The 72089-nt window shown below is 43.3% G+C and overlaps 1 protein-coding gene across 3 annotated transcripts; it reads right to left on the reverse strand.

Annotated features, from left to right (window-relative positions):
- Window positions 1-2808: 2808 nt before the first annotated feature.
- On the reverse strand, window positions 2809-25375 carry PSAP (prosaposin). 3 transcript variants are annotated; one of them, XM_088475331.1, is made up of 14 exons: window positions 25269-25375; window positions 21212-21345; window positions 20358-20432; window positions 18530-18655; window positions 18106-18300; window positions 16391-16531; window positions 15109-15165; window positions 11882-12016; window positions 11100-11195; window positions 9305-9485; window positions 6986-7149; window positions 6602-6682; window positions 4559-4663; window positions 2809-3347 (listed from the first exon to the last, which is right to left on the reverse strand). In XM_088475331.1, the coding sequence occupies exons 1-14, from the start codon at window positions 25306-25308 to the stop codon at window positions 3312-3314; spliced, it is 1566 nt and encodes a 521-aa protein (XP_088331457.1). In that variant the 5' UTR covers window positions 25309-25375; the 3' UTR covers window positions 2809-3311. The 3 variants fall into 3 exon arrangements, with proteins under 3 accessions (XP_088331457.1, XP_088331450.1, XP_088331460.1); XM_088475324.1 differs by having other exon boundaries at window positions 16391-16534; XM_088475334.1 differs by lacking the exon at window positions 15109-15165 and having other exon boundaries at window positions 16391-16534.
- Window positions 25376-72089: the final 46714 nt, after the last annotated feature.

Here is a 72089-nt window from a genome sequence, read left to right on the forward strand (position 1 = left end):
TGTCCTGTGGCCATTCTGGTTACTGTGATCCCCAACGACCACCAATCCACAGCTTTCCCATACGGCTTATCTAGGAGAACCTGATAGAATTATGTATATTATGATCCATCACTACTTTTTCTGTAATTACATCTTCTGTGTGTTACATAGAGGTTCTATGGATCTCTGACGACTGTTATCCTTTAATTTTGCTCTTCTACGCTGGCTTACACCCCTTTCTTATGAACCATGTTCAGCAGAGAAAGGAATTTTCTCCCTTTAATAAAGACACCAGTATCTATGTAACTTTGATTTTTAGCCATAAGTGTTTAATTAAATTCTGTTTTTCATTTCAACTAGACCAATAAATACAAATCAGAGCCCTTAGAACATCAGCTAATAGGGAACTACTTTTCACAGCTGTTATATCTTTATTATGTATTACCAGTTATTTATATAGCGCACACACATGCTATGCATCCGGGACACCCTCCCACTGCGGCTCTGGAACACTAGTGAACACTGCTGTGTAGAAGCAGCAGCTGCCGCTATGTATCCGGGGCACCCTCCCACTGCGGCTCTGGAGAAACTTAGAACAGAAGCAGCGGCGGCTGATAGCCACGACCGCTGTTATGTACACTACCCGGGCAGCCCAGCAGCGCCCCCATCCACCCCTTCTTCTGGCCTCAGCTCCGCCTCCCCATGTGCCCCGATCAGTGATCGGACAATATGTAAATTATAATAAGCCATATACGCATATGTATACACAAAGCTGTCAAAGCAAAAGGGGGCTACATGGAGGAATCTAAAACCTTGATTTGTTTAACACTTGTTTGAAAACACATATGGAATTAGGTTTTAAAGTTGATGTCTTCAGTATTAATCTGCCATGTTGAAAATTTAAATAAACATTGAATGAGAAAGTGCCCAAACTTTTGACTGTGTGTGTGTGTGTGTGTATATATATATATATATATATATATATACACACACACACACACATATATATATACATATATATATATACACATATATATATATACATATACACACATATATATATATATATATATATATATGCATGCATATATCACATATGCTTGGGACCAGGAGCATTTCAGATATGGGATTTTTTTATACATGGGATCTGGCTTGTGTTGCAGGGGATCAGCATCCATGGTAGGGTGCGGGGGTCCAGCGGCATCCGTGGCGTGGTGCAGAGGTGTGGGACAATCAATGTTTTGATAACAAATGTTAAGGAAACATCGGTGGCTGTGGTCTCGATGGTTTCACCTATCAGCCAACGATGGCACAGCTGTCAATGGCCATCATTACAGTATACCATAAGAATTGTTATTTTATGGTAAAAAAAAAAAATTAAAAATAGTGTTGGATAAGCTTTAAAAGGATGTTGACCTAATAGTCTAAATATACCCGACAATTTGAGTGGTTTTTGGAAAAAATACAAGTCAGTTAAGTGGTTAAATTGACCCAATTTCAGGACTAACTGTTTATACATTTTCTCTATTAATACTCACTTGTGATATGGGTATTCTAAGCGCTGCGTTATATACCTTTAGTATTTTCATTCCTTGAGAATTATAGGTTTGACACCCCTCCTCACAGCTGCTATCAATTTGTTGCAATTTAAAGCACCTTTGAGGGTTTGTTTTTATCCTGGTCCTCCACAATACTTGGAATGTGTTCGGATTTGACAAATCCTGCATTACAAATAGCACATATATAACAGTATAAAGAGTTTATCAGAAACACTGATCTCAGCAGATCGTGTGGTTAGAGGGAATATGCCAATGAAGATCCAGTTTCTAGCAATAACTTTTAGGTAGTACAATTCTGCAATTTAAGGTTGTGTAACCTTAACAAATGTAGCTGGAAAGCAGTTCGGTAATGGAGCAAGCAGCATGTCCTGACATGGATCATCTCCTATAAAACTACTGAAGACTTAAGTGTGGAGAAGCAGAATGCGATTTACATACATTTGAGTGTATTTGTTACCTCAGCAAGAGTGGAAATTGATGTAAAATTATGTAAGCTCAGAGAGCCATTACTTCTTATAAGGTGATACAGGATGTTCTAATGCTCCCAAAACTGTCCTCAATACACCAACAGTGCAGGTTTTAGAGATGTCCATGGCTGATCACAGGTTGTTAAATCAAATTGACTAAGGTACTAATTAAGTCACCTGTGGTCATGCATTGATCTCCATAAAACCTTGACCGTTATGCCGCCTTGAGGACAGTTTGGGAACATCTGCTTTACACGATGTTCCCAAATCTTCTGAATGTGTTGTAGGTGCAGCCAAGCTCCTGTCCACACACAGGACTCTGCTAAAATGAAATAAGTTGGAGGGGAGGAAACCAGTTTTGGCTTTCCATAGACATGGCTAATTTGAGGTGTTTAATCTGTGATAAGGTGCATACACTATTTTTTGAACGATTATTGATATCGTTTGTTGTTCAGTCAAAAAAAAAATTGTTCACTTTGACTAAACTACGAATGCACATGAACAATAATTATTCATTTTAACTCAGACTGACCAACTCAATTATTTTCATTAAGGGAATATGCAAAAACAGTTTGTAGTTTACTAAAATCGTTCAATTACTAAATGTAATGAGCAATTTTTTTGAATGATTTTGTTCATTTTTCCCTTGAAAAAAAAAAAACAACTAACGAATAGTTTAAAATCGTTCATTTACTATATAGTTGTGTGTATGCACCTTAAGTCTCCTTATTCAATGCACTTTGTTCTAAAGCAAACAAATTTCCATGAATTACAAATTTCCCTATTAAACAAAAACACAATAGTAATTTGGATAGGATTTTATTGTAATTTACAGTAGAATTAGTGCAAAAAACAAAACTCCGCAATACAAAGGCAAAAACCACTCAGTTATTTTATGCTGACAAAAAAAAAAAAAAAAGATCCAGAAAAGATGCTCTGGGAAAGTAATTATTCACAAGTACTCTAAATAGTGTCTAGGCATTTCTTAAAATTCAGATCTAGACAATTAGGGGGGGGGGGGATATGCATTTAGTTGAAGTTCAATGTTAGAGCGAGACATTTACAAATTAGTCCTAAAATAAGATTTGACATGACACAACCTTACCATTTTGAACATTAAGTCAATTATACTGCAATCAAGCTTGAAAATCTGTTTAAACATTTAAAAATTTCCCACAAGTGTTTCTCTACAGAACAAATATATACAGCAAGTCTCATTACATAAACTGTCTCCTAGTAAGTTAGTGGAAGATGAGGCTTAAAAGGGATTATTCTATCCAGTTTCTCTTCATATGAGCAGGCACCTCTAGTTCCAGACATGACGCTTGCAGTGTTCAATAGCCTGTTAAAGAAAGGGAGAGTTAGTCCTTCATGTGTGCTCAAATTGGTTATGAAACTCAAAGTGGAGCATAGTGATTGGTGAATCACCTGATTTTTACATTGACAAATGCCATCCTGCAGTCTTTATGCAATACATTCATCTAACAGTCTTAGGGGGTCAATTCAATTAGCTGCGAAGGATGAGTTATCATGGCATTAAAATGCTGGCAACTACATCATCTCAAGCACCAGCTCTGAGCTCGAATATGGCACAATAGGGCTGCAAGCACTTGTGAGTTCGGGCTGCCATAAAGTGCCGTTGTTGCTGAAATGACTTGCATCTGAAAGTTCATCCCGGCTAATATCTATTGACCCCTTTTAGTCCTGTTTAAATGTATGGCTGTTTAGCTGCAGTCTGCTTTGGTATGATTTTATAGTCTTACAAGTGACTACACAATACAGATGTGGACAATGTTAGTACCTTTACAGTTAATTTAAAAAAAAACAAAACAAAAAAAAAAACTTTACAATATCTATTGGTGTGTGTAAGAAAATCAAGTGACCTGGACAGATTTGTGGGTACCCCTTAGAAAAGATAATTTGATTAGTGATTTCAGACAGATTGCTTTCTTGCCATGTTCAGACCAAAAAAAAAAGCTTGCTAAGAAAAACACCACACCCTCTATGAAACATTGAGGTAGCTCAGTTGTGTTATGGGGCTACTTTGCTGCACCTGGCACAGGGTGACTTGGATCTGTACAGGGCACAATGAAATCTCAACATCTAGGGGCCTTCTAGGAGTCCTGATCTGTAGCCTATGAAACTGGAACAGTTTGCTCCTGTACCCGACTACAACAGGTAGTTTCTCACTGTTCATAAGTCTCATCTAAAGCTACAGAAATTGCTTTACTGCCTCTAAAGGTTATGTAACAATATTAGCTTAATGGCCCCATCATTTTTATCCATGCTATTTTGTTTTATTTAAAATATTCTTTTGAATCAAAAATCAAATGCAACGTCTGATTTCTATTAAATGTGAAACTATGCTGGATGCCAATTAACTTAAGTATTTGAGAAAAAGGCTATTTTCTTAACGGAAGGGTAACATTTGTCCACATCTGTGCAACGACTCCCCATATGCAACTCCACACACTGTCAGACTCCCATAATCTACAACACTTGATGTTCTGCATAGGAATTCCACCTTCGCTGGCTTAGTTGTTGTGAACTTACATTACAATTTGCAGCAGTCTCCAAATCTTTGCACCAGTAGCTTGGACCCCACATGCATTTTTCAGTTCCCAGAAGCGGTTTCTTATTAGAACAAAGGTTCATTTTCTGTTTTAGAATGTAGAAAACACTAGTTTAATAGTTATGAAGTCTACAGATAATATAAAAATCTAAATTGCAAAGTGCTGCAGATCCATGCACTATAGAAATAACTGGTAATATACACCAGTCACCATAACATTTAAACAAATATATCATTTATGGGGGAGTGAGCGCGATAGCCAAAATGCAGCAATAAAGAGAACAGACGAAGCCCCTGTAGGAGGAATCTTACAGACTCTGGATGCCGGGAACAGCTGCACAAGTTGTGATAAGTCTCTGGACTTCTCACAACCACCTGCTATCCAGTGTAACGCCAGAATTACCTTGTGCCTCACAGGCAGTCAGCAATAACTTCTTCACCCTGATGCAATACTGCAACTATCTGAATTGATCCATGTATACCTAGCATTGTATAGCCGGGTAGGCAAAGCAATTTATAGGATATACAGGTATTTTACCACAACCAAGGCCAGTCAGGCTCATTAGCACCTGGCTTTCTATTACAGATGATATACAATGCCAGTTTTATGCAAGTTTTTACCAAGTATATCAATTTAAAATTTATTGTATGACACCTGCCCTTCATGTAATTACAATGGGATACTGTCAGTATCCTGGCGGCCGCGATGCTGGCATCCTGTCTGCTGGGATGTCGAAAATAAGTAGCAGGGGGTGGGTGGTTAGAATTAGGTACCAAACTGGGAAGGTTAGGGTAGGGAGAGGGGGAGGATTAGCATACTGAACAAGTGTCAGAATCCTGACAGGGCTAGCATACCGACAGCCAGGTTCCCAACTGCTGGCATCCCATACCCAACCCGATTACAATTGGTGTTTATGCATATTGTTTGACACCAGTAAATCTAGCTATTCACTCAGCACTAGTATTGCAGTTTTAATTTTGGAATAAATCTTGTGCCCATATTACAGCTGTATTTTGGTTCTATCCCACAACCGCATCCCTCTGGATAGGCAAGCACCGAGAGCATCCTCTAACTAGGTAAAGAACCTAGTTGCTTCGGGCCATCAAACCCCCATTGACTTTGGGCAGATAGTTTCAACTATTCCACAACATTAAAACCACCTGCCGAATATGAAATAGTCTCTCCCCCCCCCCCTCATTGTGCCGCCTAAACAGCTCTGACTAGTCAAGGCACAGACTCCACAAGACCTCTGAAGGTGTCCTTTGGTTTCTGTAACCTGCAAGGTGGATTCTCCATGGCTCGGACTGGTTTATCCGGCACATCCCACAGATGCTTGATCAGACTGAGGAATTGAGGCCAAGCCAACAACGAACTTATGTTCCCCAAGCATCCCTGAACAATTTTTGCATTGTAGCAGAGCACATTACCCTGCTGAAAGGCCACTGCCATCAGGATCAGGGAATATAGTTGCCATGAAGGGGTGTACTTTGTCTGCAACAATGTATAAGTAGATGGTACGTGTCAAAGTAACATCCACATGAATGCCAGGACCCAAGGATTCCCAACACTGGCCAAAGCACCACACTGCCATTTGCCTTCTTCCCATTATGCATCCAGGTGTTAGTCGCTCCCCCCTCCCTCCCCCGGTGAGTGACGCACATGTCCATCCGCATATTGTAAAAGAAAAGTGATTCAGACTAGACATTCCATTGCTCTATGGTCCAGTTCTGAAGTTCACATGCCCATAGTAGGCACCTTTGGTGGACAGGAATCAACATGGGCACTCTGATGTGCAGCAAGCTGCAATGCAAAGAGCTCCACAATTTGGCCCTTTGTCAAAGTCGCTTGCCCATTATTCTTGCTTCTTACACATCAGCTTCAAGCACAGAGCATTCACTTGGTTGCCAATATATCCCAGTCCTTGACAGGTGCCAATGTAATGATATAAGAGTTATTCACTTCCTGTCAGTTGTTTTAGTGTTATAGACTACATACACATCTATTCATCGATCTACACACTTACCATGCAAACAAAGTCTGGGTCCAATGCTTCCAGAATAAGTTGGATAAACAGAGGTTCATATGTGGAAACCAGTGCGTTACACTAGAGATACAAGAAGATGTTTAATTCAGATACATGCTGTACAGTTGACAAATTCACATTCATAAAATGAATGGCAAGTTTAGAAATTTATAAAGTGGTTGATTAACCCTCAATTGCTAAAGATTCAACTACACATATACAGTTAATCTGATGTTTGCTCTTCAGATAAAGAGAAAATATTTTGCTTAATATTTCTGCCTCATGACAATAAAGTTAGTCAGACAACATGAGTTACAGTAAAATGCAAGGACTGAAAGGGGAAGACCACATTATATTAAGGGCAGACATGGAATCAATGCATACCTCTTCTACCTCAGATTCCGGCAAGAAGTTGCACACCATTTGTAAGGCATTCTTAATCTTTATTTGAGTAGCATTTTTCTGCAAAATCTTTTCCAGATAGATCACAATAGTCTTGCAGAGTGTACAGTAGTGACCAGACTGCACATGCACGGGGCTGAGGGCCACTGTCAAAAGTAAAACACAAGACATTTAGTTATGCTGAATTGAACTGTACTACATTTTGTGAAAATCCAAAACATTAATATACATTACCTACAATTGGTACCTAGTAAAGAATCAGATTGGTGTTAAGCTTCCCCAGCACTGGTTAATAAGGCTGCTCTCCCTGACTAGTCAGATTTGGCCATTGGCCACACATCTGGAAGACCTGGCTGTTCTGCTGGAGCGCAAGACCGCCAGTTCCGATTGAGCCATCTTTAAATGTGGAAGGACAGTAGCCACATACATTGTTAGATGTAGCAATAGTCAGCATATAGAACCTAGATGTTGGTAGAAGAGCAATTTTGGGCCTGTGTACAGTTATTTGTGGCCACTCAAATTAGGTTTTGCATGAGCATGTTAGGAGCAGTAAGCTCTTGCTACAATAGTGTTCTGCCCAGTTTTGGATGTCAACCAGAGTCAGATCCCACCCTGTAATTTTCCCTTTCTATATGAACTTCCTGTACATGAGCATTCTCACTGGTTGATAATCCTATGATGATTCCCACCTATGGAATAAACCACCTTCCCCTCTCTCACCCACCACCCCCCCCCCCCACCCCCATTGAAATCACATTTCTGCCAAGTAGCACCACTGGCCTGATTTCAGAGTCCAAGCTTCCTCGCTATAGCCTTTTACCAGTAGGCATACTTATAGGTATGTCACTTGTTAAACGCTGAGGCTAAACCTTGTAGTCTGCTCCATGCCTCTACTTTAGCTCTATGCTTAAGCACAAACTCTTCTGGGTGTTTAATTTCTACACTGTGCTAGCTATTGTTTAAGACATGTATAACTGGACAGAAAGCATAATTGTCAGTGGGAAGAGGCCATAGGGGAAATACTTGAACCAGAAGTCTGATCACAATCAGAAGAGAGGTAAGCTAGGAGTTCAATATGCACTTGCATTCAAGTTAACATTTATGCTGATTCTGGTGGCATCTGTTCCTGCATTGGCACCATGCCATTTACCCATCTTCAGACCTTTGTGGAGGTACACCTTGACCAAAGTCTGTATAAAAGTAAGGTGTTTTGGCTGAAACTTCACAAATAATCTTTGCTGTAACGCAAGTTTTCCTTTCTATCAACCTTTCATGTGTTCTTATAGGCCTAATATTTGTGCCCAAATATACCCAGAAGCTCAATCATATTCTAGATGCCCGATAGCCCTTAGCTGGAAGCCAGCAGATCCAGCCTAGATCCATGCCTTAAATTAAAGTCTGGCAGATCTATAATTTTTAACACATCACTAGAGTGCTTCATGACCACCCCAACCAGTTTGCTTGTACCTGGAAAGCTTGGTTAGTCCAAACTACCATCCAGCAAAAACACACAATTGAGGGGAGCAAGTAGGGTGGCTTAAGAGCCAATATAACTTTTTAGCCCTTTTCCTCCTCCATCCTGTAGTAACATACCCATGTTCCCATTCCTGTCCTTTAAGGCCCTATACTTAATTAACTTTAGTCCTTAAAGTCTAAAGGCTTTTATTCTTAAAAAGCTTCTATGCAGCACATTACTACATTGTAGTTATTGATAGGATTTCTATACAACTCCCTTCCCTGTACCCTCACCCAAGTTCTTTTGTTTCTCCATAAAGTCTTTAGACTTCTCTATAAAGTAACCATGCAGTCTAATGACCATGTTATTTTACAGTAAAAAAAAAAAAAGTTGAGCCTTAGACCTTTTACAATTATGCCAGTTCTAGCAGCATGCAAACAAAATAGATGTCCCCAAACAAAAAGTTCCTGGAAATTAACATGTGAAGCTGGTACCACATTGCCCTGCAGCAGCAAGTTTACACTATACCGCCTAGAAAGCTCAAATTGGTGTCAATTCTTCAAGTTGATAGTCAGTACTTCTGTATATAAAGTTCTAGATAAGCCAGCATCGATTACAGAGTTCAGCAGCAGATGCAAGGCCAGAGGTACAATACAGAAGCCTCTGCTATTGCAGCTTGTATGCAAAGTTATCACGGTATGTGCAACAATGACTAACAGCCACCTCACATCAACAATGAGCAGAGGCTTTAATGCTGTAATCACTGCAGCTCTGAAGCATTTGCCAGCTACTAGTACTGCATGCTTTGTAATGCTAAAGTTTGCAAATAGAAATAGACTTCTCACCAACACGATATTGTCTAGCACTGCAACATCCAATAGCCAAGCAGATATCTTCGGGACTGACTGCCTGTTCCATCAATGCAATTATGGCATCACAATAAGTGTCTATTAAGTCATCGCACTGCTGCCGATATTTGGAAGGGATGATGTAGCAGACCTTTTTAAGTGCTTCTTTGATGTTTTCCTGTAACAGGGAACAATTCGAACATTTTTGTAGATCCTGAACAAAAAACCCCTCCACATACGAATGCATCAAGCCATTCTACTTATCTAGAAGTGTTCTAAAATAATTCAAGAGCATGGTGAGTAGATGGAGGGATAAGCTTACACACTAGACCTAATGGCATTCAAAATTCTAAACAGCATGACCAACTCCAACTTAAATTCTAATAGACAAGGGGGATATGTATCAACCATGGAGTGTGATAAAGTACCAATCAGCTTCGAACCAATTTTTTTTTTTTTTTTTTTTTTTAAACAGCTTGTAAAAAAAGTTAGAAGCAGATTGGTTGGTACCTCTTTCCACTTTCACACCCCAGAAAACATCCAGAGCCTGTTGAGCGTGTTTTCGTGTGTGATAAATTACCAATTATAAAAAAAAAAAAAAAAACCCCCCCACTTCCCTTCAAGTTGCTTCCATGGTGAGGTGATTTAATACACAGCATATATTTGTTAGTTACAGTACATGCCTGCCATGGTGGGGGTTAAGTAGAGTACACACTGGAGCGTTGTCGGGCCAATTTGCAGTTTCGGAAGGACTATTAGCCTACATCGCTCTGGGGATATCAGATACGTGCACTCACATGTAACTTAGTCAGGTTTGATGTGCTGCACATCAAACCCAACATCGCTAGCAAAATGGGCACATCACCTAGTGTGTACAGCCATACGTTAGGTCATTCCTATTTGGCCTCTGCCACTCACAGCCAGTGATCTTAAAGATGGTTCTAGTGTGTACAGGCGCAGCAATCATATACGACCTATCGTTCAATTGTTTGCAAGACTGCAGTGGGTGTACGCTCAATTTAGCTAGTTCTGGGCTCAAGGGAAATAAAGACTACCAGCAATCTTTCCGACTCTCCAGACTGTACCCGGCATTACAGGAGGTCTACTTATTTTTTCTGCCCCATTGGGGAGGCAGCACACAAGAGTCACCTTTAATGAAAAGGAACCAGTCAACAATTCTACTGTTGGAAGAGTATTGGCTTTAGAATTACTGCACAACTGCTAATTAAGGTCATTTTAAGAGACTATTAAGGGAAAGTTTTATCATGACGGTAGTTTTGCCTACTTCAAATGCCATCCATAAACAATGGCCCTGCATCTAGTGGGCAAGCCTTTGCATATCTGATATTGACAAGCAAATCAAAAAACTGCCTCTGTAAAAGACATTGCTTGGTTTTTGGACTATTGTTAAAGGGATTGTGCAAACATTTTATACTCCATATTCTGAATGGATAAAAAAAATGCAAGTGAGGAATAGTATTACTTACAGGATGTTAATTTGTTGCATTTAAGTCAACATCACTATATTTAGTGAAGAAATGACCCTACTCCACTAACTCTTGCATTGACTAAAAGCAAAAATATAGGGGTTGCATTTGTGCCAATGTTTAATTGTTCTAGTAACCCATTTCACCATCATGGGCTACATGGTATATGGTAGGCAAGACAAGCCATTGTCTGCCCAGAAAGCCAAAGTCCCATTCTACCCCCCACCCCCCAAAAAAAACAAACCTGCACACAGATTACTCTGTAGATCAAGTGCATTAAGGACTCCTAGAAACATTACACATACCCGTGTCCGGTTATTATCCAAGAGGGATTCAAGCTCCTCCATTGCCAGCTGACAAACTTCACAGACAGGGTTAACAGCTGCAGGATTTTCAGGGATCTTTATATAAAAAAAAAAAAAAAAAAAAGTCCATTTATAATAAGATGAGGCAGGTGGCTGCTAGAAGTCTTCTATTAGCAGTAGTGAGGCCTCAATCCCACACCCCCATACTTACTGTTCTTACTAGAAATGCAATATAAAGCTCACTCCGCCATATACTCACGTTTATACTAGCAGTGCCAGTCGGGTAACAGCAAGGGAAGGAAGACATCCAAAGAGCAATTTTAACCATACCCATAACAAGTAAGCTGCATACACACGATTTTGTAAATGAACAATTTTAGTAAACGATTTTTGTTAATTTTAAGGGGAAAAAAAAAAAAAAGTGAATAGTTTACTAAAATAGTTCATTAACTAAATGTAATGAAATTTTTTTTTAACTAAACGATTTTTGCATATTCCCTTAATGAAAGTTGTCGAGTTGGTCAGTCTGACAACTACAAACTAGAAGTATGCACACTTGAACGATAATAGTTCGTTTTAACTTAGAAAGTGAACGATTAACAAAATCGTTAATTGTTCAAAAAAATCGTTGTATGTGTATGCACCTTTACACTAGTCCCACTTTTAAAACAATTCTCTGATACAAACCATTTCCATCAACAAAGTCTAGATGAAGCGGTATTAAATCACTGAACAGTTCAGCAAAAGCCTCTTCATGGCAAGTGTGTGGGGAGATCACTTACTCTGACAGCTGGCTGTAGCTTCATTGCTGGCTGTAGCTTTGTGGCTGGGACAAGAGCCTTAGCTGGGGTGATCTCCATGAGAGGGGTACTCTTCTGTGTGCACAGACCTGCCCCACAACATATCTGCTGTGATGGCTGGGCAAGGAAGATAAAGTGTATGAACATATTACATGGGTGCCATCATGAAACATTACAGCAAGTAATATTAAAGTGACGCAATTACATACTAATGAGGGAAGGGGTATAGGAAAAAGATTATGCTTTAAAGATTCCTGGTTAGCCATAGGAGAGTGACCAATAAGAGGCATCAGACTTATATCTGTGCGGCCAGACACTGCTCATTAGCATCACACAAGATAGTTATTGACTATGTTCAAAACCCCCTCCCATCTCATTTATATCCAGTCACAGCAAAATTATATTATATGGATAACAGCATATCTAAAGTATTCAGTCATCTTTGATAGTTATACAAGACAAAAGCAGGGTTAGTACAACATTGTAGTGGAATTATCTTTAAACTGTTTGACATGACGGCCATAACTGTGGAGTTTGTATATTCTCCCTGTGCTTGTGGGGGGTTTCCCCCCAATGCTGTTTTTTTTTCTCCCATACTCCAAATATATACTGGTAGGTTAATTAGCTCCCAACAAAATTATCCCTAGTGCAGAGGTTTCCAAACACGGTCCTCAAGGCTCCAACAGTTCTGGTTTTAGAGAGATCCATGGTTAAGCACAGGTGACTTAATTAGTACTTTAGCCAATTTGATTTAACCACCTGTGCTCAACCATGGATCTCTAGAACATGAACTGTTGGGGAGCCTTGAGGACCACATTTGGTAGCCTCTGCCCTACTGTGTGCGTGCATGCAATAGGGAATAGAGATTGTAAGCTCCACTGGGGCAGGGACTGATGTGAATGGCCTGCGGAGTAGGTGCACGCTATAATAAATACTTGCTGTTACTATGAACGTTGCACTTCTATTAGCAGTTTTATTTTGATGGCATTACAAAGTTTTCTATGTGTATCGAGTACATAGGTCAGGCCCATGAAATATGGTCTGCTGAATAGCTGAAGCCATTTTGTTTCTAGTGTCATCTGCTATGAGAGATGCAGTCAAGATCCCAACCACAGGGTTTCCAGTGCTCCAAAGATATAGATGCCAGAATCCCGGTGCCGGCATCCCAAAAGTAGCAGGCTTGAGGGGAGGGTGGGTTCAGGGAGGGAGAATTAGAATACTGACAAGTGCCGGTGTTCTAACACTGTCCGTACCCATCCCCTGCTATGCAGTCTTTAGATAAACCAATCTTAACCGGCCTGAAATACAGCATAAATGGGGGTGGTATTAAACACGGACATGATACCATTCTGCATCTGTCAGCATTGCAAGTCTTCCCTTGTACCCCATATACTAAGTGTGGGCAATTAGCAGCCCCCCAGCTGTTTTAAAACTACATATCCCAGCATGCTCTGCCAGTCGTCATTTGGCCATGCTAAAACTGTTGTAAGGCTATGTCGACTTGTATCGCAAAAACAGGAGGGCAGCTTTTTGCCCACCCTTGCCATAGAGGGAGAGAACACATGTGGTGTTGGCACTGCTGAAATTGCCTATACAGTACATGCAGCAGTGCATAATAGCACGTTGTGAGAAATGTAATTCCCCTTGGAAACTAGCCAATGATTGACAGTTCCTTAATAAGGAGAGGCCCATCTCCTAAGATGGGTTATTGGTCTGTTCATGTTAAACCAACATTTTCCAAATACATTTGCCTGCTGTGGCTTTCAGCCATGTCTGTATATGACCTGCTACAGTATTTGTTGCCCAGGGTCACATAACTGAGGTGTTCTGTTCATTGAACCAAATCATTCTAGAGACCAGCTAGGTGCATAGCCACAAGGCAACAGGCCAACCCAGACCAGTACATACAGAAACATAAGTGCTATAGGAATGGTAAAGCAATGTCCCAGGAGGACATGCAAAGTTATACATTAAAATGGGACCGTAAGATAAGTTAAAGCATTTTTTTTTCTTCAACATATTACGGACAAAAAATAAAAAATTACAAAGCAGAAATGAAGAAATTGTGCATCAAATATGCTCCCGTTAATAGTTTAAGACTTGTTAATGTTATCTTTACATATCAGGACACTACCAAGCATTGAACATACCTTATCCTGATCAGTTACAGAAACAAAGGAACAGAGAAAGGAGAAGTCAGACACAAATTTTAATCCATTACAAAATTCCATTTCAAAAACATCAAGTTGAAGAACTAAGTAGCAAAGCATGCAAACAGATATGCCATAAATCCAGGAGCTAGCAAGTTAGAAGTATTGAAATGAATATAAATGACCTTGTTAGATAGGGAATGTAGTCGGGAAGCTGACGGACGTAATCCAGACAGTCGGCTTCCCGACTGTCTATCCTGGCAAGGGGTTAAATGACAGGCACTGAAATCCTGACACCTGTCACTTTTACCTACGCTGGGAGCCCGACACCCGGCTTACCGATCGAAGGTAAGCCAGGGAGCGTTAGGCACCCCCAAGGGAGCGTTAGGCACCCCCAAGGGAGCGTTAGGCACCCCCAAGGGAGCGTTAGGCACCCCCAAGGGAGCGTTAGGCACCCCCAAGGGAGCGTTAGGCACCCCCAAGGGAGCGTTAGGCACCCCCAAGGGAGCGTTAGGCACCCCCAAGGGAGCGTTAGGCACCCCCAAGGGAGCGTTAGGCACCCCCAAGGGAGCGTTAGGCACCCCCAAGGGAGCGTTAGGCACCCCCAAGGGAGCGTTAGGCACCCCCAAGGGAGCGTTAGGCTAGAATAGGGTAGGAAATACTTAACTTGGGAAGATCAGGATTTTCACTGCTGCCGGGATGCCGCTGTCGGGATTTGAACCGCCGGCCAATGTGGCAGTAGGTAAATCATACTTAATCTGTTAGATAGCGTGACTACCTGGCTCTTGGAGATTCGTCCAACCCCAATTTAATGGGACTTTGAGCACTACATATTAAAGTAACTGAATTTGCAGCAATAACATTGCTCCTCTGTAACAGGTTTGTCTGCTAGCAGCAATACTCTGCACAGGGTTCTGTTACAGACAAAAGTAGCCAGCTTATGGTGTGCCTACAATTCCCAATAAATGTAATCTCAGATTTCCCAGTAGAATCTAGAGGAAAGTTCAAGGTTGTGCATCTGGTTAAAGGACTATTCATTCAAAGTGCTTGCCATCTTACCATCTGTATCACCATCTGGATCACCAACTCAGCATACTGATTAATATATTCCTTACACTATAAAATAAAATTTAGTAGTTTTAATGTATTAAGCTTGCAAATACAGAACATACAGCCTGAAGCCCACAATACAGTCCTGGATAAAATCTACATCATACAGGATGCCTGTCTCTTACTGGCCGATTGCAGAGTGCTGAGAGAATTGTCTGGTCTAGATTAACCCTTCCCTTACATGCACCTGTAACACGCCACTAAATTTATTATGAGCAACTAGCATTTCATGTATAATAACCCTGGATAATATATATTAAGCCTGAATTTAACCTTTTAGAATAAGGTGGCCGTTTATTGCCCATGCCAGCATGCCCTGTTAAAGTTTTGCAATTTGACAATGCTAAAAAACTGTTGCAAGGCATGCTGGGATGTTCAACAGCTTGGCGGCCACCCCTGTTTTATAAGGTATTTCTAACAGATCTAGAACTGGAGCTAGGCAGGAAGCTCATCTACAGCAAGTTCCATTTACAGGAGACAAACTTTGCATCTAAAGCTACAATGACATATTGCCAATTCAATTACTTAAAGTTACCTGCCTCTATCAAATCAACTTCATTAAACAATGTAATGGAGGTTCCCAGTACCACAGTAAATAGGTCTAGGTTATGGGTACTTTTTATATCCCTTCCCTCATCTATTCGTCTTACAGTTTCATTCTGTGACATTTCTATAGAGAAAAGTATGTGCCCTACATATAAGGACCATAAGTATAGTGCAAATGTGTGCACACCCATATGTTGGTCATCCTCCATTTGTTTATTTTTAATTTGACCTGGTGATATTAGTGATGACCTTGCTATACTTCACATTAAGTATAAACAAATAGGTGCACCAAGGAAGTGTAACACCCCCCCCCCCCAGACACTGAACCTCTATAGAAACACCTGACTGACATCATCCACACAACTACCTACTCCCAGTGGGTAATTTATAAAAACAATGATTTGTACAATACTGCTGTGTACAGCTGGTCACTATGCTTACAATACTAGCATGCAGCTGGTCACTATGCCCAATATAACTCAACACCTCTGCCCTCTACACAAAGAAAACAACCTGCACCCACCAGGTGGTGTACACAGGTCACTGCATATCCAACAAACTTTTAGAGGAAAAAAAAAAAACTGCAAGATTTTATTTTTAGTACAGACTCCGTTACCTTGTGCCAGAGTCAGTAATTATGGAACAAAGTAACTTCTATCAGCACCACACTGCAGCATATACATACCTGTTCAGATAAGCCCCCACCAAGCTGATCACATTGCTTCAGAGCATTATTGATCAACATCTTGCAGAAAGAGGAGTTGCCTTTGAGAGATTCTTGTACATCTGTTACGAGTTGAAGACAGTCTTTACAGACATCAGCATTCTGCTATTAAAACAAAGACAACTATATCAGATGTCAGCTATTTGAGGTTTAATGAGTGCTAACCTCACAAATTTAACAAGTCATAAAGGTATAAAACACCATTCATATCCAGACCATAACTACAGTGTGCTGGCAACTTAAAAAAAACAAAAACCTTATAGCTACTGAACTGTGCACTAATAAGTGCACTATCAACCCTAGCATAAGCAGTGGGCATCAACTGCTGCTTGGTTGAATCAGTGTACAGTCACTAGTTAGCCCACCTTCCCCACCCATGAACAGATAGATCCGGGTTACATTGTTTCCAACTGTATACATGACATGTACCATCAGATGCCAGTTACAACACTAACTGGAACATCCAGGCCACAGAAACTTCTCAAAAGAAACCAGCAGTCACATCTGTTCTAGCATCATTCCATCCTTGCATTTGTGAGAACCAATACATTTTAGGAGCTAAAAAGGCAACTACAGGAAAAGTCATTGCTACCAAAAGAAAGAACCCAAAACAAGGTTCTACAGATAAAGAATTTCTGACTGCCTTTTTTAACAAAGTTCCACATAGGTTGTATGGGATGCAGTCAGGAAGCTGACGGTCGAAACACCGACCGCCGGCTTTCCGACTGTCTAATCCTGGTACGGTACTAATGACAGGCGACAAAATCCTGACGCCTGTCATTAGACCTACGACGGGAGCCGGTGCACCGAACAAAGGTAAGCCGGGCATGGGCAGCCGCAGAAGGGGGGGGGGGGGGGGCTTTAGGCACCCCCTCCCTGGGAGACTAAAGCTGGCCACACATCTAAAGATTCTGTCCAACCAGCCAACTAGTTGATTGGTTTGAATGAAAATCTGGTAAGGTATGAAAGCAAATGACAATCAGCATTTTGCTCCCAAACGCCGGAGAATAGACCAAAAATGTTGTTTGAACAAATAGTTTAGATCAAACATTTAACAAACTTGTCTGAACGATCATTTATCTGTTTTCTGGCATTTAGGAGCAAATTGCTGATCATCAGTTACTCCCATACTTTACCAGATTTTCATTCCAACCAATCAACAAGTTGGCTGGTTGGATGTAAGTTGGTCTAGTGTGTGGCCAGCTTTAGGGTTAGGCACTTGGGGGAGGTTAGGCACCCCTAAAGGAGGGTAAGGGTAGGGAGTAAGGTTAAGGATACTTACCAAAATTAACAATCAGAATTAGATCGGGGATTAACTGTCGGGATTAGAACCGCAGGCCGAATGATTGCAGTTTTAGTTTGTAATTTCATACCCATACAAATACTCTCCTTTTCAATCCATATTTAACATGTCATGTGATGGCAGAGGGAAGAGTAGGAGTACACCAAAAGAGCTCAGAGGTTTCTTCCAATGCCTCTGCGCTGACATCATGACTCCTTCCCATTGCAGCCCATAACCCTCTGTAGAAGCAGGATTAGTGTTCCTGTAAAGCTAAATAGCCCTAATCACCAAAGGGCACCGTAAGACAATATTTAGATTGTGCATGCTAAAGCTTCAGGTGTTTATATATAGAAAAAACAAAAAGTTACAAAATAGTTAGAAGACATTTTATCACCTTGGGTTCTGGAGCAGGCTTATCCTGGGGAAAACGAAGGAGGGGAACATTTGCCAAGAAAGGGTAAACCATCTTGGACAAGTCCTCCTCTGGAATCTCATTAGTTAGGAGCTGATGAGGCAGTTTGAGGCTCGCCAGGTGTTGCTGAAGAGACTTGCACAGGCCAATGGCAGCACAGGCCACTCCTGGATTATCCTTGAAAAGACAAGTTTCTTCTGTTAATACACCCAGTAAATAAGAAAAGGATTTCTGTTGAACGTCATAGTAAAGAGTAGCTTTCCTTTAAGACAACTTAAGTGTATAATGATTTAAACTGGAGTGAGGCCATACAAATGTCACCATCTACTACATAGACAATATACATGCTATGAAAAAATACATGCACCTCATTTCAGACTGTAAATAGAAAATGCATTTAACATACCAGTTCTTCCAATATGAGGTTCACAACAAGTGGGTAGTATTGGTCAACTAGCTGCTTGCACTCAGAAGATATGGCTGCATCAGGAATAAATTCACATGCCTTATTTAAGTACGACAGGATTTCACTCTGAAACAGAAACAAACCATAGGTAATCCTAGTTTCCACAACAATATTGAGTCAAATTCACCAGGCTGCAATGCTAGTATAGAGGAGAGTACACGGTACGATATTATGAACTATAACGATATTGTTCCATGTGCATGCATGACAGCTAATGTCCACTTCCACAGATTGTTAACTATGCCTGTCATTGCCCGAACATGCAGGCCAACCTGCTATTGTCAGGTCCTGCATGTCTGGGGAAATCACTGAACAATATCATTAGGAGATATTCAGTGTCTGCTCAATGTTGGGAACAGCAAGTTAGGGGACAACACTGAACGATATCGCTCAGAGCATATTGTCCCGTGTGTACCCCAGCTTAAGAGTGCATGCTGGGAACTTTAAGCATGCCATGTAGATTAAGGTTCAACCTTTCCACTCAAACAGAATACCATTACTGATGCCAGAGCCACTCCAAAGCTGGGTACACTGTACAATATAGTGCTCCACTCTGACGGAACGCTATACCGTACACATCAGTTCCGTTGTTTATCGCATCATTCTATCTGCTGTGCTGCATGTAGGGTGGTATGATGCAAGGAAGTGGTGCAGTTGCATGCAAGGATACACCACACTGTTGTACGCCGGATCATGCAGTGTGTACCGCATGCCATGTATAATTACATAGCATGTCAGCGTTGCACCATCATCTGGTGTGTACCCAGCTTAAGGCTCCAGAGGTCATGATTGTATGTCCCTGCAGGAGTCTCTGGCCACCATAAGTAGTCTTATTTAGCTGAGCACCAAATGTCAACCTATTCTATAATATATAGACAGTATGATTATATAGACATGAGGTGGAATGGGGAAAAATTAATGGGCCAATTCAATCATCTGCAATGTGCATCTATGCATACTTTGGATAAATATGGACAAGCAACATCACCAATTTTTGCTATGGAGGGGAGATTAAATTAGTATTGTAGTGCCAGCAGAGAGCCTCTAATAAGTCTCCACACTGGCAGCATCACTCAACTAAAATCCCTACGTCTATGAATTTCTTCTAACATGTGCTCATGAGATCACATGGGCTGCACAGTATGAGACAATCATGTGTTGGTTACAATAGTGTTACTTAGAACTGTGCATAGCTCCATGTCACAAATTTGAACCACAGAATAATCATTGGAATTCATTAACAGAACTGCAATAAAACATTTTACACAAATTGCCCTCAGTTTAATAAACGTTTAATAAAGCCTCAAAACTGAATTTCAAATATAAGGGCACAATCTGACAGATGTTAACCTGTATACACCCCTTTTATCATTCCATCATGGGCACATGAAGGCTGAGCAATACATTTAATAAAAAAAAAAAAAAATTCAGGTCTTTAGTCAAAGATGTGACTGTACATGTCTACACATTCACCCATAGTCACAACTTCCTGTTCCTCTGAAGGGAAAGCCAAGGTCCTCCTAACAGTTTCACTATTGTACTCTTCTCTCAATTACATTCCATTAGAAGTTCCTTTACCACTCTCACATAAACAAAGTATGAATAGCACTACAGGCTGTAGACATCAGGCCAATTTACCACGTTCATTTAGTCAGAGGGATCTTCGCATCTGATAAGTTACCCAATGTACAGTAAGTGGTCATCTATTACCATGAACTTAGTAACATTTTTGCAGGTCACATTCTCCCACTCGGCACAGATTACATACCTGTGTAGCATTGTCATTCACAAAGTTCCTCACTACAGTAACCACCTCCTTACAGATGTCACAGGGAGCAGATTTCTGAAAAAGCACAAAGCAAAGTATTAACTCTTGGCCTCACACCCCTGCTAGTAATCATATCAGGATAAGATTGTATTCCCCATTACTGAGGGACACTAGGACTACATTTGAGTAGCCAACTAACCCAATCCACCTTTCTCAGTCTACACCCTCCGTCACCCCAATCTGCCCTGCACCTTTAACGATGTAAGCTCTCATGAGCAGGGCCCTCTTTCTTCCCTTACTAGTACTATAGTTTATTACTAACTGCAAACAATGTCACCTATCACTTGGTTGCAGTCACCCTGCTGCTTATTTCTAGTGTTATTATCGCTAATGCAGCAATGTTCATAAACAATGTCCTGCACTGTTTTGTATGGTTAATAACCACTTGCTTGTGTGCTTTGTACTGAGCTGCAGAACCCTTTTTTGGCAGCATATAAAGGGCAATAATAATAATAATCACTAGGCACTACTACATGCAGCTAGTCTATCCATCTGCAACTGGCAGTCCTAGCTACACATCCTTTCTGGTGATTGCTCCCCACAGACACCATTCCATTATGTACCATACTAGGAACTGGTTTGAGCATCTGTATTATGCTGGTACCATTGTAACTATTGGCAGTTTACTACCCTAAACAATTGTCAGCCACAAATGTTTGCCCTTAGACTAATGCCCAAGGTGTATTTTAACTCTAACTCACCATGGTTATAGCCTCAAATGTTCACATACAAGAGCCTATGACAAACCCAGGACACTCAGATCTTACTACATCACAACAAATGACATTACGCACCAGCATGGGTTTATTCCAAACAGTTTGCTGGCAGTGTTTTACTGCGCCACACTGAGATGCGGTGCCGATATTTACACACCAGACGCCGGGGCCATTGGCACATTGCTCTGTGCCCAATAAGGGAGTTGCAGCAACTGTAGAAAGAAAGTTTAGTTATATTCAGCAGTTATCTGACAAATCACAGAAGCCAAGTAGGCATGGCACTGACCTATACTACCAATATAACTTCTATAGGTTGTAATGGGCATAGGCCTTCTCCATCTTTTATACAACTTCTTGCATTTTAGCTTTACCAGTCATAAAAACAAAACATTAAGTACCAAAAAAAGAAAAAATCCTATTGAAGCAAAAACTTCAGTGTCCTATTAAAGCACAATGTGCCGAATCCTAGCAATTCTAGGGGGATTACTGACTGTACATTTGCAGACACTTAGAGGGAATTCAATGGATCGCCATGTTGAATAGTTCTGGGAAGGTGGTCTTGGAGCTATTCAATTGACGCCGATGTTGACTGCGGAGGATTTCAGCTCACAACCTCCTGAGGAGCAGAAATCAGACTAAAGTGCCAGGAATTATGCTGGTTTACAGCTTAGCACTGCACCAACAGCATCCCAGCCAGCACTTAATTCTGAAAACGCCAGTTCTCACGACTAAACACCCTGCTTTAGTCACGCTAACCAGCATTCTCAGACTTAAGTGCTTCTAGTCAGACTTAATAGCACACTGTAAATTCAGTCTAGAAGTCTGAATTGAATGGCTCCGGGACCTCAACAGGGCTATTCAACATCACAATCAATTGAATCGCCCCCAATAGAAGAGGTTTGTGTATATTGGGCCAGCTTGGATTTAACATTAAGACAGATATTCTGCTAGGTCATTCATTAGCTCCGCCTGAGTCTTCTATGTATAGGATCTTTTTGGTACACTTTCAGATTCTCAGCTTTTTTTTATAAAACAGAACGAACAAGTATTGATAAAGTGTATATAAACCATATTATCTGTACATTTAACACAGGAAAACTGGGGGACACAAGCAAAAAACTGTAGGAAGACCCTGCATTTCTAGTGACCATTCATAAATCTCAGCATAATATATCAGGAGACTTAAGGGGCCTATCCAATAGCAGATAAATTTGAACGATGAATCGTTCAGTCGATCAATTTATCTGCTAATTGATAGGCTCTAAACGATAAAAATGAGCACTCCCACGGGCGACAAATTGGGTCTTTTGTCTCTCCAACATGTTGGTCGATCATAGTTTATCGTGGTAAAGGATAAACGATTTTTTAATGATTAATAGAAACAAAACAAAAATCCAACCCCCAGAATGATGTCATGCAATATCGTTCGCAAAAATCTGTCATGTACATTAGATATCTGTCACAGCAGCCCCAGGAATTTGCAAGAGATAAATCTTTTGTCTTTCAGAAAGATCAGCTAATGGATAGGCCCCTTTAGAGTTGCTGGAAACCTACAGTACATTAATACTCTCCAACATACAGATGTGTCCTCATACACCAGGCCTCAATACATCTCCTTGCTTATGTTTGCCCACAGAAACCAGACTCAGCAGTAGTGAGGTCACCTTTATACAAGATCTTGTGACCAGCAAAAGCATGCGAGGGGGGAAATTCCAACTGAACAAGGAAGTGAGAAAACCAATCTGCGTTGCACTGTCACATGTTGTCTTAAACACGGAGCTATTGTCATTTACCAGGTTTGTATAACAAAATGCTAGTAATTAGTTTGCAGTACTAAAATATAGTCAGTACCATTTTATTACCATACCTACAACTTTACTTGTAGTGAAACTTTTTGGTTTCTGTTTAAAATTCTACTTTCAGTTTAGAAAATCATGCAACATTAAAGGCCCTACACACTTGCTAACAATTTGGATGCTTCCAATGCATAGGAAGGACAAATAGTCAATATGGTGCAGTGTGTATGCACTAAATCGTGTAGTAGGTGCTCCCGTGGAGTCAGCCATATCGCCCGATCGTTTGTACATGCAGGAAGGTCAGGCGATGCAGCAGACGTTTCCATGCAGTGTGGGCCAGCATATTGTACACCAGATCGCCCAGTGTGTATGGACCGCCTGATATGTCAGCCCTGGGTCACATTAAAGCTGGGTACACAGCTTTACTTAACCACCTTAAGACAAAGGGAAACCTAGATAAGCCCAAAATAGCCCATGTTTCAACAAGTCACAGTGAGCACAAGAGCTCTCAGGTTTAGTTCAAGGACTGATTTAGACATGTAAACATGATCAGACAAACACTAGACTTAACGCAAAGTAAATAGGTAAAGAAATTCTAGTTCTTTCAGGAAGCAGTTTTACTATAATCAGCAATTACAAGAATGTAAGGGCATGTAGTGTTCCCCTGCATGTACATAACAGCAATACAGAGACCATATAGCTGTACAATAGAAGAGAGAATGGATTTTATATTTTTCTATGTAGAGAAACACCAGTAAATCCTGGCTGTCATCTTTCTACATTACTAACATAACAGAGAGAAGCTCTGAATGGATATATACTGGTGATGATTCATTTGTGGCCATGTGGATATGTATCAAAGCTTGTAAAGAGAAAGAAGTTAGCCATAATAACCAATCAGCTCCTGCTGGATAATGGGCAACTTTATTTTCTCTTTAGGTTTGATACATATCTTCCAAGTGTGTTAACCCGCTTTAATTACTAGTGCGGATGCCACACAAAATACTGCTTATAGACAGTCAAAAAATTTCATTAGGACTATTGGTGTGCTATGTAATAGCACACCTGGTACAAAACTGTCTACATTTAACCAAGTAAACAAATACCTTGTTTCAACAGACAGGGAAATGAAAATAGCTGGCACTAACTTTAAAGCACTGTATACAGCTCTCAATACTAGTCTTGTGGAATAGAAGCTTTACATGTTTCTCAAGCCACATTTAGGGGCATATGTATCAAAGCTTGATGAGATAAACATTTTGTGAAATATAGACCAACCAATTATTTCTTAAACACAGCCTGCAAAATGTAAGTTAGAAGCTGATTGGTTGGTGATATACATCTCACATCAAGCTTTGATGCATGCCCCTTAGATTACTAGTAAAGTTAACAGCAAACACATCAAAAGGTCTGGATGCTCAAATTCCTTGCACTAGATTAAACCAGACCTAGACTTACCACTACCCAGCTTACCTCTTCATTCTTCACCTTAGTCTGTTTTTGTTTAAGCCACGTGCAACTATTCCATTAATTTGGGATTCATAAAGAATATAATTGTGATGTGTTTACTTCTCGGGTCAAGTAGGTATTGCCATGTGTAGTGCATCCAGGCAGTCAAATAATGCAGATAACATTAAGTTGCAATAAAATAACCCAGAGCCCTGTGCAATAAGATTAGTTTATTAAAAACGTAACTATACATGAGCAGCCTACATGTTTACATGCAGAAGTCAGCTACTCAGTAACGTTGGAGGAATGTGTTGACTCAGTCACAACAGGTTATAAGTAGATCATAAAGCTTTGCTGCAGTTACTGAGTCAGTAGAAGGCTCGTTATTAGCAGTCTCTAGCCAGCCATGTGCTGTATGTGCTTATTGCACAGAGTAGACAGCCTCACAGTCTGGAAACCAATGCAGACACAACTTATGTTGTGCAAGACAAGCAGCCTCCATTAGCCGCAGCGGACAAAGGACTGTAACCCGGCATCTAGGCCCATTCACAGGCACTGATCACTGCAAGTTCTATGAGTCGCCCAGTTACATAGCATGTAACCAGGCTTCCTACGTCCTGACAGCAGGAAGAAGCAGAGCTACGAGGTCACCAGTGGGCACAGCAGCAACAGTACTGCGCCAACCAGGGCCCACACAACCAGCATCGCTCCTACCAGGGCATGCAGGGACTCGCAGTACTACAGGTGCCAGACACATAACCCTGTAGCATAGGACAAGCGAGTGAGCCGTAATATATACAGTACATGGCTGACTCTATTGGGTAACACCTCCCATGCTCACAGCGGTAGACCTCTTACAAGGATCGGGGACTGCGCCATAGACACCTTACCAAAAGCAAAAAGGCACGACACCGCGACGAGCAGCTTCATGGTGACTTCAGTCGGGGATCAATCACCTGACTGACCAAACCAGCTTCAGAGTCCTCCTGATAACAGGCGCAGCCACGCCCAGCCACGCCCCTCGTCAGCTGATACTTCCTCAGCACTACTAAGGGCAGTGGGCGGAAAAGGCCAGGCTTCATAAGCGGAAGCCTGGCAGCGGCCATGTTTCATGTGGGAAAAACATTACTCATTCAGCACAGTCATCATCAAGCATTCATGTGACACAGCGGTGTGACCGGTCCGTGACGTTTAAAGTCAAGGTTGCTGCTATTTCCTAGTTGGAGAAAGGACCTCTGTGACCTATCCACCACGTGACCGCTGCAGGAGGCTGGACCGCTCCTGCGTTACCATCCACTAGGGCATAGAGGGGGAATAAATATTTGTGGCGAGCGCACACTTTTGGTCCCCCGTTAGCATCCCGCCCCTCCCCCTTTCAGGCCGGGTCACGTGGGTGTGACGTCACAGGTCCATCTGCGCTGTATAGTCTAGTCCTAACCTTAAAGTCATGCAGGCCGTACAATAAAATGGCTGTCATTCTGAAAAGTGTGTGTACTAAGCAGAGGGACAAAAGTATTAATTGGAACAAGGGTTACATAATTGTCAACACTGCTAGATATTTTCCAGACCAGGGGCATTTTAGTACATGGGGCTGATGTAGCATTTAATATACACGTTTTTGCATAACACACATTTTCGTATTTTGCATGTGCACAATTAAAGACTTATGCTATGTACACACTATATGATGGGTGCTGCTGGTCTGAGTGAGCGATTATCAAAGCCCTCACACACTCCTCCCCCATTTACATCTTTGACCTAATCTCTCTTCACTCTCCTGCCCGCCCTCTTCGCTCAACAAATGCATGCCACCTCTGATGCCAACTGATTACTTCCTCCCACTCCCGCCTCCAAGACATTGCCCGTGCTGCTCCCCACCTTTGGAACTCTCCCCATCGGACTCTTCACCTCTCTACAAGCCTTCAAACGGGCTCTCAAGACCCACTACTTCATCAAAGCTTTCCAGCTCCCATCCTAACATGCTCCCTCCTCCCTGTCTTCCCCATCTGTATCATGCCTGTATGTCTGCTCCTCCCCTTGAGAATGTAAGCTCTTGCGAGCAGGGCCCTCTACCCTCTTGTGCTTCTCCTTACTTTATTTTCATCTACTTCTTACCCACCACTAGCGCACCTAACACATGGTTGCTTATGCTCTATTGCTTATTTGGGTGTTATGGCCACCAATGTATCAGTGTAAATTATCCATGTCCTTGTCCTGCATTGTATTGTACTGTAAGTCACTTCTTTGGTTATGTACTTGTATGGTGCTGCGGAACACTTGTGGCGCCCAGTAGCATATCTATAATGGGTGCAGTGTGTGCGGGGCACACGGGCCCCCCGGGTCCAGGGGGGCCCTGCACCGCACACACTGCACCCATATTATTTTAGACGTACCTGTCCATGGTCCCACATCGGGTGTCTGTGCTGCTCAGAACACCGGCAAATGGCCGCCGCAGCCATTTTTCCGGTGTTTTGCGCATGCACAGTAGACTCCGGGCACACTCTAGTGCCCAGAGTCTACTAAGGCCTCAGTCGGCTGCCGGCCACCGGGGAGAGAGGGGGACCCGCACAGGGAGTGCACACGGGCCCCCGCTTCTCTTAAGACGCCCCCGGTGGCGTCATATAAATAAACGATAATAATAATTATCAGGTAGGTGTGCACCCATACACACAGCAATTGCTTGCTCAGTGTGTACTTTCCTTTCATCTGTTGAACGGGAACAGTCGGATGGGATGTGTGTGATACCCCAACAAAACACTGTGTTTAAGCCTATGGTGGGTATCTCTCATTTAAACCCCCCAATAAAAAAACATCATATATGTACTGGTGCAGGCAGTTTGTGGTGAGTCAGCATGGGACTCAGAAGCTGCAGGGTGCTGAGGGGGAGAGTTGCAGGGGGTCTCTCCTGAGGTAATGGACAGTTAGTCCTGAGGGTGCTTTCTAAAGCTGGGTACACATCTAACGATGTGTTAAGATGACCTCACTGACATCGGGCGGCCGTTACACATTACATGATCTGGTGCCTGACCACCTGATAAGTCGGCACCAGCCACATCCCGCTGCATGGGGTTGTCAGTCGGATTGTTAGATTGAGCTGCATGTAGAGCCAACCTGACGATGCAACTGACGTCCAAACGGGAGCGCGTTTAGTCGTTAGTAATGCATACACACTGGCTGATGTTGATGATGTGTCGGTCTGATCCATAGGATCACACGACATATTGTCTACATATCGGCTAATGTGTACCCAGTTTAAGAGTGGGGACCTGCGTCTGACCCAGCATAATCCGGAGAGTAATAGTGACTGTGGCGCTGCAGTTTTGTCAGGAGCAGAGAGCTTATCCCCAGAGAAGCCACCCATCTTCCAGAGACAGAGGGGGTCATTCAGACCCGGTCGTTAGCGCCAATGCGCTCAGACCGGGTCGATGGCCCCCACAGAGCATGCGCACGACGGCGACGTCGTGCGCATGCGTGAGACCCGCTACGACCGACAACGCCGGTTGTAGCGGGTCTCGATCCAAAGGGGGCGAGCTGTCGATGTTGATTGACAGCTTGCCCCGTTAGGAAGGCGGGCCGGGGGGTGGCAGCCCAAACTACCATTTGGGGGCGGCCCCACTGACATCACTAGTGATGTCAGTGGAGAGCTTCCGGCTCAGACAGAGCCGAAAGCTCTCCGGGGCTTACGAGAAGGGAGTCCCTATCCTAGGGTCTCGTCGTAATCACCTTTAGGCGGTCGTAAGGCTGAGGGTGTTAACCCACAGCCTTACCACCGCAAAGGAGGACGTCTTGAAAATTCAAGACGTCCTCCCCTCATTCAGACCGACCGCACGCTCTGTGTGACCGGCTCTGAATGAGGTCCAGAGAGTGGTGGCATTACAGAGGCGGATCACAGGAACCAATGCTAGCCTCCCTTCCATAACACCCAGTGAGAGCAGGCGACCCAGAGGTGGATTGAAGCAGACATCTTCCCTTGAAGCTGGTGATAAGTCGGACTCTTGTCCTTACCTCATAGGCAGTAAGTGTCAGACACACACACAGACAGGATCCGCCCAGCGGAGTGGCTAGCTGGAGCGAAGGTAGTGTCATATGTAGCCTCTTCAGGACACCCAACAGGAGGGTTCTCTAATCACACTCTAAACTTCGCAGGCTAGGTTCACCATTGCGACCATCGATGGTCGCGATGGTGGATGGCGCAGGGCCTCCGGCCACCTGAGTAAACCTCAGCTTACTAAGGCTTGCGAGCCCAGGACACTGCATTAATCAACGCAGATCCTGGGCTAGCCACTCCCGGAAAACAAGGCATACACGCCCCCATTTCCGGGAAAGGGTGCCGTCCGTGCACGTCCCTTAAATGCCTCTGCCTGTCAGTCCGGCAGAGGTATTCAAGGGCTTGCGTGTGACTACGCAGGATCCATTCTCAACACTTGCAGAATGGGTCTTGCGTACGCGCAGATTCCTGATAATCGGGAATCTGCGATGAGCAGTGACCTTGCGCTAGTACTCCAGCAGTTATAGAAAAATAAATAAACCCTTCAATTAATTCTACATCGGCTTCAAGAGAACAAGTAAATTTCCAGGCCCGGACTTGCACCATCCAAGTTACAGTATAATTTCTACAAGTTGCCACAGTTGGGATATTACTTTGGTGTAGCCTATTATAGACACAGTAACTCTACTCACACTTAAAGCCCCTACACACTTAACGATTTTGTTAACGATTTGGCCATTTCCAATGCATCGGAATGACAAATTGTAAAAATCGTGCAGTGCGAGCTCCCATGTTGTCGTCAGTCACATGGTCTGATCTTTTGTACATGCAGTCCAAACAGACGATGCGGATGATGACCCCATGCAGTGGTATGTGGTGGAGGCCGACATATCGGGCACTGGATCGTCCAGTGTGTACGGGCCGCCCGATATGTCGGAGGGTGGGTCGTCTGTCGCATCGCTGTGTACACACATCATTTAGTATGTACCCAGCTTTTGTCCTAAAGGAAGAATAACATTGGTTTCTTCAGATGTGTACCAACGGAAACATGACTGGCCAGGGTATATGCATATAAATTAAAACTATTGCAATTTGTGTATTGCTGTTACTAACATAGTGACAGTATTTTGTTGTAGATAGGTATCTTGTTGAGCATGTATAATTTTACTAATACCCCTTTTCCACACCATTCCCGAGTCGGCGCCGCTCACACCGGAGTCGGGTCTGCATAGACCCGGCTTTTCCGGAGTGAAAGTGGTCGCTTTGAGATGACGTCATCTCCAAGCGCCACTGAAGCCGGACCAATCGGCCGGCTAGCAGCGCACTCCAGGCCATCGTGACCCGGAGTGCGCTGTTCTAACAGCAGGGTTTCACGGGCTACACCCATGTTAAACCCTGCTAGTTACCTGGGTTGGATCGCCAGTTCACTCGACCTGGCGATCCAACCTTCTCCCCTTTTACACCAGGGAGCTGCCCGGGTTAACCCTTCAAAAACCCGGGTTTAGCTCCGGTGTAAAAGGGGTATTACAAAGCAAAGAAACATTCCTGTTTAATAAGCATATCTTTTGTGCAAAGTGTGTATCATTAGAAACAATTGTTACTGATTGTAATTGATTGTTGGTGTGTTAAAAAAAAAGAAAGCAATTGATGTTGAATATATTGTCGAAGCTGGATAATTGGCTGAGACAGAATCAGTTTTAAAATTAGATCAGAGCGACGCCATCTTGCGAATGGCGACAAGACTCCATCTTAGAAATAGGTCACACAGCACCATTTTGTCAAAACCACATAGTACACAAAACACAACGCAAAATAGCTAATTATTAGCACGTTCAGCTTTTTAACGATCCCTACACAACCAATACCGACTTAGGGCCTGATTCAGAGCCGCTCGTAAGCGGCCGCTCGTTCGCTCCGAGCGATGTTTACCCAACTGCGCATGCGTACGGATCGTTATATGCATGTGCGAACCAGTCAGTGCGGTCGAAATTCATGTGCTCGCAAAATAGCGAATGCCTGAAAATTTGAGTGACAGAAAGAGGTGTATGTGGGTGGTAACAGGGGAAGGTGCTTGAAAACAGGGAGTGGAGATCCGAACGCAGGCGTGCTTAAAGGTCAAAACGGGCGTTTTATGGGTGTGCATAATTAAAACAGCAGCGTCATTGACCACGTCACTGGGTTACTTTATAGCCAGAACTGCTCGCAAGATTGTGGTAGCAAAAACCAACCACAAGAATAGCGAGCAGTTGATACGCTGGTCGATGTACTCGATTAATCTAATAAATAGCGGACATGATGTAGGATGCGAGCGGCCAGGGGGCGTAGTTTTCCAAAAAACGACTGCAAGTTTTGTTCGCTCGTTCAGACCTAGAGACGTGAACAGACCGCAAAGAGCGAACGGTTCATTTGAATAGCCACCCCTATTTTCTGGACGAGCGAGCGCTAATTGCGTCCGGCTCTGAATCAGGCCCTTAGTCCCATACACTCAGAGATACCTTTCCAGCTTAGTGTTGCTCGCTAAGTAACCCACAGACCCCCAGACGCACAACACTATTTAGTGTTGTTCTCCCTTGCATACATACACTTAAAGCAATAGTTCCGTAGTGAAAAAGGGTTATTATTACATGATTCATTCACAATGCCAGCGTGTAAAGAAATTACTGTTTTCTGCAACTAAGGTTTAGTACATGATAAGCAAACCGTATTTGCTGTTGTACTGAGCTACTCTGTCTCAACAGCTTTCCGGTGTCATCGGTGAGAAGATCGCAACATGCATTCTCAATTTATGGACTGTAGAGAGTTAAAACACTAAAATGTACTTTGTATTATTAACAGCTTAGATTTGCATGCGGCGGGAAAAAGGAGACAAAAGGCTGTCGGAGGCTGATCTGTGTCCATTTGAATCAACCTGTTAAATATCCTGTAACAGATGCATGCGTACTGGGAACCAATGGAACCATGCCACACTCTTCTATTGTGTTGCTTATCCCTGTAAGAGTATAAATGTGCGTACCGACTCCAATCTGTAGTCTTCATGCTGATGCTGTTGATGGAGGTTTCTTATGGATGCCGGTAACTGGTCCCAGTGTGCGTGCGTATGTATAACTGTACCTTGGTCTGTATAATTTCTTTGCGCTAAATTGTCTTTAGATTACAGTGTGTAATCTACTGTTTTTATGTTGAATATTACACTTTGTGCGTTGGAAACACATTTCAATGTCTGAAGGTTTTTATTTTAGTGTATGACTGCGTACGCAAATAGCGTCAACTTAGAAGGTATAGGCAGCATTGTTCAGAGGTTTAAAGCCAGTATCGTTAATATCCTTTTCTTTCTGAGTGCTATTGAATTTAAATAAAGAAAAATATAATTAAGGATACATTGTATCTTTCTGTATTTGAGCCAGTACAGTACTTTGCCTGTATGATTGTCCTTATCTCTCTGCTATACCAAGAGGAACCACAATAGTCATCCTGATCTGGTAAGAGTGGAAATATCACACTACACCTTTACAATACCGGTCGGGCTATCACATGTGCAGCTCATAAGATGTGACCTCCCGAACCGACCATTTGTAGGAGTGGTTGAAGCCGTTTACCAGCTAAAGGGCCTATCCAATAGCAGATATATTTCTGAGCGATGAAAGACAAAAGATATCCCTTGAAAATTCCGGTGGCTGTGCTGAACGATATCTGGGCCTGATTCAGACCCGGTCGCAAGCGCTGAGTGCTCGCAACCGGTTCGATGGTGGCCCAGAGTGCATGTGCACGACTGAGACGGCTCTGTTGTGCGCATGCGCGAGACCCGGATAGCGACGGGCAATCCGTTGCTCTGGGTCTCGTACCAAAGAGGGAGTGCTGTCGATGTTGAGGGACAGCACGCCCCCTTTGGTGAGCGGGCCAGGGGAGTGGCTGCCCAAATGGAGGCGTTACCATGTGAACGCCTCCGTTTGGGGGCGGCCCCACTGACATCACCAGTGATGTCAGTTAGAGAGATTTCGGCTCTGTTAGAGACAAAATCTCTCTGGGGCTTGCGGCAACGAGACCACAAGGGTCTCGTCACAAGCCCGATGGTCGCACTGATGGCTTTTGCATATATAGATGTTTGCATTAGGTCTTTAGCAGGAAAGAATATTCACATTTCATATTTATAGGTTAAGACAATCAATGTTCCTATATATTTGAACTTAGAACTTTTGTATTTAATTGTATTTTACATTGTATTTACATTGAGGTCTTGGGTCCGATTTCCATCAAGTCCTTAACTGTGTGGAGTTTGTTTGTTCTCCCCGTATTTGCGTGGGTTTCTTCTGGGAACTTCAGTATTCTCCCACAATCCAAAAATTAAAACCATACTGGTAGGTTAATTGGATTCTGTCAAAAAAAATGTATCCAAGTTTATATGGGCCTGACTAAGAGATGTACTCTAATGCAACGCATTTGCAAATTTTGCCGCTTAGCAACTATTAAAATACGCTAATGCATCAGAAAGCGGAATTTGTACTGAGACGTCCTCTGGAGCCCCCTTAGCTGCACACAACTGCATACACAAACGCAGCATTGGATGCAGATCCTGGAAACATCGACTCCTCGAATGAGGCTATGGTCACTCAGAATGGTCGCGGTGACTAAGACACTGGAGCTTTGTTCTCTGCGTACACGATCGCAGACACTGCTTAGTACATGGCCCCGACACCCTGACGTTTTCGCCAGAACTCCCCGGAACCACCCACAAAACGGTCTGTTCCTGTTAGTCAATTGTGAGTGAATCGTCACAGCGAGCTCGATCTCAATTAATTTGCCGCGAGTGCGCAATGCGGCTGGGAAGTAGGCGCAGACCGCCAATAATCGCTCAACTGTGAATATCGGCACAGCGTTCAACTTTGAATCAGGCCATGTGTGTGTTACTACTAACATTGGCAAGCTATACCTGGTGTAAAACATGCGCATTCACTACGGTTTTCTTCTGGCAAAAACCTGCAGCATAAGCTACTCTTGCAGAACCGAATGTGTGCTGAGATGCGTCAAACTCAGCATAGTGCATAAAATGCATCTTTATTAGGTAAATTACAGTATATGACTGTGCCTGTTATGTAAAATGCGTCCAAATTTGCATCAGCCCCACCATGCGGAATACTGCATTGGCAGCCTTTTTAGCATGATATGGCTGGGAGGAGCATGGTCTCTGTATTGTGTGGCAGTCGTCAGTATGATATCTGTATTGGTGTGGAAGTTAGAAGCATGCTCTCTGTGGTCTGTACAGTCATTAGAATGCTAAACACAAGTTAGATAAGATTGTCAGATGGGGTTGGGTATGGGATGCTGGTGCTCATGATCCCAGAACTCAGAATCCCGACGCCGGGATCCCGACTTGGTTAGAATGACGACACCTACCGGTAAGTGAGCTAGCCCTAAACCTACCCTTAAACCTAATCCTCCATCCCTGCAGCCTAAATCTAACCCTCCCCCTAGTGCCTAACTCTAACCCTCCCCCTAGTGCCTTACCCTAACCCTACTACTTACCATCGGGATGTCAGCGGACGGCATGCTGGTGCCAGGATTCTGACTGGTGTCGGGATTCCAGTGATGGCATCCTGGCCGCCGGGATCATAACTACTACCAGTTAGATGCTATAGGAGATTTAAGTAGATTATATTATAGATATGCAAATCAAAAAAGTTAAAATAGTGAAACCAAATTACAATTTGCCTGCCTCCCTCTAACTTACTCCTCTGCACTCTTCATGACCCTGATGCATTGTGTCATACAGTATGAGAACAAATATTGCCCAATCCTGTAGCCAATTTTGTCAGTTGACTCATTTAAAGCCACTGATACAAATTGCATCAATGAATCCGTGGAAAAGGTTTCAGAGATACTTATAGAAAAAGATGATGACTTTGTCAATGTACTCAGGCACACAAGTTGTCTATGCTGCTGCCAGACCCTGTGAAATGGCCACAGATTTAGGACAGTTAAAGGATAATAACACTCTATTAGAGTATTTATAGAAACGAAAATGTTAGCAAAAAACAAAGGGCTTAAGAGAAAGCTATTATAGAATCAATTCAAATGCAGGTACTGGAAATGGTCCCTATTCAGGAACAGAACTGTAGTAGTTTTCTAATGTCTCTGTAGCTATATTGAAATGCTTTTAAATAAATAATGCATACAGATAAAACTGATTAGAATGCAATCCATACAGAACAAAGGATCTTCAATAAGCCCCTTATGAACAGTGCATAGTACAATATCAGTAGCAGTGACCTTTGGTAATATATAAAGCAGTCTTAGCAATGCTCTGTAACAGGTGAAATAGTATTGACTAGAGATGAGTGGTTCGGTTTTAATCGGATTTAACTCGTGTATGTTTGGATCTCAAAAACGGCATCATACTGGCTATCTGGCTCTCACATGTTTTGGATGTCCAATAAGATAAATCCGAACTTGCGCTAATTTAGCGATAAGAACCGAATAAGACTGAACCCGCACATCTCTAGTATTGACTAGTAATATGCTATCAGTAGTTGTATTGCCCAATGATTTCCCAACCATAACAATACTCAGTAATATTACCGACGTAAGTAGCATTAGCGCCCAATGAAATGTACGAAATTACGTTTCCAGACAACTGTAGAAGTGCCTAGTAATAAATCTGTAACAGTAACTTCTCTGACTAGTGCACTAATAATAGAGTGGTGCTGCGCTTATAATGTGAAAACAGAGGTATTGGTATGGCAGAATGATCTAAGTAAGGCACGTGAATTACTAAACAATAACAACATTTAATAAAAAGCAAATCGCACAGCATATAACAATAAGAGTTATCGCATAATATATTGTGCAGTTAATGGCCATTCATACTCATCCTTGCTGCTATTGCCTGTTTTTTGTTTCCAGTATTTGGATTCCATGCTGTAGTAGCACAGCCTCATTCATGCTGTTATATGTCACTTAATGAGATGTGAGATGTCACAATAGCAGTGTATCCCGGTGTGTACCCAGAAGTAACCAATAACGACTCCTGCACAAGATCGACAACACCAGGCTCCATTACGTAAGCTACAAGCTGTGGTTGCTGGGGAGATTACTACTCCTAGCATGCCACATAGCCAAATTTGTACTGTATATGCACAAGAGCAGGCGGATGGTCTTGGTGGAGGTGCTGCAACATTGAGAAGAGAAAGTAAGTGTAGACACATGCATGCAGCACATTCCTACAACACTCTTTCCTGGGAAAAGAAAAGGCATTCTATATTGGAGGCACTGCTGAGCACATGATCTATACTCAGATGCTGTTCGAGAACTAAGGAGGAAGTGTACTTATGGTATGAGCAGCAGGCCATCTTGCCTGACTGCAGCTTGCAAGTCAGTGGAGAGCTCTAGGATATAACCAGTGGTGCAAGTAGAAAAACATTCTTAGTGGTACTGTATGCACACGCCAAATGGTTGTGCACAAAAAAATGGGCGTAGCCACGCGGCACAAGCGACATGGCCCCTCAAGATGGGGGCCTGTCAGCATAACATGACACTTATTTCCTCTCCTTTCCATTCCAAATACCTTACCTATATAGTGGTTTCTCTGCAACGGGGAACCTCTGAAGAAACAGTGGCCTTCATTCAGATGCGGTCGCAAGAAGCGAGCGCTCGCTCTGCATGAAGGCGGCCCCTTGCCTTTTCAAGTGCGGCCTCCTGGTAGCTAGCTAATCTGTGGGTTACCACCCACAGCTTTAGCGACTGACCAGGTTGATGGTCGCGATGGTCAAGACCAACGCGACCATTGGGGCTTGCGACGAGACCCTAAGATCTCAGCAGCCGCAAGCACCAGGGAGCTTCCTGCTCTGATCGAGCAGGAAGCTCCCCACTGACATCACTGCTGATGTCAGTGCGGCCGCCCACAAAACGGCAGGCGTTCCTTAAGGAACGCCTCCGTTTGTGAAACCACCCCCCCGCCACGCCTACAAAACGGGCCGAGCTGTCGATCAACATTGATGGCCGGCCCTTTTGTAGTGAACTCTTGCTCCGGGGCTTGCGCAAGCGCAGTACAGCCGCTGTGTGTGCGCAGGGCCTAAACATCGACCCGGTTGCGAGTGCTCAGCACTTGCGACTGGGTCTGAATGAGGGCCAGTTTCTTCAGTCAGTATTCATTATTCATGTAGGAGATCACATGGTCCAGAAGATACCTGTTTGTATAGGAACATAACCAATGTCATCATCATACAACAGAGGTTCAACCAGACTCGTGCCCCCTGTATTCCCCCAAGCCTCCTGTACTTTGTGTCTCTCCAGCCTCCTGTCTTACAGCATTATGCCCCTGTCTTTCCAGTTTACTGTAGGGGACAGCCTCCAAGATTGTCACTTTAGCCTGCTGTCTTTACAGCCTCCTGGCCCCTGTCTCTCCAGCTTCCAGTCCCCAGCCCTCTTACTCCAGCCTCCTATCTTTCCAGTCTCCTGTCCCCTGTGTTCTTCAGCCTCACCCTCACCCTTTGTCTCTCAGCTTTCAACTCTGCATCAATCATGTCTCTCAGCCACCCCCTCTGTGTCTCTCAGCCTACCTTTCTGTGTCAATCAGCCTCCACCTCTGTGTCTCTCAGCTTCCCCTTCTACGTCTCTCAGCCTTCCCCTCTGCGTCAATCAGCCCCACCCGCTGCATCTCTCAGCTTCCCCCTCTGCATCTCTCAGCCTCCTACTCTGCATCTCTCAGCCTTCCAGCCTCTCCCTCTGCATCTCTCAGCCTCCTACTTTGCGTCTCTCAGCCTCCCATGTCTTGCATTTGTACACAATTATGTTATTATTAGTGAATGTATTTTATGCCTGCAATTTGTATCCGGTTCTCCAATGGGCCCAATGTCTTTAAATTGACAGGTAAAAAGGAGATAATCCATGATAAAATCAGATGATTCCTGCTTGAGGAGCCTTATCTAGCACTGAACAACTCCTCTAGTCTACTATTTCAGGCGCTCTCACCAGCAGTGCTGGGCTGTCTGATCTCTGGGCCTGATTCAGAGGAGCTCGCAAAAGCGAGTGCTCGCTCTGAATCAGGGCGTGCACTGGTTTTTTTAGGAGCGGCCTCCTGGCCACTCACATAGCTGTGGGTGGCCATGATGATGGTCGCGATGGTCAACACCATCGCGACCATCGGGCTTGCGACGAGACACTTGTGGTAGGGTCTCGTGGCTGCAAGCCCCAGAGAGCTTCTGGCTCAAATTGAGGCGGAAGCTCTCCCACTGACATCACTGGTGATGTCAGTGGGGCCTCCCACAAATGCATGGGAACGCCTCCATTTGTGAAGCCACCCCCCGCCACACCTACAAAATGGGGCGAGCTGTCGATCAACATCGACAGCCGCCCCTTTTGTAGTGAGTCGCGGAACGAGCAATGCGCTTGCGAGCGGGTCTGAATCAGGCCCATTGTGCTGTGTTCCACATCAGGGATCAGTACAGCGGGCCTTGTCTGGCAGCAGATGCCTCTACACTTGTTCTGTGACCACTAACTAATGTTGTTTTCTCTCAATTACAGCCCTATTTATCATTCTTTTTTTACTGATAAAATCTGAAGAAGGGTGTTTTCGCAGCCTTTTCACAATATTTTAGTTTCACTTAAATGTAATAAAGGGCTTTTGAAGCAATTTTTGTAAACAAACTACTCCAAGCCCTTCAATTCACTTATTTTTAGTAAGCAGATCACATTCCCATGCCTGTAATGGGAAATGTGATCTGCTTAGATTTACTAAAAATTAATAGTAAATAAATACCAGGGGAAGCCCTGTGATAATAACACAGGCAGAGCAGAGCTGGGAGCCAGCTCCTGTGATCAGCTTTGTGTTTAAATAGACTACAAGCTGATCACTTTACTTGCATCCATGGACAGGTGATCGGTGCTCCGGTGAGGTCCTCTGGGGCTCTGGTCAGCTGGTCTCTGGGCTTCTGCACTGTGACCCCAGTTAGCTGCTCTATGCCGGCATCTCCAGAGCAGCTCACCGGTGTCACAGTGCAGGAGCCCGGAGACCAGCTGACCGGAGTCCCATAGGGCCTCACCAGAGCACCGATCACCGTGCAGGTAAGTGTAAAGTGAGATTTTTTTTGGCTAACAGTCAGTTGGCAGTACTGATCAAATAGTTGTTATAATAAGCAGTTTAGTTAATTACTTTAAAATGGGATTTGGTGTGATGTAACATTTCAGTAATTGTTAATAAAAGTTAAGTCATAAGTCTACTGAGCATTAGTTTTTTTGTTTTTTTAAACATATTTTTATTCATATTTAAAAGATATTACAATTCAAAAACACAATCATCAAGAAATTATCACAGTTGACTGTTACAATCCATAAAACAGAGGCAATATTACAAAATTGTCTTTTAAGCAATATCTGTTATGGTAATTTACTATTGTGTAAATAGAAGTATATAAAGGAGCCCAAGAAGTGGTCCAGTTTAAGTCATAGCAATTGACTTGTTATTGTCATAAGATGAAGCCTATACTTTATACTTTGAACTTTGCAATAAACATATTGTAAGAAACTAAATGACGTAATCTTATATTGAATTCAAACACTTTACAGATGTTAAATGATATAGCATTATCAAAAAAATCTACATAAGGACCCCAGAAATGTCCCTATATTCACAATTTGTACATGATTTCCCTGGTTTCTTATTATTAGGTCAGCCATTGAGAAGTTTCAATCTATCTCTTCTTCTATATTAGCTATTGTCCCTCCGTTCTCTTTCATTCCATCTAATTAAGGAAAAACATTCCCTGATTCTGGTCTGTATTGGTGTAGATAGGGTTTGAATGTATCCCCCCAGTGTTTCAAAAAACTTTCTAGAGTTTTTTTCCTTCTGGATGGATGCCTCTACTCACTCCATCCGGAAAATATAGTATAATTTATCTAAAAACAAAGACATCGGGGGGCTGGCAGGCTGGGTCCACATTTGCAGAATTGATTTTTGCTAGAAGTATTTTTCGGCTTCCTGATGTATAACCCCTTTCCTGGGAAATTATGCCAAATATGGCCCACTCTGCATTGACCGTAAAATCCTTTCCCACATATAACTTTATAAATCCCTCTACTCTTCTCCAAAACCTCCTGATGCTCTCACATTCCCAGAGACAATGTGCTAAGCCAGCTCCTCCTGACCCGCATTTTATACAACTACATGAATTTGATATTCCCATCTCCCTACGTCTCAGTGGGGTTAAATATGCTCTATGGTAGATTTTAAGGAACATCTCCAAATATGTCGGTATCGGTAATAGTTTGGACACCTTATTAAGTGAATTATATAAGACTTCCACCGACATAGCTGGAAACCTCTCATTCCATTTGCCAATACCTGTTGTTGTCTCCTTGGTCTCTACTACGTCTCTTACAAATGAGTAATACATGTTATGGCCTTTCGTTCTGGGCCCTTCTGTAGTAGGAGTTTATCCAACCTATTATTCCAATCTCCCTCCCCTAACGTTTGGATTACACTCCATGCATAATGTTGTGCATGTGTAAATGTGAGGTTCTGAGCGATAATTCCTTGGAATTCATCTCTTATTTGCCTGTAAGTTTTTATTTTTTTATTCTGAGTGTCTATCAATTGTCCCACCCTCACCAAACCCTCCCTTTTCCACATATTAAAAGGATATAACGCTTTCCCTTCTTGGAAATTTAAATTCCCTATGAGTAGCAAATGTAAAGATACGTTAGATTGTATCTTCAATCTATTACGAAACACCTGCCATGCTTTCCTAGTAGACATTAATAATGGATTTTTACGTGCTTTCGGATCTATCTCCTCCTCTTTAACTTGTAGGAACGCTACCGGTCCCATATGTGTGGAAAGTGAAGCTTCCAATGAAGTATGAGCATATCTGTCTTTATCCAGGAGCCAATCTTTCATATAACGTAATTGTGCTGAAAAACTATAAACCTCTAAGTTTGGTAAGTTCTTTCCTCCTCTAGTTACAGGTTGTTGTAGCTCGGATACACTAATCCTTGCTTTTTTTCCCTGTCCCAGATGAATCTTCCAAATAGACTGAGCGAGATGTTTTATTGGCTAACAGTCAGTTGGCAGTACTGACCAAATAGTTGTTATAATAAGCTGTTTCAATATTTACTTTAAAATGGGATTTGGTATGATGTAACATTTCAATAATTGTTAATAAAAGTTAAGTCATAAGTCTACTGAGCATTAGTTATAAGTAATTTTACCTTGGTACCTACTAATTTGTTAATAGCACTGATAAGATATGTCACAACAGTACTATAGTTAGATTTTGCTTTTCTATGCATTTTGTCTGCACATGAGTGTCGTAATATTGGAATTTCTGTTTACAGCATCTGCTGTGTCTTGCATCTACATTGTTGATTTGGCTCCTAGTTTGCACCGTCACATAATTGGCTAATAAGGAGACAATACTTATTTTTGATGGATATTGTTCAATATAGTATTGTATTTGTGGTTTAAACAATCTCTGTTTCTAATATGCAGAATACATATTACTGCAGTATTCTCCTGGAATTAACCAGTTTTACCATTTCTTTCCAGGTCAATCAGACCAACACAATTAATAAGGTTTGACTCAACATAACGCATAGTACATACCGCATTTTGAAATCAGAAATTGAATCCTCAGGGATGATTAGGCTTTCATGGACTCCTAAATAATACTTAGCTAATACATACACCATACTTTAGCATTTAAGAAATGAGAGGGGGTATAAGGGCGTTTCAATATTCATTATTACAGCATTGTACTTCACTCCCCTTACATGACGATTGCACAGCTAGATTTCAGTTGGCTACCAGCAGTGGTGCTTGAAAATTAGCAACGCACTGACAGTACTGTTACAGACCTCCCATTTCCCCTACCACTCAGGATAAAGGGCAATATAGAGCAAAATGTCCATCATTACTGATGCGAATGCTCCCCAAACGCTTTCAGCCACCTATTAAAGAGGAAAAATAATCCATTCTTCCTTCCAGAACCAAATAGTGTCATGGGTTTCTTTACAATGTGGAGGATACAAAGTTAACTGCTCAATAGACTTTATATATTATTTTCGGTACTTCTGTATTTTTGCGGCCCCTGGTTACGCTACTTGCGTATCTTCACTATTCAATGAAGATACGTAAGTAGCGTAAACTTCAGTAAATACTATTCGGACACTTGCGGGCTCGCTGCGCTCGTCATGCTGCGGGCACGGTGGCTCCCTTCGCTCGCCACATGGATTTATTCCCCCTCCATGCCCACTTGGATGGTAGGGAATGATGTTGGATGGTAGGGAATGATGTTGGATGGCAGGGAATGACGTTTGACACAAGCTTATAAGCCAGTGTCCAAGGGTCCGAATAGTATTTCCTGAAGTTTACGCTATTTCCGTATCTTCAACACACATCCAGCATGGGGCTGCAAAGATACTGAAGTACCTTATTTTCTCAGATCAATGAACTAAAGAAACTACTGTTGCACCAGCTTCTATGGAGTTTGCTATATTATGTTGACATTCCCCATATTGACATATTCAGCATGTCAAAACTCACTATGTCGACAATGATGAAATGTCAACATGATCAGAATGTTGACAGTGTTGACAATGCATTTTTCAAGTATGTCTAAGCCTAATGCTAACATCTAACCCTAAACTTAAATCTAACCCTAATTCTAATGTTGACATTTTCACAATGTCGTCCTTTCATATGTCGATATTCTGTCCACATCGATTGTTTTTCAGATGCCGACTTGATAGATGTCGACATTTTAACCATGCAGGCATAGTGATTGTTGACTTGTAACTGCATACTGGTCTATACACCAGATAATGAAAATACTGGGTCTGAGGACTGCTTCGATGAAAGCAGCACTGTGTGTAAGGCTTCACATGAGACCTCAGTAGCAGGAGATTTGAACATCTCAAACAAGAAGGTTGAGTCCTTGAGTAAATCATGGACCTTCTTGAAGAATAAATCACAGCTACGCTGAAGTGCTGGCCACAAGTAGACATATTAAGCAAAGGGAAGCCATCCCATTGAATTAGGTAAAAAAGAAAATGTCTTATTGAGGGGTTGGGGAGTCCATATAGAAGGTCTCACAGTGCAAAGCCTTTGGAGCACTGTGACAGATGATCTTCTTTGAGATGCAGGAAAAAAAAGTCTTTGTTGCACTCATGGGGGTATATTTTCTAAAGTGCGGGTTTTTAGAATTGTAGTTGTTGGCTATAGCAACCAATCAGATTCTACTTCTCATTTATCTAGCACCTTCTAGAAGACAATAGCTAGAAACTGATTGGTTGCTATGGGCAACAACTACACTTCTAAAAACTTGCACTTTAGTAAATATACCCCATGAAGTTAAAACATGCCCTTCAAGGGAAGACAGTTACGGTTTAGTTAGACAATGCTACCACAATTACCGATATACTGCATAAGGGAAGGTAGGCTCCAATACCTCTTGTTGTTCTCAGAGGAATAATGACAATCTTCTAGTGGGTCAAACAGACTCCTCAGCAGCTGGTAGTTTTTATCAACGGAAAATACAAGTTAAAACCCTGAGATCAACCAAATGGTGACCCTACAGTAATACATAATTTGTGCTCCCTGTTCAGAGAACATTGCTAGGCAGTCTGGATGTAATGCCAATCTAATCAGATAGGTGTACGTTTTTTCCCCCAGTACCCATGATTAGCAGGCTATTGAGGAAAATTTAACAGGCTCATGCACTATTAATTTTGGGCGCAACATAGGCATAAATTCAATTAGCCATGGGTTTTGTTATCACGGGTTACCACAGGTCAAAAACCAGCAGCCGCAACTTTTTCCTATTAAATGAGAAACTCAGGTCAGAGATGCCGACATTCTGGCTGCCCCTTCCGAGAGGGGGCAGCCAGATCGGCAAAATCGGGGCGCGTGGCCAGCTGGTGTGGGCGGGGCCACACAATTGCGTCATTTTGGCCCCACCCCAGCTACACAATGCCAGCAATGTGAAGCAGGGGGCGGGGCCAAAATGACGCGATTAATCGTGAATCGCGTCACAGGCCCCCCCCGCTGCTGGGGATTTTCATTTAATCGCGGGGAAGGGGGGAGTAGGAGGGGTTGGCAGCTGCTGGGAGGCTTGTCTGCCTTCCCAGGAGGTCGGGAGCGGCACCTGATTTTCAGGAGGCTCCCGACCAAATCAGGAGGGTAGGCAAGCATGACTCAGGTCCCTATGGGAGTTATGGCAGATTTTAGTTTGCAGCCCGTGAGTAGGGGAAAAATCTTTATTTTAGGGTAAAAATGTTGTGACTCAGTGTAGGAGCTCTGGCACACCCTTTGCAATGAAAATCATGCACCTGGAAGCATTTAAATAGCATAATTGGGCAAACAGTCACTTTACAGGAGATTTTCTCAAAAAAGGATTGAATTATGTAGGACATGTATTTTGAGGTATAGTGGCCTATTCATGATCACTAATAGGCCCGTTATACATGCAGAAACGCAAGCTTCTGCATGTTTTAAGTAACAGGCCCATTCATTATTATGGGCCTGATCGGGCTGCCTAATATTCCGCAAACTCCAAAAATTTCAGAGCTTGTTTGTGGAAACCATCACCATCTTTAGATGGCTTCAGTTTTCGAAGCCCCCCTCCTTCCTATGGGAAGGAATTCTAGGACTGCAAAGAGGGATCCAACTGAATCCCTCTGCCACCTCTGCATGGTGACCCTGTGGCCGTATGCATTCGTTGCCTCAGGTCATGTATGCACAGAAAGCTGGCACAGAACCAGTATGTAACACTGCTACTTTGCTATTATTCATCACACCGGAGCAATAATGAACTTACAGTGAGTTGAATAATTAATTATAGATGGCTTATGGCCACTAATAGCCTTCTCTATTGTAATCCAATCTTATTTGAAACTTTTTGGGGGTTGAGGGTAATATTCCCAATTTTTCATGCACTTCCCCCAGGTCATGCACTGGAGGATTGCAGCATTGCCCTGGGTGCCACGAATAGGCTTTTACAATTAAATTGGACCACTTGCTGGAGTGTGCTTGATGAGAACAACCCACGGAGTGTGCAATAATGTAACCTATGGCTTCCACGGATGGAACTAATGGCTAGTTGAATTGGCCCGTGTGTGTGTCTCCAAATTCATTTGTTGCATGTGTTTTGGCCGACTGGACCTGCCCGACAAGGGACTTAAGATAGGCGTCGAAATGCCAACACCTATCTTAATCCCAACACCGCTGACAGATAAGTATAACACTTAGCCCGGGGATGGGGGACTTAGGGTTAGGCACCCCCCCGGGGAAGGTTAGGGTTAGGCTAGGGGAAGGGGGGTTAGGGTTAGGCACTAGGGGGGAGGTTAGGGTTAGACAGCCCCCCGGGAGGGTTAGGTTTAGGGTGCAGGGAAGGGAGGGAAGTTAGGTTTATAGGAACCGGTATGATTTACCGGTTTACCGGCGGTTGGAATCCTGACACCAGCAGCCTGGCAGCAGTGGAAATCCCGATCGTCTAAAGGTAAGTACTAACTAACCTAATTCTACCCCCTAACCCTCCCTTTGGGGTGCCTAACCCTAACCTCCCCCCCCGGTACCTAACCCTAATCTCCCCTCTAAGTGCCTAAACCTAATCCCCCCTTCCCGCTGCCTAGACCTAAGTCCCCGGGGCGGTGTCTAACCCTAACTTCCCCCCAGGGGTGCCTAACCCTAACCCCCCCTTCCCCAAGCCTAAACCTAACCTCCTGGGGGGTGCCTAACCCTAAGTTTCCCCGGGGAGCCCTAAACCTAACCCTCCCCCCCCCGAGGCTGTCCGCGCCCATCGTCCGGCATCCCTTCAATCAGGATGCCGGGTGCCGGGATGCCGGGTGCCGGTCTCCTGGCATATGTCTAATGACAGGCGTCGGCATATCGATGCCTGTCTTTAGATCCGGGATATGACAGTCGGGAAGCCGGCTGTCGGGATTAGGTCTGCCGGTTTCCCGAATGCATACCAGGTTTAGGCACCCCTGGGGCAAGGTTAGGGTTAGGCACTAGGAGGGAAAGTTAGGGTTAGGCACCCCTAAAGGAGGGTTAGGGGAGGGAGAGGGGAGCGTAAGGGTAAATACCTCAGTCGGGATCTCTCACTGTCAGGATTTGAACCGGCGGCTGTTGAGTCACCGGTATATCAATCCCATTCCTAAAGCACAGTTGGTAGCAAAATGAGCATACATTACAATACAAAGTGCATGCAAACATTGTGTATTTACATACAGATGCAGAGCCTGACGCATCTGGAGATCCTTATTACTCTGCATCAGCAGCACGCGCTCCTAGTTTGTGACAAGTGATCATCATCAGTGTGTATTTGTATCTGCCTTCTAAAGAGCAAAAGATATGCCTTCTAGCAGACGTACAGTCAGGTCCATAAATATTGGGACATTGACAGAATTTTCATATTTTGTCCTCTATTCACCACCACAATGGCTTTGAAATGAAACAAACAAGATGTGCTTTAACGGCAGACTTTCAGATTTAATTTGAGGGTAATTACATCCTAATCAGGTGAACGGTGTAGGAATTACAATGGTTTCTATATGTGCCTCCCACTTTTTAAGGGGCCAAAAGTAATGGGACAAACTAAACAATCCTAAATCTAACTTTCACTTTTTAATACTTTGTTGCAAATCCTTTGCAGGCAATTACAGCCTGGTCTGGAACGCATAGACATCACCAGACGCTGGGTTTCATCCCTGGTGATGCTCTGCCAAGCCTCTACTGCAAATGTCTTCAGTTCCTACTTGTTCTTTGGGCATTTTCCCTTCAGTTTTGTCTTCCTCAAGTGAAATGCATGCTCAATCGTATTCAGGTCAGGGGATTGACTTGGCCATTGCATAACATTCCACTTTTTAGCCTTAAAAAACTCTTTGTTTGCTTTTGCAGTATGCTTCGGGTCATTGTCCATCTGCACTGTGAAGCGCTGTCCAATGAGTTCTGAAGCATTTGACTGAATATAAGCATATAATATTTCCCGAAACACTTCAGAATTCATTCTGCTGCTTTTGTCAGCAGTCACATCATCAATAAATACAAGGGAACCAGTTCCATTGGCAGCCATACATGCCCACACCATGACACTACCACCACCATGCTTCACTGATGAGGTGGTATGTTTTGGATCATGAGCAGTTCCTTTCCTTCTCTTCTCTTCCCATCACTCTGGTACAAGTTGATCTTTGTCTCATCTGTCCATAGGATGTTGTTCCAGAACTGTAATGGCTTTTTTAGATGTTGTTTGGCAAACTCTAATCTGGTCTTCCTGTTTTTGTGGCTCACCAATGGTTTGCATCTTGTGGTGAACCCTCTATATTCACTCTTGTGAAGTCTTCTCTTGATTGTTGACTTTGACACATATACATCTACCTCCTGGAGAGTGTTCTTGATTTGGCCAACTGTTGTGAAGGGGTTTTTCTTCACCAGGGAAATAATTCTTTTGTCATCCACCACAGTTATTTTCCATGGTCTTCCGGGTCTTTTGGTGTTGCTGAGCTCTCCAGTGCGTTCTTTCTCTTTAAGAATGTTCCAAACAGTTGATTTGGCCACACCTAATGTTTTTGCAATCTCTCTGATGGGTTTGTTTTGATTTTTCAGCCTAATGATGGCTTGCTTCACTGATAGTAACAGCTCTTTGGATCTCATATTGAGAGTTGACAGCAACTGATTCCAAATGTAAATGTCACACCTAGAATCAACTCCAGACCTTTTACCTGCTTAATGGATAATGAAATAACGAGGGAATAGCCCACACCTGTCCATGAAATAGCTTTTGAGTTGATAGTACCATTACTTTTGGCCCCTTAAAAAGTGTGAGGCACATATTGAAACTGTTGTAATTCCTACACCGTTTACCCAATTTGGATGTAATTACCCTCAAATTAAATCTGAAAGTCTTCAGTTAAAGCACATCTTGTTTGTTTCATTTCAAAACCATTGTGGTGGTGAATAGAGGCAAAAATCTGAAAATTCTGTCAATGTCCCAATATTTATGGACCTGACTGTATATGCGCCAAATTGCAGGACAACATAGGCTGCATACTAAACGTTGCCAACCTGAGAACACCTCTTCTCAACCCCGCTTATATGGCAATAAGCTTTCATATGTGCAAAATTAGTGCAGCTATGCATAGTCGCACATGTGTGCATGCACTTTCTAAGCATAAGCCATGCGCTATAATGCAAGATACGCTACGCTATGCTAATGGGTATAGTAATCTGCATTTCCCCCTTGGTGATTTTGGACAAAAAGATTTGCCAAGACCTGGTCAGAGGTAACTGAAAGCATGGCTTGTAACTCCTATTAAGAAGATTGGGCCTCTCTGAGGGCTCTATTCATTATGTTAATTATCGGGGTCCCAACTGACCCCGATAATTAACATACTAACTCGAACCGAAAACCAGCTGTTTCCCCAAAGCAATTTACTGCTCCTTTGGGAGCAGTGACACTAGTGCACCAGCATGACCTACAGGTTACGCATGCGCACAAAAGCACCAGCGTCCGGCGGAAGGAGCCAGACAGAGGCAATGCGATCCGAAAGGATCTCTCTTCGCAACCCGGGAATCCTTGAAGATGGCGAATGCTCCCACAGTCAAGCTCAGAAAATAATGTATTTTCTATTTTACTAGTGCATTACCTTTTTGATGAATGGCCCCGACGTTTGATGTGATGATGAATAGACCCCTGAGGGTGTAACCAACACAGTTTTTCTACTGTAAAGAATCAACTGTAAAGATTAATACAAGTGCAAAATCTGTTTTCCAAAACTGGGGCCAGAGAGATGGATTATGCACAGAATATTTTGATTTTCTGCGTCATGGGTTTCATTACATGATTTCACGTGGCATCAAACTTACATGGGTCTTTGCAATAGTTAGGAAACACATTATTGTACAAATGATGAATCTGCTTCCTGTAAATGTTTATTGTGCAATATCATTCTTGCAAAACTGTAATACCATATATACATAATGCCTTTGGATAAAACTGCTATCTTCTTTTTAGAAAATATTTGATAGTAATCTATATAATAAGTGAAAAAGCATGTCTGTCTGTCTGTTTGTCCTTTATGTACGGCCAGAGTTTTGGACCTAGCTCCACCAAATTTGGCATGGTGGTGTAGTTTTTCCCAGGTTTAGGTGTTTGCCTAGGTTTAAACTTCGTCAGGGCCACACACTGTCACACAGCCCCTAAAAATGGGGACACTCTTAAATTACACTGGTACCGGGCAGTAGCGCACGCAGGAGGGGGGTCTGAGTATCCAGAAACCCCCCTGACAGAGGGGAGAGTGAGCTCCATGTGAATGAGCCTTGCCCCCTCGAGACAAAGTGCTACAATTCGTAGGTCAATGGATAGGAGGTGGAGACAATATGATGTGATCCCTTTAGAATTGCGTCATCTGGCTCTGCCATGGCTTATTGACATGGTGCCTGGTCCCATCCCCATCTACAATCTGGAGCTGCTGCAAAGAAAGTGTGTGTGAGTGTGTGATATATATGTGTGTGTGCATATATATGTGAGTGTGTGTGTGTGTATATATATATACATATATATATATATATAGATATGAATGTCAGTGTGTGTGTATATATATATATAGAGAGAGATAGATACATATATGTATGTATGTATGTATCTCTCTCTCTCTCTCTCTCTCTCTCTCTCTCTCTCTCTCTCCCTCTCTCTATATATACTAGAAACCCCCCTCTTAAAAATCCTGCGTTTTGCCCCTGCCCTTGCCCTGAAATTGGCAGTCTGACGAAAACCTGAGAGAAAGCTACAAAAGTATTTTTTTAACCTCAGACTGAGCAAACTTGATAATTCAAGTTCATATTAAATCCAGAGCCTCTGTGTTTGCATGCAAAGGCGTAAATAGAACTTTGTGGGCCACATAGCAAGATTTTAAAAGGGCCCCCAGGAGGTAAAAAAAAACACATACATTTGCCCCCACACAGAACCTATTTATGTTATGCTACACAGACCCCATTCATATTATTTCACACAGAGCCCATTCAGGTTATACCACACAGCAGTACCCCTTATACACATAATAGTATGACCCCTTACACATTAAGCCCCCCCCAGCAACTCACCTCCCTGTGTCCCTTCAGCAGCCTCTTGCCTCCCCCTGTTTACCATCAGCAGCCAGCAGGTGTGGACTTAGCGCCGGGCTGCCAGTTAATTACAGTTGGCGCACTGGCAGGCAGCGGCAGACATAGACAGACAGCGCCAGAGCAATTTGAATCTGGCGCCGGTCGCAAGCCAATCAGAGATCGTGGATCGGCAGCCAATAAGGAGCCGTCACTGCTGATTGGCTGCTGGTCTGTGAGCTCTGAATGCCTCACGACTGGCGGCGCTGTCTCTTCATGACTGCCTACCAGTATGCAAGCTGAAATCAGCTGGCGGGCTGACACCAAATCAACATAGCTAACACCTGGGCCCCCCTCGACAGCCCTGACAGGACGGGCCCGCCTTGTGTGCATGACTGGGTGCAGGAAAAGTGGGCTCCTGCTCAGGATCAATGGAATGGGGTAATAGGCGAGGACAATAATCTGCTTTCCTAGTTATAGGCATGGCAGGACGCCTTGCATTTCGCCCCCTCGCGCTACTGTTTAAGTCACTTTGGGAGGAGGAGAGGGGTCATGCCAGGGCCGCAACTAGGGGGGGGGGCTGGAGGTGCACGTGCACCGGGTGCGCCGCTGTACCCAGTGCCAGTAACCTCCAGCCCGGCACTGCAGAGAGGCTCCAAGCCGGACGTCCGCTGGTAATATTTATTACCAGCGGGCGCCCGGCTACTTCTCTGCAGCGACGCAGTGTAGCCGGAGGCTGGAGTTCTCTCCCGAACTCCAGCTTCCGACTCTCCCCATGGGCACTATGGGGGAGACTTCATGACGTCTCCCCCATAGCTCCGAGGAGCAGCCGGCGGACCGGACACGACGCTGGATGCAGGAGCAGGGTTCAAGGTAAGTATTTTTTTTTTAATAAGCTGCACTACAGGGGCATCATTATGGGGGCATGGGCATTATCACAAGGGCATTACTATGGGGGCATGGGCATTACCACAGGGGCATTATTATGGGGGCATGGGCATTACCACAGGGGCATTACTATGGGGGCATGGGCATTACCACAGGGCCATTACTATGGGGGCATGGGCATTACCACAGGGGCATTACTATGGGGGCATGGGCACTACAGGGGCATGAGCACTACAGGAGCATTACTATTGGGGCATGAGCACTACAGGTGCATGAGCACTACAGTGGCATTACTATTGGGGCATGGGCACTACAGAGGCATTACCACAGGGGCATTATTATGGGGGCATGGGCATTACCACAGGGGCATTATTATGGGGGCATGGGCATTACCACAAGGGCATTAATATGGGAGCATGGGCTCTACAGGGGCATTACTATGGGGGTATTAACATATGGGAATTACTATGGGGGCATTACAATATGGGCACTACTACAGGGGCATTGCTATGGGGCATTACTATGGGGGCATTATCATATTGGCACTACTACAGGGGCATTACTATATGGGCACTACTACAGGGGCATTACCTCAGGGGACATTACTATAGGGGCACTGCTGCAGGGGGAATTACCAGGGTGGGGACGCCAAATTACTGTCTTGCCCCTGGTGACAAAAATCCTAGTTTCGGCCCTGGTCATGCCATTTTGTTTATTTAAGTCTTCTTTTATACACAGCAAATATGTACTATTAACAAATGTATTTGCAGCTGCATCCACCTGATTATGTTGCACTTACTAGAACATTTAAAAAAACAAAAACAAACAGGCACTAAACCTCCTAATCAAATCTATCCAACCTGTAATTAGTTTAATTAACACCACCCTACTGTCAGCTTGCCCTCTACATAAGGGGGAATACTGGATATCCCCCAAAAAGAAAGTCAAACAAAGATATAAAAAATGTTTAAGGCGCTAGTCAGAAACAAGGTGTCTTTAATTATATAAAAAATAAAAATCACATATAATAAAAAAACAGAGGTATCGGAAAATAAATAAAATAATTACATAACAGTAAAAAAAAAATCTAATAATATATATCATACAGTACATAAAATTCCTAAATAATAGATACTGTTAAAATTCCTAAACAATAAATAGATACTGTCTGAGGAAACCGCCGACGGGCTTGAGAGGCGGAGAAACGCGTTGACTGGTGCCTACCTGTGGAGAGGCTTGAGGATATACGGGTTGATGTTGGATGGTTTGGTTACCTGTTTCAGCTAGGAACACTGCGATCAGTAATATCACTGCCAGATAAAGATCTTCGAGAACGAGTAAAGCATGTGTTCTCTGAACTAGAAAGACTGTCATTAAATACAGGAGATGTTGTGCATGCATGCTATTGGAACTATCCCTGCAACCCACGCCTAATAAATCCACAGCCTGATTATTTCCAAACCGGAATCATTCCTCTATGTACATTATTTATCGGGACTGCTTTGTGATTTATTTAAAAGCAACCTACTAATCATACCTGCTTGAATCTTTTTTCGAGGACACTGTTACAAATATTGAGACAGTGGTTGCATGTATTTTTTCCATCAAAAAAGGATACTAATTACACTATCTTCTTCAAACGGAGTTACAATTGGACACTTTGATGTTGCAAATATTTTTACTATACTGTATGTCATAATTTTTTTCCTGCTAAGCTAAATACACTGTCATGACTCATATGCTATTTTATTCTACTAAATTGAATTGAATGAAGTGTGGTTATATATTTACACAGTATCTATTTATTATTTAGGAATTTTATGTACTGTATGATATTTATTTTTAGATTTTCTTTTTCTGATATTTGATTATTTTATTTATTTTCCGATACTTCTGTTTTTTTTATTATATATGATTTTTATTTTTTATATAATTAAAGACACCTTGTTTCTGGCCAGCGCCTCACACATTTTTTATATCTTTGTTTGACTTACTAGAACATGCCTTTTACAGTACATGACCTACACGCCTGCAGCTTCCCTCCCCTGTCCTCCGCGGTAAGGAGATGCAAGTGGGTGAGGATGCATCCAAATGTGCTTATGGCCATTTTGGTGCATGTTCCTGCTGCAGGTGCACATTTTTGTAGTTGATCTTCCTGGTTAATTCAGTTGAATGTTGTTCTGTGACAAATGCTCTTATGGAGCAATTGCTTCCATCTCTTTTTTTTTTATTGTGTTTCACATGATGAAACATTTTGTTTGTTGAGACTGAAATAAAGTGAAAAGAAATGTGTCAGTGTATATTTATTTTAAAAATGTTTTATTTTATTAGTTTGTGATTGTCTTTTTAACTACAGCCACTGTCAGCTATGAGTATGCTGATGCTTGTAGTTCCACAAGTTCCTATTTGTAAAACAATGAATGTCTGCCTGGACTTGCTGGTACAAGCAGGGGTATATTTACTAAAGGTCGATTTTAATCGATTTAAAATCGCTCAAAATCGCTGTTGAGTTTCTAGGGCTAAATCACACATTTACTAACAGTCAACTTTTGAATACATTTTTTTAAGTATTAGTAAATGTGTGATTTAGCCCCAGAAACAAAACATTGATGTTGATAGTTTTTGATCGATTTTATATCGATTAAAATCCACCTTTAGTAAATATACCGCGCAGTGTATTGTTAGCTGGGACATATTTGCCTCTCCAGTGATCACTCATTTTAGTGCACCCCCATTCCTCATAGACTGGTCCTGAATGGGCTGGGACTGGTTCCCGCTGTGACAAGTACACATACAGTTATAATCAGTGGCAGATTTTACCCCGTTAAATCCATCACCTCAGTATGTGACAGCACTGGCTACATTGTGACTGGCAGTGACTTCCCATTGGAAGCGCTACCTGCCATTCACACATAGGACAGGCAGCCCCAGAGGGAGGTGTTTCCTCCCTGGTAGCGCCAGCCCAGGCTGCGATTAGCAGAGAGCGGCATTCCATGGAAGACAATACTCTGCCTCTCCGGCAGCCCTACACGGCTCCTATGCGTATGCGCAGCACCACCACCACTTGTGCACATGCGCCATCCCGGCACCTGCCAAATCCATTGCACAGGCGATAGGCGCCCATCGGCCGGACCAGCAGCAGCCTCCCTCATGCAAGTGGGTAGGGGCCGCTGCTGGTTATAATATACTTGGGACAATATAACCTTATAACATATAAGATTTTTTAACTGCTAGGTACAATATATTTCGTATATTGCAAATAAGTTTATGAGGAAATGGTTCCTTTATCTTTTGGATGTGCCATTTATATTAAGGGGGTTATCCATCGGCCTTTAATCTCTACAAAAGTAGGTGGAAATGTTAATTTTCACCTACTTTTGTAGTAATTAAAGGATGATTAAATGAAGTTACAGACCCATTCATCATTCATGCACATGCACAGTACAGATCCTGAGCAAACCATTGGGTTTGTGTCCATCCCTGAATCAGGCCCATACTCACCTGTGGTGCAAAAAAAAACAACCCGCCGGCATGAGAAGGGGGAATCATTAACACTTCTATAAGGAAAACAGAAATATTGGTTTAGACATTCGCATCTAGAAAATTTCTAATTGCTATTAATTCCATTCATTTCCCTGCAATCCAAAACCTGTAGTGTGATTGAGATAACTGCCTCTGCCTCGGCATTCCCCTAATAGATTTCTTTATACTAAAATAGTAGTTTAAATGAAATGACTAATAGGAACTCGCCTGCTTTAGTCAAAAGAAGTAAGACCGGTTACACCTCACATTGTGATCATGGAGAAGTACACATCTCAGAATGGGCACTTTCTATTCCACACTGGTCAGAAGATACAGCACACATCTGGAATCATTTGTTCTATTTCTAGATAAATATTTGTAGAAGTGGTCTGATGTGAGCTGGCATTTAAGAGCTATATTTAAACAGTAATGTCACATAGAGGGCCTGATTCTGCTGTGCAGGCAATGCCAATGGTCACAGAGTTGAGCAGGTTTTTGCTAATGTGCGTGCAGGATAATTCCTAAAAACTCCTGCAGCCCAGGGGTTACACTGTGTGTATCAGAAATGTACTGGAAATGTGCTGGGTGTTCCTGGTTGGTGACTGGGAGAAGGCTACCCACGTACAAAAATGGTATTTCTTATGGGAGTGCTATGGGAGTGTTGCGGGCGTGCCGCTGAAGTGGTTCCGTGCACAGGTACCCCACACTTATCATGCGTTGTTCCACAAGCTACAGTATGTACAAACAGTCAATGGCTGCAAGGGTTTGCTGGTACATCCATGGCATACAGTATTTGCCTCGCCAGTGATCACTCATTTTAGTATGTCCCCTTCTCTCCTAGACTGGTCCTAAATGGGCTGGGACTGGTACCCAATATGAAAGGATAACTCCAGGTTTCCTTGTTATAGTGGTAATGGTCCAGTCTGTCCTAGGCTGCTGTGTCGGTCACCCCTTTAGCAGGGGTACGCCGCTTTAGTCGTAACTGATATAACCTGGGCTTAGTTTAGTTAATGCAAAATATCTATTTCAATGGGGACGTAGTTTATAGACCGGCGGGCTAAATACCGCCTGTCTATATCCCGACAGCAGAAGCCCGACAAGGGACTTAAAATAGGTGTCGAAATACGGACGCCTATCTTAATCCAGATGATGGAATGCCAAAGGACGCTGGACCGATCGAGGTAAGTCTGGCCGTCCTTAGAACTAAGCTGCACTGGGGGGGGGGGGGGGGGCGGTTAGGTTTAGGCACACTCTTTAGGCACCAAAACTTAGGGTTAGGCACCACACCGGGAGTATTAGGGTTAGGTACCCCTAAGGGAGGGTTAGGGTTGGGGGGGGAGAAGGGTACTTACATGCTGGGGGAACTCTAGGGGATACTCCCCTTTCTGTTTAGTATGACCCCTCCCTTTCATGCACCTGAAGAGTATTGTCAAATTGATTTGAGCAGCTTCCATTTTATGTTTACTTACATGCTCCGTTGGGATTCTCCTCATAGCCAACCCTTTCAGTGGGTTCATAAAATTCAGTAAAACAAAATGGTACAGAAAGGCCCAGGCAATGGGCTTCCTGATGAAATAGGTTGCCTTGGCATATTTATATACAATGTATAAAAATACCCTTTAAGGTTATTCACTTATCTGTGTTGTATTCTATGTTGGTGCATTCTGTCAGATGTTTGCATCCTTTTCATATGCATATATACTCCATGGATTTGCTCATGTTACTTTGCTCTGGAAATTGTGCAGACATAGGGATCATTGATTGCGTTGCCTGCATGCTACTGTTGGTCAGACAATGAGCAGTGTAAACCACAAGTAAGTCCCAAACATCACAAAGTTGTGCATCTCTGACTTTTAGGTTTCTATCTACCATTTTCTGAGCAACAGAGGCAATATCAGAGCAATTTGCTGCTTGCACATGATGTGTACATGTAAGATAAGCTGCTTCTGTCAAATCACCTTTAAGCTACTGTTATTTCTACTTTACATGTACTATTCTTCATAAACCATGGTCCAGGGAGACCACAGTGACTATGGCCTACTGTTTATTTCCACCCCTACCATCTGTTATTTAATTCAGTGTATATTATTGCTAATGGAATATAATAAAAAAAAAGAATCAAACTCCTTTGTCACCTATTTGCTGTGAGTCAGGCAGCTGAGGAAAATGTAAGCAATTACCGAAATAAATAGGTACTTTTACTGTAAACATTATAGCCTGTGGTTTCACCCTAGTTAGTAGGTCTAATAATATTAAAGTAACAATAAGGGCTTTATTTAATGAGCTGTGATTTGTCAGATTAGCCAAGAATCTTTGATTTTGGCAAATCACATCTCATCAAATAATTATTTATGTATCTACACAACTCATATACACATACAGTACAGTAGGTTTTGTGTGATATGAGAGATGCATTTATCTATTTGCCTCCTCAGCAAACATAGCAAACATATTTTTTTAGGTTTGCCAGTGATTTATTAGTAGTAACAATAGGATTTAAAATTCACATATCCTGCCTTGTCTATTACAGTAGTATCATCTTTATATGAACTTTAACTTCTTCAGCTTTGGCTTTCTATCTGAAATTTCCCCATATTACTAACCATTTCCTCATACTTTTCTTAGACCAGTCTGACTGATGTTTCTCTATAGGCAAAAGGTAATTTGTCACATTACAAGTAAAGTATTTAGAAATTGCAGAATTACCACAAAGTTACCTGTATGCTCCAGAGCTAAAAATTGAAACATTCACTGCTACTTGCCGGTAATGAGTAGAAAATAGGTAAGTGGCACTTGACATAACAACATAGTAGAAATTGTAGAAAGAAGAGAAATGTTCAAAGCTGTTTGATTTTGACTCAGGTGCACATCACCATTTGCCTGTAATAGTTCCTAGCCCAAACCACACAGCAGAATGAACGGACAGTTGTTGTCGTCCCAGCTCTATGTTTTGAAAGTGGAGAATGTGACTGTGTACACTTAATTTCCTTCTGCCAGGGAGGTTACATTCCCTGTTTCAAGATGGCCGCCAGACTTAGCTACAGCACATGTGCGGTGCCATCTTGTCACTGTGTTGAGTGTCACAGTGGGAGACTGGGATGACAACAACTGTCCAGTCTACTACTTAGCTCCAGAGATACCCCGGTATTACCGCCACCCACAACGCCTTCTAGCATCCCTGTACCGCTACCCGTTTACCAGATAAACTCACAGGCCGGTGAGTTGCATATCACCCTTCTCCGCTCCATCCAACCACTGTATAACAGTGAGTACAGCTGAATCTTATATTTTACACCAATAAAAGCACTCCACTGGTTAAGCAATTGGGCTGTTTGTTGTCTCAGGGCATCCATTGATGTGTACTGGAACTCTGCTACATCTACAAACAGGGACGGTTCTAGGGGCGGGCTAACAGGGCCATCGCCCGGAGTGCCTGCCCCTAGAGGGCGCCGCTGAGTCCCTCCCCATCAGTGAGCTGGAGGGACCTGCGGTTGCCGCTTCTTGCCTGCAGACGCCACAGCTCTCACCTGCAGATGCCGCTCCCCGCCTGCCGGAGCCACAGCTATCTTACTGCCTTTCTGTCCGACAGCCTGCTGCCTGAGCCCACTGTGGCGGTTCATCGCCACTTCCCTTGCCTCCTCTCCCACAGTGCAGAACCCCCGTGGCATTCTGGGAGTCCCAGAATGCTATGCGCCGCAGACGTCACTGAGCGCAGGGGAGAGAGGACCGCAAACAGAAGCGTGGGCAGCAGCAGAGCTTGGCGTTGGGTGTGACGCATCCTACTCCTGAGTCCTCATTACCAGCCGGATTCATCTGTCAGCCTTGTCCCGGCCCCAGCAGCAGGTGGTTGTGCTAAGTACATCCATGTGGGAGTCCCAGAATGCCAGGCGTGGCCGCGACGACGTCACTGAGTGCGGAAGGGAGAGGCAGGCAGCCCACCAGGACACGGAGAGCAGCAGCAGCTTGGCGGCGGTGACTCCAGTGAGTGTCAGGGAACTTGGGTCAGTTGATGTAGGGGCATGGCGGCGGCGGCGCCCATAGTACTGCTGGATACTCACACCGCCTCCACTCACTCATCAGCTCCCTCCAGTCCCTGCTTGTTCAACAGCCCCCAGGCTGTGATTACTGCTGGGGCCCCTGGTCCTGCCTGTGCCTGACTCTGATCTCTGGCCCCTGCCTGACTCTGATCTCTGGCCCCTGCTGTCAGAAGGTGTGCAAAAAGTGTTGTATGGGGCATTACTCTGTGATACATTGTGTATGGGGCATTACTCTGTGATACATTATGTATGGGGCATTACTCTGTGATACATTATGTCTGGGGCATTAATCTGTGATACATTATGTAAGGGGTATTACTCTGTGTGGCATATTGTGTAAGGGCCATTACTCTGGCATATGGCATATTGTGTACAGGGCATTACTCTGGCATATGGCATATTGTGTAAGGGGCATTACCCAGTGTGGCATAATGTGTTATAAGGGGCATTACCCAGTTTGGCATAATGTGTTATAAGGGGCATTACCCTGTGTGGCATAATGTGTTATAAGGGGAACTACTATGGAATGGATATGTAAACCCGGCAGTTGGGATGCCTGCTGTCAATATACCGAAAGCAGCATCCCGATGCTCAGGATCATGACAAGGGTCAGGTAAGTATGGTAACCATTCCCCTTTGTGCCCCTAACCCTAACTCTCTGTTGTTGCATCCTAACACTAACCTTCCCCCCCACCCCTTGGTGCCTAAACCAAACCCACCCCCCTTAGAGTCTAATGCTAACCTCCCCCCCCTGTGGTCCCTAACCCACCTCCGGGGGAACCTAACCGCAACCTCCCCCTTCCGTAAGCTAACCCCCCCCGTGACGCCTAAATTTAACCCTCCCCCACGGCTAAGACCTAACAAGCCCTGCTATACTTATGATCAGCATCCTGGCTGTCGGGATTCCGGCATTGGCATGTCAACTACTGTTAGTATTCCAGCACCTGTCTTCTGGCTGGGTAGTGGCTTTCTGACGCCGAAATTTCGTCAGCTGGGATGCCGGCTGTATGTATGATAACTATATCCCACTCTACAGTGTGCCATAACGTGTATAAGGAGTACTACTGTGTGGAATAACTTGAATGGGTCTGTGTGGCATGACATACAAATGCTGGCGGTGCCATATTCACAAACTGTGCTGCTGTTCCCAAACACTTCCAGTCTCCTAGAATGCCAATGGTGCTGCGTCGGACGTCGTCGCGCATGGCAGTGCATCCGCCTTCTGCTGGGTGTGTTTACTAAAGGGATGAACAGGGGGCGTGTCAGAAAGCCACACACCGTATTCGGGAGCGTGCTCAGAAAAACACCCTCTTTTGTTTCTGCCTGAATTTTTTTTTTTGGGGGGGGGGGGCGCCAATGGGAACTCTCGCCTTGAGCTCCACAAGGTCTAGAACCGGTCCTGCCTACAAACCAGTAATGTGCGCTGAGGTGAACACAGTTTTTTATATGAAAACTCTGGAGAATGACATGGAGTACAGGTTGGGACTTGATTTTCCCCCTCCCAATGCTTTTATAGTGACCCATATCTCCCAATACTATTTTACAGTTATGTAGCAGCTCATCATTTTTAGTGGGTTCCGGATATATTGGGACGAAGCTTGCCTAATAATTTGTACTGTAATTTGTACTGTTTTTTATATAGTTGTATATGGCGTTATGGAGGTCCAATGTGCCGCCTTCGGAGGCGGTCCTTTATAGTTCCTTTTAGGTACTAATCTCACCCTTATTATGTATGTATTCCTTCCCTATTGTTTTTGTTTTACATTTTTTTTCTCTGTTTCTGGTACACTGATTAATTTTTTTTTTTTCAGAATGTCTCTGTATACAGTGGTTTTCAGTATTTTTTTGTATCTTCTAGAAGGTTAAGGTACTCTCTTTGAATGTTAAGGGCCTCAACTCCCCTAATAAGAGGAGATTAGCCCTTCAATATTTTGCCAAATCTAAGCCTCATATTATTTTAGCAAACTCATTTCCTTCAATCCTCCCCTCCCCAATTCTCTGATTTCAAATTCCCTTACTGCTATATGTCTAATGGACCTTCTAAAAAAGCGGGGGTCGCGATACATTTTTCTAGTTCCTATAATTTTGTTTTGCAGGATCAGTTAAAAGACCAGGAGGGCAGGTATTTAATACTTACAGGTCACCTGGATGACAAACCAGTAACAATCGCGTCTGTATATGTCCCCAACACCAAACAATCCAACTTTGCTAGAAAATTTTGTACTGCTCTACAATCTTATAGTAAAGGATCAACGTTGATTCTAGAAGATTTCAATATGGTTGTTGACCCCTCTCTTGACAAATCTTCTACAAAAATAAAAACTCGCTCCCATCCGATCCAGAATCATTCCCATAAGTTGAGATGTATTTTATGTGAGTACGATTTATATGATGTCTGGAGGGCCAAACACCCCGGTGACAGAGATTATACCTTCTATTCTAATGTCCATAGCTCCTATTCACATATTGATTTGGCCCTCTGTGATAAATGGACCCTACAACATATTACATGATCCTCTGTTTTACCAGTTGCCTGGTCTGACCATGCGGCATTAAATGTTGAGATGTTACACGTTCCCGAACCCCTCCAGGTCCCTGGTGTCTGGGTGAACATCTCCTTTCCAACCTAGAAGCTAAACAAACTATTTCAAACTCCCTCTCTTTATTTTTGGAGACTAATAAACCAGAAGATGCACCCCTGTTCACATTTTGGTGCGCCTTAAAAGCAGTAGTTAGAGGATCGGCTATTCAAGCTGTGGCACGTATACGTAAGACAGCAGTGTCTCTCCAAGCAGATATAGAATCCCAACTTGCTGACCTAGAATCTAAACATAAGCTTGCCCTGTCCAAAACCAACACTATCGTGAACTACTTAAAGTTTGAGAGGAGTGGAATACTTTAGCTTTGAAAGAGGTTCACAAAACATTATTCAAATTAAAGCAAAAGTTTTATGTTCAAGGGGATAGGGCAGGTCGTCTGCTTGCAAGAAAACTAAGAGGTAAAAGGGCGAATGAACATATTAGACTGATTACTAATACAGGGGGCATGAAGGTTTTTTGGATCCCTTTTCTATAGCTGATTCCTTTGTGGAGTATTATTCCACTTTGTATAATTTGCATGTAGATTCTGAGGTCCACCAACCAACGATGGCTGATATATATGAGTTTTTGATAAATATTAAATTGCCATCTTTAGATGTTGACACACTTCGCTCTCTTGAATGCCCATGGTCTAGAGAGGAAGTTGAATCAGTCATTAAATCCCTTCCCTTAGAGAAACCCCCTGGTCCTGATGGATATATTAACACATTTTACAAATGTTTCAGACATTTTATGTCCAATCCTGGTTTAGGTTTTTAATGAAGCCTCCTCTATGGGGTCTTTCCCTAAAGAAATGCTGGAAGCAAGAATCGTTGCATTTCCTAAACCGGGGAAAAATTCGGCTTTGTTACCTAATTATCGTCCGATTGCACTTCTCAATACAGATGTCAAATTCTATGCAAAACTAATAGCGAATAGGATTAACCTTTTACTTTCTACACTTATCCATCGGGACCAGGTAGGATTCGTCCAGGGCCGTCAGTCTCCTGACAACACAAGAAGAGTGATTGACATTGTCGATGCCTTCTCGGAATTCTATCAGCCCCTTTTATTGGATGCCGAGAAGGCATTTGACAGGTTGAATTGGGGGTACCTTTGTGCTTTGTTCATAAACTTGGCTTTAGCGGTTTAGCATTGTCTTCGATTTCTGCATTGTACTCAAACCCATCAACCAGAGTCTTTGTTAATGGCATTTTGTCACCTTCATTCCCGATTACTAATGGTACACACCAGGGATGTCCACTGTCCCCTCTGATATTCACACTGGTGATTGAACCTCTGGCGGAGACTATTAGGACTCATCACTCTATACGAGGCCCTGCCCTATTTGGTCAGACATATAAGATCAGTTTATTTGCGGACGACGTTCTCTTGACTCTTATAAATCCTGATTCGTCCACACTTACCACACTTACACTCAGTATTAGAGAACTACTCTAGAGTATCCTATTACAAACTAAACGGTTCTAAAACCGAAGCCTTACCTATTAATTTCTCTCCAGCTATGTTACATTCCCTAAAATCAGAATATCCTTACTCATGGCAAGAAAACAGTATCAAGTATCTAGGGATCCATTTAACCCCTACTGCTAACAGTTTAATTTTGCCAAATTATTTACCTCTGTTGCGTAGTATCGCTTTATTGATGACTGATTGGATTATGCAAAATGTCTCCTGGTTAGATCGCATATCGGCCATTAAAATGGTGATTTTACCAAAGATACTATATCTATTTCGGATTATTGGTCCCCAAAACTATCCTCAATAGGTTTCCCGCACTTTTCACCAAATACGTATGGAAGGTTAAGAAACCAAGATTAGCAAGGAAGACTATGGCCCTGATTCAGAGCCGGACGCTCTTTCAGAGCATTCGCTCTGAATCAAGGCGTTTTTTTTTGGGGGGGGAGCTGGCCTCCTGGCCGCTCACTAAGCTGTGGGTGACCACTCACAGCTTTTGCGAGCGGCCAGGTGATGGTCATGATGGTCGCGACCATCGGGCTTGTGACGAGACCCTAGTGGTAGGGTCTCGTTCTCGCAAGCCCCAGTGAGCTTCCTGCTCTCATAGAGCAGGAAGCTCAACTACTGACATCACGAGTGATGTCAGTTGGGCTGCCCTCAAATGGCAGGCGTTCCTTAGGGAACGCCTCCGTTTGGCCAGCCACCCCCCTCCCCGCCTATAAAACGGGGTGAGCTGTCGATCAACATCGACAGCCACCCCGTTTTGTTGTGAGCCCTGGAGCGATTGATTTCTTGCTTGCTCCGGGGCTCGCGCATGCGGCACGTGCGCACTGCCCGGCCATCGACCCGCTTGCGAGTGCATAGCGCTTGCGAGCGGGTCTGAATCAGGCCCTATGTATTTTCTGAAATCGGAGGGTGGTTTGTCTTACCCTGATTTACAATGTTATCAACTCGCTACATTAATCTCCCAAATAAATGCATGGTTTACTCAGGAGAGCCCAAATCGTGGGCCCTCTTGAAGCGCAGTATGGTTCACCATTCCCTCTCACAGATTGTCTTTGACTGCCCTCATCAATTATGGTAAAGGCATTAGAGAGATCAGCTTCTGTCTCTAACTCCCACAAAGCCTGGCTAGAACTGGCCACGATGACATTTGGACATTCTCTTTCCCTCTACTAACTTTTGCCTTGAAGGATTAGCCACCTTGATCCCGAATTTGTCTTTTGAAACTACAGCTCGAGGAATCTTTACCTTGGCTGAGGTAACTACCCCTGATTCCTTATTATCTTATACCCAGATTCAATCACTATATTCACTCCCTTCCAGGGACTTCTATAAGTACTTACAACTGAGACATTGGCTAAGTAGTATTACCCCTTCTCCACACATAGGGGCATATTCAATTACCCGCGGGACTTCTCCCGCGAGTAATTGAGGCTCGAATGTCCCGCGGCGCGGGGTTAAGCTATTCAATAAAATAGCTTTTTCCTCGCGCTGGTAATTCTGCTCTTGCGCACGGGAACACACTTGTCTCTCGCTCTAGGGCGGCTTCATGCAGATTTTACCTCGCACCTACATGAGGTGCGAGGTGAAGCCCGTCAGCGGGGACTCGCGCGCGGGGTCTCGTGGACACCCGTGCGTGGAATCCCCACTTATTGAATCACCACCAGCTCGACAATTAGCCACGGGGTTTAATTGAATATGCCTCATAGTGCAGAGACTACCCAAATTTCTCAATGATCAGTTACTAAACACAGACAGTAGAGGGGTAGTACATGGTGGTATTCATATATGACTAATCCCCACAAATTTACCAAGTTTAAATCCTTACTGAAATGGGAGGCAGACCTCTCTTGTATAATATCTGAGGAAGATTGGCATTTCATCTTTCTAACCTGTTTTAGCCTTTCCAAGTGCGTTTCCCACTCAGAGCAATATTATAAATTACTTCACCGTCTATACTTCACACCAGTATTAATGCACACCCTTTGGCCCTCCCAATCTAACTTATGTTGGAGTAATTGCGGTAATGAGGGTTCCTTAGTGAACATTTTTTGGTCATTCCCACATATCACTGCTTTATGTTCATCGGTATTTGCTCTAATATCCAATGTACTGAATGTCACTATTCCACTTCATCCATTAATAGCAATATTCCATTTATACCATGGTGGCTTGTCCAATAATGATCGTTACATTATGGGCCACATCCTCCTTGCCATTAAACTAATGTTAGCGCAATACTGGCTTTCTCCCTACATTCCCGGTTTGGATGCTATTGAGAAAGATGTACAATCTCATTATGAATTCGAGACGGCGGGAGTCTCCTACTCCTCTTCAGCTTCTAACCCCTTTATTAGATAGTTTGATTGGATTGAATATTGGGAAGCAAAAACCAGGGCTTAATTGCAATGTTCTTTCTGTGATTTTCTGTCGATTCCATTGTTATTTTCTCTTTGTCTGCTCGGTAAACCACTGTATTGTTTAATGGTTAATATTTGAATTTTGTTGTCTGCAGGTATATTCCCTGTAATTTTTCTTACTCATCTTTCATATTGACAGTGCTATGGTTCATTTACTATTATTGGTGTATTTGTACATACATCTTGATTACGTGTACCTTTCTTGAATATTTTTCTTCCCCCCCCCCTTACCGCTTTCTTTTCTGTACCCCGCCTCATTTTATTTTCTCTTTAAATTCAATAAAAATGTAATGTTGAAAAAAGAAAGAACAGCAGAAACATGACTTCACATGCCAAGGGAATCACACAGAAATTTGGCGGAAGCAAATTCATGTGTTTCCATACACTGGGCTGTTGTTTGGATTCTGGATCATAATGACGAATTCACGGTTCATCACGTCACATTCGATGTCATGAAATCGGGTATCCTCTCCAACATTCTAACGATGTTCTTGCAAGATTTAACTTATCGTCACATCAGCTCTTCTGAGATTCCTGGGTACCCACCTGGCACACATGTGATGCATTTTCAGTTAGTTTGTCAGAATATGTTGAACCCTTTGGAATGAGATGCCGAGTGAAGCTGAAAGTTCACATAAAGTTAACCTTCTATCATTTTGCAACATCTCCACAGCTTTAGCAATGTTGACATCTGTAACCGCAGTGGATGGTCTCCCAGAACGCACTTTGTCAGTTGCACGCGTATTACCCTCTTTGAAGTGCTTCCACCACAAAAATCCTGCTGCACAGCTAATTATTTCTCCACCGTACGTTTACCGTAACATTTCACGAGTTTCATTTCTGCTTTTTCCAAGTTTAACACAAAATTCAATCACACATCTCTGACGTAATCTCACAGACATGTCGTCCTCATCCACCATGACGAAACGCACGAAGATCTTCCACTCGCTGTGACCAAACAAAGAAGACTACGGCAGTCCAACCACATGTTCACACACATCTATATATGAGCTTCACAATAACCAGCATAGCGTTGCCACTTCTACCTATGGGACAGAAAAACAGAGACAGTCTCATTACTTTTCAATCAGCCCATGTACGTACGTACGTACAAGCATACACATATATACAGGGTTCTCTGTTGAAGAGAACACCCTGGAGCAACTAAAAGTTAAACTTTATATAGCTAAGAAGAAATTTTAGGGATTCGCATAAAAATGAACAATGTTCAAAATGCAAAACGTGATTGCTGAGCTAAACTGAGCAAGGAGGAAGTGAAAGAGGAACAGAGATTGTGTGGCTGAGGTTGATACAGAAGTGTGTTTTTTTTTTTAGGGACATAAATTTAATCAACTGAAATTAAAGTCATATATCATATAAACTGGCCCTGAATCAGCTCCATATTTTGTAATCACTGTTTCTGACCACAAAAAGATTCTTACTGCAATAAAATGTGCTTTTGTTCTTTTGCAAATGACTGTGTAATTTATGCATAATCCTGTATTTTGGTAGCTGTATAACATGGTGTAATATTGTTCTGTTCAATTTTAGAACAGGAATCAGCATCAGTGTACCACGCCATAAGGTTGGTATCAGGGGTGGCTTAAACCAGGAGGGGGCCTCTCTCCAGTAGTGCAGGTCAATAGACTCTGGCACTGTGCCATGTTACCATTTGTGACACGAAATTTGTCTACACTGTTATACAGTGTATGTACCTATCTCTGGGCCTGATTCATTACGGATCACAACTGCGATTGCAATAGCGATTATGCACGCAGCCTCACTGCGATAGTATGCTAATCCAGTGTGATCGCTATGCCGTTGCAGCACTATATAAGGACGCCCACTTTACCTTACACACGTCCGTAATGCATACTTGCCAACTCTCCCTCATTGTCAGGGAGACTCCCTGAATAGTAGCAATCTCCCTGACTCCCTGCAAAGTCTAACAATCTCCCTCATTGCACTTTACCCCCCATTATGACACTGTTATATAAAAGAAAAAACAGAGATATATACATTCAAATGGGATCATTAGTATAATTTCCCTGCATTGGTTATAAGGCACAATAATCCCTATGGCTAAATGCATTTTCTGAGAAGTATCAGTGTGTTTTCATCAACAAGTAGATCTTACCAACTGCTTTGGGGCTCATTTACATGCGGATGTAAATCAATTTTATGACACGCCTCTCAGATGTAGCAGTACACGCCACTTTATCACCGTGCTTATAGGTGCTGCTTTCACAATCTCCCTGAAATGCTTTTTCAAGTATGGCATAATGTTTAGCAAGACTGCAAAACCATTGGTACAATCGCAGCCTCACAACACTTGCAGAAGCTCTGACCTTACTCAGGAATTGCTAAGCTGATCGCACGCTACGAGTACACAAGCTGTGTATGGCATCGCAGTGGATAATTCATGCATGCCCCTGCAGCGATTTTCAAATGCGCTGGCACGCCTGCGTTTCACAGACCGTCACCTCCCACAAAGGGCACTTCCTCTCAATCACTCTGCCATGGGTCTGCGTAGTCACTGTGATCGCAATCCCGATCACAGTGGAGTGTTCGTGCTCATGCACTGCGATGCGCATGCTTGCGCAGAATGCAACAATCGACCTATTGCGTGCGTAATTGCAGTTCGATCGGTACTGAATCAGGCGCTCAGAGATGGACGCAATGGCAATATTTATGTAGATCGAGTGATTGCTTGCCATTGCGCATGCGTGTCACTGCACTGCCAGCGATTAGTTTGCGATTATGTCCACACAGAGTATCAATTTGCAAAGTGATTGACAGGTAGTCAGCGTTTGGGGGAGAAAACGGGGGTCAGGTCAGACCTGCTGTAAAGGCTACATGGCTGGTCGATGTGCGTCGATGTTACTGATTTTTACGCTGGTACCTGACATTGGAAAATGGCAGCATTGGGCGTCCCTATGCTCGGGTTAGATTAACATATTTTCGCCGCTGCGTTTCATGCGAATTTGCAATTGCAATCGTATTCATTTGATACATCTCCCTCAGGGAGAGGAGGGACATTACCTTACCCAAGCACGTTAGAGGATCTTTTCAGGCTTATGCAGCCTACTTGACCTTTATACAGTAGTAACAGAAGAAGTGAGTGCTGGGACAGGACATACTAACATGGGATGAAAAAGCAACACAAAATGACATGATTTTATTAGGTTTTACCTCAAATTTACATTTTAGGGTGAAATCCCAAAAAACACCCTGGCTTTGCTAAAAGAAAACTCAACAGCAATACACAAAAGGCCTGATTCAGATGTGGACGTAAGCCGATATACACGCAGATTGAGCCATTGCTCATGCACGTAAACCACACTGCGTACAGGCAGTGATTGTTTTGCAATTACGCTCGCACAGTAGATATATTTGCAAAGTGAGTGACAGGTAGTTAGCATTTTAGGGAGGTAACGAGGTGGTTAGAAAAAATGCAGATGTGTCAGACCATTTAAACGCCGTTTTCAGGGTCATCTGAGTGTCTAGAGACCCGCTGTGTCTGCAGCACCTTCGACTTACTCAGAAGGCTGATGGCCACCTGATCTGCGCTCAATATTTCCGATAGTTACGATTTTGTGGGTGTGCGGCGGATGTGAGGTGCTTTCAGTGAGCACTGGACGGCAGGTGACTCATTAGCATATTTTCGCAATTGCGATCCGGGAGAGATCACAGCTGCAATATTATTTGCATTCACTTCTGAATAGATAACCACTGATCAGTACACCTTACTTATATATCACTTTATTAAGCCAGAAGACAATAATAAAATCCACATCCTGTAGATATTGATAAGCACCGATGCTGGAAGGTAGAAATCTGTCCCTTTTACATTTTTTGTTTTTAGACAAAATTTGGGTTCAGAATATTGACAGACAAATATATATCTGAATTAACTTCTGTTATCTTGGAAATATATTTAGGATAGGTGTACATCAAAATGTATGTCTGCCACCACAGAGATGTTTCTGAAAAAGATCCATACGTTTAGCTACATTTTGGGTGCATATGCTGGAATTCATGTTTACTGTACCCTGTTCTGTGTGTATTTCTGATAGCTCCTAGCACTTGGAGCTGGGTGTTATGTACCAAGGGCCTGATGCAGATATGGATGCTAATGCCGCTGCTGCTGCGTCTGTGTACGCAGTAGATGTGAGAAAATAAGCAAATGTCGCAGACGCCTAGATTTGTATTGAGATCCCCATGCAACATCGATCACAGATACTTCAATGATCATCACTCTGAGTAACCCTAGGGTCTCTCAGAATGGCCGCAGGAGCTGAGATGCCAGAGCCATGGTTTCTGTGTACGGGATCGCTGTCACAGTCTCCGACATGCCCGAAAACAGTAGCGACAGGCCTGCGTTTTTGCCGCCACTCCCCTGTTATCTCCCCCAACTCTCCCTGGGTATCAAACATACTGCGGGAAATTAGTTGCTACTAGCAATGACGGTAATGTAACGACGCATGCGCAGTGTGACTCAAATGCATGCGCAGATCACCGATAATCACTCAACTGCGTAAACATCGGCATTGTACCCATCTCTGAATCAGGCTCTTAATTACGAGGACTGATAGAAAAATGTATGAGACTCCCTCTGTTGTTCTGTCCCATAGGTAGACGTGGCAACGCTATGCTGGTTACTGTGAAGCTCATACATAGATGTGTCTGAACCTGCGGTTGGACTGCCATAGTCTTCTTTGTTTGGTCACAGCGAGTGGAAGATCTTCGTACGTTTCGTCATGGCGAATGAGGAAGACATGTCTGTGAGATTACATCAGAGATGTGTGATTGAACGTGCCTCCAGTAGCGGCCCCTCCTATACAGTGCTCACAGTAGCGGCCACCCCCTCCATAACGTGCACGTAGTAGTGTCCACTCTATACAGTGCCCCCAGTAGCAGCCCCCCACCCATAAAGTGCCCCCAGTAGCGGCCACCCCTATACAGTGCCCCCTAGTAGCCACACTCCCCCCCTGTTCTGTGGCAGAAAAAAAACAACACACATACAGATTAAAAAAAAAGCAACTTACCTGAATCCCCGCTCCTGCCGACGTCCGCCGCTATCCATTCCTACCGGCCCGCTCTCGCTCTGCAATATGTCATGACATCTCTCCCATCACCCGTTGCGGGGGGATCCGGAAGGCGGAGCTCATGAGTGAGCTCCAGATGGCTCCCTCAATGGATGCTGCAGCCAATGAGCATCTGTCTGACTCTCATTGGCTGGCTTTGTGTGTTTGTTACTGTGTAGGGCAGACCGCTATCACTGCGGTCTGCCCTACACTTGTGGGGCCCGGGGAACTAGCGGGGCTAGTTTAAGCCCCTGCGGTAGTCCACCCATTGGCTGCTGGTGGCACTGCCGGACGGTGCCCCCCCTTTGGCCGGCGCCCCTGGCAAGTGCCATCCTGGCCAATGGGTAGATATGCCACTGACTGATGAAGCGCGTTCTGGGAGACCATCCACTGCGGTTACAGATGTCAACATTGCCAAAGCTGCGGAGATGTTTCAAAATGACAGAAGTTTAACTTTATGCGAACTTTCTGCTTCACTTGGCATCTCATTCGAACGAGTTCAACATATTGTGCAAAAGGAACTTAAAATGTATCACACGTGCCGGAGGTGGGTACCCTGAAATCTCACAGAAGAGCAGATGTGACGATGAGTTGAATCGTGCAAGAACACCGTTCGAATGTTGGAGAGGATACCCGATTTCCTGACATTGATTGTGATGTGTGACGAATTGTGGATTCGTCATTATGATCCAGAATCCAAACAACATTCCAGTATATGGAAATACGCAAATTTACCTCCGCCCAAAAAACTCCATGTGATTCCATTGGTGTGTTAAGTATGGGAAGGTATGGGGGTGTAACACAACCAGGAAAGAAACCTGTGGATAGAATACAGCCAGTCATACCCAGTGCAATGCTGGTATTATCAGAAACGCTACAGCTCCTCATCCAGAGAGGTACAGAGCTGTGTTACCTGCTGCAGTGTGTTACCTGAAGTGGGTATATAAAAGACTGTCTGTGACCAACTACACATACTCCTGAGGAAGCTGGGTGGTTATTGCCCAATGAAACACGTTGAAAATGTTTTATTTGGACTCCTGTGACTTATTGGACTTGTGTTGGACTTTTATATCTCTCCTCGGAATAACCTGTAGCCTTGGAGGACACCTGGTGGACTTTGCTTCAGCCCATAATTTGCATGCTGAATGCTAAGGACTTCTTGAGAGTTAGTGACCCACTTATTGGTAACGTCTTGCTGCTTGATCTACTCCATATTGGATACAGAGGAGAGAGTCCTAATTCCAGTATAAGTATCACAGGAGCAGATTTGAGCGATAATATTTTACCTTTATATGGTTTTTTTATGTGTTTAGAAATTGATTTAAACCGTCCATCGTTTATGTTTCTGACTAGCGCTGGTATCTTTCTTTATTCGGCATGTAAAGTCATGCTTCTGCTATTCTTTGATGCGCACAGTATGGTCCTACAGCACTGGGTTCACCGTGGACAGACAATTAATGGTGACCACTATGCAAATGTCCAGAAAACCCATTGCGTGGAGGCATGAGGAAGAAAAGACCACATTTGCTGAAGAAACAGTGTTTTTTGCTCCAAGACAACCACCAACCACATGTTGCTACTGTTGCATTGGCAGCACTGACTGAAATGAATGGGACAGCACTGGAAACCCCTCCATATAGCCCGGTCTTAGCGCCCTGTGATTTCTGGGCATTCTCAACCCTGAAAAAACAACTGCGCAGAGAGAAGTTCTCAACAGATGATGAAGTGAAAAATGCCACAGCTGTAACACTAAAAGTGATGTCACATAACAGTCTACAGCACGCCTTTGAATCGTTGTTGAAACGAAAAATGTATTGAATGTGAAGGACGCTACTTTGAAAAAGAAAAATGTTCAGATCCTGTGGAGTCATCTGATTCTGAATAAAAAAAAATCAGTCTCATTACTTTTCAGTCATCCCTCGTAGTTATTTTGTCTTGTGATTTTTTTTTTAATGTCTTGTCATTTTATCTGTTATCATTACTGTTTGCTGTGTTTCTTACATCCTGTCTGTGTGGTAGGCAGAACTGAAACAGGTGTTGGTGGCTGTTAGGTTTTTCCTGTGTAGAGTGTGGAGAAGGAAGAAAGGAAAGTAGGAGAGGAAGTGGCAGAGGAGGCACAGGAGGACGGAGAGGAGACAAGGGATGGTGACAATGGCCAAAATCTGGCCGCAATATTCAATAATCGTGTTCTCAGCAATAGCATTATAGCTTGTTGTGACCAGATTTTGGGGATTCAGCCAGTTAAGATACCACTGAGTCATAAACACCAGCTGTAAGATCATGTTTGTCATGATGTAAAATAAATACAGTAGGCTCATTAAAGCACATTATGGCTCACTGCAAGAAGCAATGTTCAGATATAAAGAGTCACCTGAAAGAAATAATGTCTGAGGACAGCAGGGCTGATGCAGTGACATGAGGTGGCCCTCTGCTCATGCCTGCCACTATTAGACAGTATATAAGTCATTCTTTATTGCCTACAACCACAAATGAGATCATTCCGCCTACAAAGTTCTCAGTCACAATGGACCTAACTGAACACATAAAACAAAACAAAAAAGAAGCGTGAGAGCACTTATAGCTTATTATAGCTTATCAAACATATTTTGCAGCAAGAGCCATT

This window comes from Taudactylus pleione, unplaced genomic scaffold, assembly GCF_031769625.1.
Source record: "Taudactylus pleione unplaced genomic scaffold, aTauple2 ptg000016l, whole genome shotgun sequence".
In the NCBI taxonomy this organism is placed as follows: Eukaryota; Metazoa; Chordata; class Amphibia; order Anura; family Myobatrachidae; genus Taudactylus; species Taudactylus pleione.

Coding starts and splice junctions, on each gene's coding strand:
- PSAP (XM_088475324.1), bottom strand. CDS start 25,308: ATGAAGCTGCTCGTCGCGGTGTCGTGCCTTTTTGCTTTTG. Junction 12,017..15,108: donor TCCAGATGGTGATACAGATG/GTAAGATGGCAA, acceptor TTCCTTGCCCAG/CCATCACAGCAGATATGTTG. Junction 11,196..11,881: donor AGCTACAGCCAGCTGTCAGA/GTAAGTGATCTC, acceptor TTTTATATAAAG/ATCCCTGAAAATCCTGCAGC.